Below are 72,089 nucleotides of genomic sequence, written 5' to 3' on the forward strand. Positions count from 1 at the left end.
GGAGCAGGACCATTAGGGAGTTCTTGGTACACTGAAGAACCTACTAGATGATGATGCCACCTAGGAGGGCGAGCACATTCTGGAGCACCCAGCACTGAAGTTGCTTGAGGGCAAGCAACTTTTGGGAGGGAAGTACTATCATGTCCCTTCTCAAATGAATTTGGAACAGGTTTTGTCTCTCCACAATTTTGTACAAATTTTCTTAAGAAAAAGGACCTAAGAAGTTTTGACTTAGGACTTACGAGAAATGAAGGCCAGATTAATTTGTTAGTGGAAGGTGGGGACCACCCACGTGGGAAAATGCATTGGGCAATTCGAATTGCCTTGGAGGGAAATCGTATGGCTGTTGGAGGGGCCCACATGAGGCAAAGGAAGGCCCATGAATTCATAAGGAGTAAGAGCTCCTCACTTGGGGATCATTCATTCTTACATATCGAAAATCACTTGACTATTTGCTCGAGCTGCTTAGCCAAGTCAACTGGCTGCTTAGCCATGAATCTCTCGATCAGGAGATTCAACCTTACCTTCGAGGGACTATGAGTGCCACCCTAGGAAGGCAGTTTCAAGCACCTTGAGGAGCACCAGGGAAGATTCATTGCCAGCACATTCAGCCATAAACCAACATTGTGTATTGTTGGGCTAGCACAAAAGGGAACACGTAGCTGAGTACAGAGCTTCATTGGGCCGACACTACCCAGAGGAAATGGGAGAGTTGAAGGACATTAGGAGGTCAGCACTTGGGAGGAGTTTTGGAGCAGGTGGGTGCTGCAACTAGCCAGTTCGAAACCCAGCATTGGAGGACAGTGTAGAGGGCCAGATTGGGCATCACGTGAGTCTTGAGGGAAAGAACCACAACACCAGAATCACATTTGGGAAGGAAGGAAATTCATAAGGGTTCTCATTCCGGTGATTTGGGGCAGTTTTGGAGAGCTTTACTAGCTTCATTCAGATAGGCAGAGTTTGCTAGTTTCAGCAAAGGACGAGCTCCTTGGGGGTCGAATTTAAACTAGGCCAAACCCTTCCTGGGTTTTGGTGGGTTTTTCATAAGGATCTGGGAGCTGAAGTTTTATAATTTTTTGAGCACGAGATGCTGTGATTCTAGCCTTTTTGTTCCAGCAGACAACACATTTTTGGGCAGAGCAGATAAGTTCTAGAGCAGTAGTTGGGCAACCCTCAGATCAACATTTGCTCACCTGGGTTTTGTCCCAGGTGCACCATTCCATTCATGGATGTATTTTCCCTTGATGATTTAATAAAATGGCTCAGCAGTTCTTTATTTCCAACGTTTTCATGGGTGTATGATGTTTATTTCGCATTTCTGATTGTTGGATTGTTTGCTTGCTTTGTTTATCACTTAATTTCCTATTTAGGAACATTACATAATCATGGACCATAGGTGGGGACTTCATAATGGCCTGCCCTTGCATAATGGCTTTTGGGATGTGCCAATGTCTCCTAAACTCCAAATGGGGTTAACCAAGCACCCTATTAGGTGGTTTCTACTTCTAAATGGGACAATCTTTAAGGTACATCCTTCAAAAGGTGGTGGCATGTGACAAATATGGTGAATGAAGTGGGGATGAAAAGGGGTAGCACTAGGTCACATGTTGGGCTGCAAGGATAGCTAATAAGAGGGAAGCCCGCACTTGGGTTTATAATGTATAGGATGGAGAAATCGTGGTACATGAGGTGCCCCAGCCTTTATTTTTCCACCCTTCTTTTATGCCTTTTTCCTTTTTATGATTTTCTTTGATTAATTTCTCGGGTCTCAAGGGGTTAGAGCATGATGTGTAAGATATAGCAATGGAATTCTCTTTTTAAGGTGGGGTAGTTCATTGCCCACTAGGGGTTGGGACAATCATGGGTTCGTATATGATGAAGAAGACTCATAGAACCATTAGGAACCAGGGTGATGACCATGATAATGGGGTAGAGCTGATGTATTGGCTTTTGGCCAAGTGATAAAATGTTTTTTTCCTGACCATCTTTTGCATTTTGTGGTACTTTTCTTATTGAATGTGGCAATATATGCTTTTAACTTTCTTTTCAACTGCATCAACCTTCGGGTTTCATTGCATGCCATGAACCAAGGTGTGGGCAATGGGAAGTGGCAAGCTAACCCTATGTGGACCTAATGGAGGAATGTGGAACTAGGCGGGAAAAATAACGGATGGGCTAGTTATGAATGGAAAGAGGGTAATATAAGCAGATACGGGAGCAACACCATGCAACCAAAATCAGGGTTTCTTGTGAAATACCATCCTTGGAACCAAATGATCAATAGAAGAGATCCAACAGGATTAGAATCCAAGGTTAATTTTGGTGGGCTCCAGTATTGTAGCAATAATGCTACAACTCCTGGAGCTTCCTTCTCTAATTTTATCAACCCGGTAGTTCGTAACAAACTTGGAAGCGACGGTGCTGTATGCACAAGTACTAGCTCTTGTCGCAGCTGTCACTTGGTCAGCTGGCACAAGTCCGCTAGGGCTCAAGCCAACTTCTATATGTTCACAAAAGAAGCTTTTTAAGTGATGAACAAAATCTATTTCAAAGGGAATTAACCTACTTTGTAAGAATGAACTGAAAACCAACAAAACATAGAAACCCTAGTAAACCCTAATTGACCAGCTTAATCCTTACAATGCAATGGTGGGAATGCAACTTCTAAAAATGATGCCATTACTTCTATTGGGGTGAGATGCATGTGTTTAAACTACTTTCATCTGAAGAGAACATGTTTTTGTATTTTTGCTCAAGTGGTTGGAGTTATTATGACTGTGCTTCTTACTGGGTTTTGACTGTGCAGGGGTAGAAAAAGGGGAGGAAGGCTTGGAAACGGTCAGGAGGACTCTGAGAGGTTCCAGGGGATCCCTAACATCATTCCACAGAAGTTCACAAAGTTCAGATGCCTGGCAAACGTGTTTGCAAGCTTCTACAGGATGTCTGCAGGGGATCCTACAGGAAGCTCGGGATTTCTACAGGAAGTCTGCTAACTTCTACAGGATGTTCTGCAATCGGAGTTTTGGGTGATGGATGGGTGAATGAGCTGTATGGGTGGATGGGTAGGATGAGAGGGGAGCTTGTGATGGCTTATGGACAGAGAGATGAGATGGAGAGGGGGTGTGTAAAGCTGGTTGGTCGATAGGAGGGTAGAGGCAATGGAAGGCCGAAAAGATAAAACAACGTGGATAATAGAAGAGTGGGGAGGCAAATGATCGAACTGGGAGGTAAGGAGATGGCTTAGGCACGGCTGAGAAGGATAAGGAAATGATAGAGTGGTGCTGCGCAGTGTAAATGAAACAAATCACCTCTGTCTTGCGTATAACCGAAATGTCATCAACCTACTCTAACTGTTTTATTAAAAACCAAAGAACAACAATGTAAGTTAAGGGAAAATCGTGCATGGTGCTGAAACAAAGAGTTATTCCACAAGATCTAAATGCATGGACACTTCTACAACTGAAAATATTACGTTAAAGCTTGCATGAACATATAAAACTGTGTTTTTGGTGGGTGGCACGGGCTGCACTTCCGGTCCCCAAACAGAGGTGAAAGTGAGGGTGCATTCAACCCTTTTTTGGAGCTCTGATCACTCTAATCTCCTTACTCTAATCTAAACTACTGAAAGCAACTTTGTTCATAACACTAACCTATGTAACCACACCAAGAAATCCGAATCAGCAAACTGTGTTTCCAAGTGCATGTAAAGGACAAGAAATATAATGCTGAAAGAAAGACAAGTAACAATACAAAGAAAGGAGGCCTATTGCTCTCAAGTTGGGCCCAAACCTGAGAGCTATAGCTCCTCTAAGAACTCAGAATTGAACTCAAATCTGCCTGCCTTTTATTAAAAGATCATAGTCACAAGTCTAACAACATGCCAAAAATGGCTTACAAAGAGCAAAACAGAGCTGTAGCTCGTACTTCAGAATTTGCAACAAAGGTTCAAAAGTTTTTTATCGAAGGCTACAACCTCAATATTTATACATGATGAGGGCCAAGCTGGCCTCCTAAATTAGTGGGGCTTGGCTGACCAACTAAAAGTAAATTGTTGTTCCTTTAGAATCCGTTGGCTGCCTTCTAGCTCGGTGGTGATAGCTGTTGGAGCTCGGAGTTGGGGTGGAGATCACGAGGAAGGTCATTCAAGGCTGTGGACAACCTTCCTACAAAACCACAATGCCACCTTGGCTGTCTCCTTGCCTTTGCGTGGTTTTGCTCCATTTAATGTCAAAAAACCTGAAATAAACATGTATTAGCCACATAGGCGTAATGACTGCCCTCCTTCCTACAAATAACATGAATATACTAAGAAATGATGCATAAGTGATAAAAAATGAAGGGTTGAGCAAGGTAAGTAGCCAAATGAGCCCAAAATGTTACCAAAATTTGGGGCTCATCATCACCCCCCAGCTGAAATATTTGCTCATCCTTGAGCAACTAGTCCAACTCCTCATCCTTCATTGCCTTTACTGCCACCCTTACATCCCAAGCCTTTGTAATAGTGTCCTCCTTGCTGATATGAAACCCAGTCTTTCTGTTCACCTCTTCCCACTGTTCATTATCATCCTTCTCTGTGCTGCCCTCCATTAATCCTAGCAGCAGTGGTGGGCTTAGTTTGAGGCCAATCCAGCTGGCCTGGAGGTTTTGCATGGATTTCTTATAGTTGGGGTATGATACTCTCTGATTTTCAGACTGTGGGCCAATGTATTCCATCGGCGGGTGCAAGCTTGGACAGCGTTGTCTCCTAACAGTCTCTCCATGTCCTCAAAATGCGCTATGGCTTGGGCTTGCTGATCCATATATCTCAATGAAGCTTGAGGGTCGGTAGACAAGTGCTGGTGTGCTGAGATTAGTGCAACTGGATCCCCTGGTTCTGCTCGAATTAGCAATGGCTCATTCAGCTCCCGGTTCATGACCGCTTTGGCTTCTGCTGCTCTTTTGTCCTCATGGTTCAACCATGAGGCAAATGCCATTAATTGCATATCTCCTAAGGCCGTATTGGGATCCCATGAAAGCCAAATTATGGAGGTAGAACTCTGCTAATTTGGCCTTATCTTTTGATGAACTAGTACTGCATACTTCAGTGAATTGCTGCGGGTCTTGGAGCTGAGAGATACCTCTTTGCGCCAAGGTATTGATTTGAAATTGTAGCCATTGGTCTTTCAGGTACAGGCCATAGGATTTGGCCGGCTGTCTGCATTGTATAGCATCCATGGCCCAACTGGCCATGCAGGCCAATTGTGCCTCTTTCTGCTGCAGCTGTTGTCTGAGAGCTTGCACCTCAATTTGTGCTTGCTGTTCTGCTTCCTGTAGATGTGTGGTTGGCTCCCCAAGACCGGTGTGCAGTTCCTTTTTGCCTTGCTGTTCTGTTGTGGTGTCATTGGAGGGTGTACCTGTTCCTGTCCTCAGCTCCTGTAGCTGCAATCTAAGCTTTTCGTTTTCTTCCTATAGGAACACTCTTTGGCAATTTGCCACGTGTTTAGCCATGGCTAATTCACTTCTGGCCTCCTTAAGTTGCTCTTGCAAGGGGCCTATGTCCGCCACACCCTTTGACTTGGCTATTTTCATCCACGTGTGTGTACGGACTCTTTCTTCCTCCAATGCAAAAAACAGTGGCACAGTAAATTTCTGAGGTATAATTTTGCCAGCCTCTAAAAAGTTGTAATATGAACTCAGACTTGGCTGAGGGCTAGGCTCTGGAATGTGCTCTTTTTCTACTTCTCTTGGTGGCTCTACTTCGCCCTCCCTCGGTGGTGATAAGGGTGCTTCTCCTTCCATTCTCTCTGTTTCTTTAAGCCTGGCTAAGGTTTCCTGTAGAGCATCCTCAACATCCTGTAGCCGAGCTTTTGTAGTCAATTGGTCTAACCTTTCTTTCCAAGTAGTTTTCTTCGGGCTCCCCCTCTCATAGGTGACTGATATCCTCGAGGGGGACCTCTCCTTGGGCGAAGTAGGGGCATCATCTATAGTGATTGGGTTGCTGGACGGAGGCTGTGGCTTGCCCGTCTTTATTCTCACACTTCTCCTAGCTTTAAAATATAGAGGGGTCTCCCTCTTTCTCTTCTCCTTTGGCTTAGGAGGTGTGCTGAGGGCGGCCAGCACAGCTGCTGCCTCCCTTGCAAGAATGTCAGCTTTCTTCTCCTTGGGTTTCGCTTTTTCAGGGCTTCCTGTAGAAGACCCTGTTTTAGTTAATTTCGGGCTTCCTGTAGAAGGCCCTTTTTCAGCTGATTTCGGGCTTCCTGTAGAAGCCGGTTTCAGTTTTCCTGTAGAGACAAATGGCACCACTTTAGATTGCTTTGCTGAGGGTGTTTTACTTTTTGACTTGGTTGCGGGTGCTGACGAGGTGCCTTTGCTGATGTGGACCTGCTCAGCCTTGTCCACTCTGCTTTGTAATCTTTTCTCTCTTGCCGTCAAAATGGGTGTGTCATCCTTCTCTTTGGCACCCTTTTTCTCTTGTTTCTTCTCTTGCTTTTTCTTCTGCTCCGTGGTCGTGGTCTTCTGGCCTTTTTCTTTCTTCCCTGCGGGCACTGACTCTTTCTCCTCACTGCTAGATGAACCGAGCTCTTCGGTCAACATCTTTATGTCACCATCCTTGGTCAAATTTCTGAAGGCTTCCCATGAGAGAGGAACCTTGTATGTGTGGAGCGCATCCTCCACGAGGAGTTTAATGAGTCCATGGTGTGCTACCTGGTCTGGTGTGCCTTCTTTAAGCTTGGTGGCACATTCAATCATAGACTGTAGTAGAAAGTAGGGGATACTCAGTTTGTTTTCTACAGGCAGGTCCATCTGGTGCCTTAATTACGTGAGTAACCGAAAATGGTACCCATATACAATGCTAAAACGGCCTTCGCATGTGATGTACTTCATAATCTGGAGGCTAACTTCACTCCATAGTGGCAGTAAACTGGTTCTACGAACCCCGTTTTATCTTCTGAGAATTCCTCCTCTGGTGGAAAGAATTCTTTCTTAGCCTGTTGGCCCAATTTACTTTCTTCTTTATCCCATGGTAATCCCATTGGGAGCTCAGTAACTCGGCTGATGAATTGTGGGGTGAGTATGAGACTCAAACCCCTGAAGTTAAGGTGGCCAATGTTTTGGATTTCGGCTTCAGAGCTTGCAAAAACTCCTCTGCCACCTCATTGTCATAGCCCTGCAACTTGTCACAGAACGACATCCATTGCGCTTGCGTGAATAGCTCCACCACCTCAGGATTCTCTCTTAACTTTGTTGAATCAGTTGGTTCCCTTCTGATGAACCCACCCGGCATGGTGAAAAACTGCTGCGTTAGCTGGAGGTGGCGAATGCGGAAGAAAATTGGCCTACTGGGACAGAGCGTAGAATTACGCCTCTGTCATGCATACAATTCACGAAACTTATCTCCCGAGGACCTTAACACAACTTAATTATACTGACATCCTGTAGGACGATAATTCATGCAACGACAGACAATATTTGCAAAAATTTTCTACGACCAGACTGTAGACGTCGATTCTGCCACCCTCAAAACCAATTGCATGGAAGGTTCAGGCTTACCTTTTGAATCCGCCACCTTTTGACGTGAGGAACCCAATTTCCTGTAGAAACAGCTTTCCTGTAGAAGCAGCGCACGAATTCTGGAGGATACTGCAGTGGGTCTGCGCTCTTGGTGCTGCTTAACAAGCGTTCGAACGACCGAAAACTTGGAGTGTCAAGCTTCAGAGGAATCCGGATGCTCACTCGACTTTCAAACGGCGAATGATAAATGCATGGGGTGGCAATCTAGCCGATTATATTTGAATCCGGCGGAATCCGTGGCGCGGGGGTGAGCTGTCCCTGCCGGACCGTTGGACGACGTCACTCCATCATTCTTCTGCAAGTTCCCTTACTGCCGCATCATTCCCCGCAGATCCGCCGCCATCATTTCGGTTACAACTCATTTTTCTCCGACTGGATGGCTCTCACGTGTGCACTGCCCGTTCCTTTTGCCACGACCACCGTTTACCATCCGACTAGACCATCTAACTGGTCGATGTGGCCAGTCGGTTGGCCATACAACCGCTCAACCCATTCACTTCACACTTGCAAACATTTTCAAAGTAAAATTCATGCAATTCGACGGAAGAAAGGGTTGAGGTACTTACCTGTGCGGCTGCGACACGATTCTTTAGGCCTTTGGATGACGATGGCTCGATTTGTTTGCTGCTGCCTGATTGCACAGGCCTGGAGGTTCCCATTCACAGGCCGCTAACGATGAAGCTTATGACTCGGCTGTGTGTGCCTGCGTTTTCATTGCATGTTGCAAGCGCTTTGAATGGTGTACACTCTAGCGGGCTTAACTGCTACGGGACTCCTGCAGGATGTCCTGTAGCAGTTTTTCCTCCTCGGGTGCATGCTGTACGACGAAGATAGTGGCCTCACGATCATGCTCACAGAGCTCATGGATAGCTGGGATGGATATGGTATGGCATCTCAGTGTTTTTTCATTTTAAAAATTGCTTTCTCTTGATAACTCAATGATCTGCTTTGATGGTGCAGGTATCTTCATTGCATGTCGACAGGGGTGGTAGAAAGAGGTGACAACAGTGTGTGAGGGAGAAACTGGTAGCTTGCATGCGTCCATACCGGACCTTGGTCGTTAGATCTCCTCATATAATCAGTTCTGGGCCGTCCAAAACTTCTACAGGAAGTTTCCTGTAGAAATACAGAACTTCCTGTAGAAAGTCTGTACTTCCTGTAGAAAGTCTGTAACTTCCTGTAGAAGACTAAGCTGTGATGAAATCGTGCCCATACCTTGGAGAAGATGAGTATTCTTGGAGGAGGTGCTGGTGAGGTCTCCTGGCAGCATGAGAAGGATCCTTGACTTTGAGTTGAGAGACCTCCTCTCCTTCATAGAACACCTGCAAACTGCATGCATTTCCACATTATAAACTTGATGTCCCTGTCTTCTTTGCTTATTGTTTTTTTTCTTTTTTCTTTTTTCCTTTTTTTTTTTTTTGAAAGATAGCAGGGGCGCCTCAATGAGGTTTTCACCCTTGCCATCTGCCTTAAGCGCCTCAGAGAGGTTTTCACCCAAGGATCTTTATTATTTTTTTATTATTTTTATTTTTTATTTTTTATTTTTTTAGATCTTTCAGGGTATGCCCAAAGCAGAGGCAGAACCCTTCTCTATGACTAGCACTGACTTCTCCACAGTTTTGATGAATTCTTGTCTTGAGAGAGGTTTCCTGTAGATCTTCAGTCGATGCCCATTGACAAGCATGGGGATGGCCTCTCATCAATGGTCCAAATAAGAACAGATCCATTGTCATGACATTTTTCCACTGCATATGGTCCCAGCCATCTGGTTCTCAGCTTCCCCTTGAAATCTTTGTGCCTGGAGGCATACAACAATGCCCAATCTCTTGGCTGGAATTGCTTGTCATTGAGGTGTTGGTCATGCCACACCTTTCTCTGAAGTTGAACCACTTCTGAGTGAAGGAGGGCCTACATCCGGTGCTCGTCCAGTCCATTCAGCTGCAATAACCTTTCTTGTTGTGCATGGCTGAGATCTAGGTCCAGCTGAGCTGCCATCCTCAAAGTGTTGTATTCAAATTCAATGGACAGCAAAGGTTTCTTCCCATAGACCAGCTTATAAGGTGTGAAGCCGGTTGTGGTCTTCCAGGTGGTGTTGTAAGCCCATGTGGCCTCAACCAGGCGATCTGCCCAATCTTTCCTACTGCTGCTCACCACCTTAGTCAAAATCCCTTCCAATGCTCTGTTGGTGACTTCCACTTTCCCATTTGCCTGAGGATGATAGGGGGTGGAAGTCCTATGCTTGATTTTGTGATGAGCTAGTAGGTCTTCAATTAAGTTGGATGTGAACTGGCTTCCTTGATCGGTGACTAGCTCTCTTGGGTAGCCAAATTTGTAGAAGATGTTCTCTCTCAAGAACTCAGCCACCTTTTCTTCTGTTGCTGCTTTGATTGCCTTAGTTTCTGCCCACTTTGTCAGGTAGTCAGTGCACACAATGATGTAAGACCTTTGCCTCGAAGGAGGGTTAATTGGACCCACAAAGTCCATACCCCACTTCTCAAATGGCTCAAGAGTCACTTGAGGTTGGAGAGGCATCTCATCCCTTTGAGTCGGTTTCCCCATTCTTTGGCATCGGTCACATTGGCTGATATACCTTCTGACATCTTGATGACGTGTGGGCCAATAGTAGCTTGCCTGCAGGATTTTGAAGGCAGTCCTCTTTGCTGCAAAATGTCCTCCACAAGGCCCATCATGACAGGTGAGGAGGATATCAAAGACTTCCTCCTCCCTTACACAACGCCTTAAGATCTGATCAGGGCCAAGCTTGAACAGGTTGCCCCCGATCCAAGTAAATGAGGCACTTTTTCTGATGATTCTGCTCTTCTCTCTTGAAGATAGGTGCGGAGGGAACTGTGCTGAAACAAGGTAGTTTGCTATATCAGCAAACCATGGAGAGAGTACTGAGATAGCAAACAGATGTTCATCGGGCATCTGGTCATCCACTGTTCCATCCTCATCTGCAGACAAATCCAATCTAGATAAAAAGTCAGCAACAACATTTTCTTTACCTGGTTTGTCAACAATGGTCAAATCAAACTGCTGCAACAAAAGTAACCATCTAATAATACGAGCATTCACATCTGGTTTATTCATTAAATATCTAATTGCAGCATGATCCGTATGTACAAAGGTTTGATAGCCACTGATATAATGTCGGAACTTGTTCAGTGCATGGACCACAGCCAAGAATTCTTTCTCGGTTACAGTGTAATTCAGTTCAGCTTTAGATAAGTTTTTGCTAACAAAGTAAATGGCATATGGAAGTTTTTGTTCAACTTGTCCTAACGCTGCCCCTATGGCTTTGTTCGAGGCATCAGTGTGGATGTGGAAAGGTAGGGCCCAGTTTGGACTTCTCAAGATTGGGGCCGACACCAACTTGTCCTTTAATTCATTCAAAGCCCTCTGACAATCGTCAGTCCATTTAAACTCCACATCTTTTGCCAACAAGCCAAACAATGGCGAGGCTAGCTTGCTGAAGTCTTTAATGAATCTCCTGTAATACCGTGCTAATCCTAAGAAACTCCGAACATCCCTTACCTTTTGGGGAGGTGGAACCTTCTTGATGAGAGCAATTTTGTTAGGATCCACTTGTAACCCTTGGCAAGAAATGGTATGGCCTAACACGGTCCCTTCAGTCATCAAGAATTCACATTTTTCAGGACTAAGGGACAGGTTCATCTCAATGCATTTGGTTAGGACTTTTCCCAGATTGGACAATGCTTTCTAGAAGTTGGACCCATAAGGAATGAAGCCATCCATATAGATTTCCACCGCATCATGGACCAGCTCCGAGAAGATGCTCAAGACAGCTCTCTGGAAGGTAGCAGGAGCATTGCATAGCCCAAAGGGAAGAACTCGGTAGGCAAAGGTACCCCAAGGACAAGTGAAGGTGGTCTTATCTTGGTCTTCCGGGCTGATTTGGATTTGGTTGTACCCGCTAAACCCATCTAGGAAAGAGAAGAACTTCTTTCCTGCCAATCCATCCAACACTTGATCTATGAAAGGTAGAGGGAAATGGTCCTTCTTGGTAGCTTTGTTCAGTTCTCGGTAGTCCACACAGATTCTCCACTTCCCATTTTTCTTGGGAACCAACACCAGAGGGGACACCCATTCACTATCTGAGATGGGATAAATGAATCCGGCATCCAACAGTTTTTGCAATTCTTCCTTGACAATGTCCTTAAGGGCTGGATTCATTCTCCTCTGGGGTTGCCTAACCAGTTTACAATCTTCCTTGATGTATATGTGATGGGTACAGACCGAAGGATGGATTCCTTTCATCTCCTTATAGCTCCAAGCAAAAGCATCTAGATGACTGGCCAACAGGCTACACAACTCCTTTTCCTGGGAAGGAGATAGGGAGGAGCTGATCTTTAACGTTCTCTCAGGGCCGAACTCCACATTCTTGACTCTGGGAGTGACAAGGTTAGTTGCAGAAAGGTCCACTAAGGTGCTGGCTTGGGCATCCTCCACCAATTTCTCTAAGGATAGTGCACTGGGAGGTGGATTCTGGATCAAGGTCTCAATCAAGTCATCCTCGGTTGGGGGGTCTCTTCTAGTGGTGTCTAGGGTGCACAAAGGTGCTGAGTAGACCTCATCCTCTTCTCCTTCCTCCAACCAAAGTGGTAAGTCATGCTCTAAGGAGGGTTGGGCAGGAGGGTATAGGACTAGCTGCTTGGACATAGGACCATTTTTGATGGTCATGTTTCCTGCACGGCAACTTATGTAAGCATCTGCAGTGGCTAACCAAGGCCTTCCAAAATGAGAGGGTATCCAGTAAGCTTTGCCTTTGGTTGCAAAACCAAGAAATCTGCAGGGTATTCCTAAGAGTCAACAGAGACCAAGACATCCTCCACAATCCCTTCGGGAGTCACGGTGGAGCGATCTGCTAGTTGCAGGACTGTCGAGGTCTTCCTCAGGGAACCTTGAAGATTGATTTTGAGCATGGTATCCCTGGTCATCACATTAATGGCAGCCCCCAGATCAATCAAGGTGTGAGGTATGATGATGCCATTGATGTGGACATCTACTACAGGACTCCCAGGATCTAGGTACTTTAGGCAGATGACTTGAACTAACATAAGGTCAGACAGTTGTCCTATGACATTGATGGTTGAAGCATTTCTCTTTCGCCTGCCTGGGTGTTTGAAACACTTTTCCTTAACCAGTTTGTTGTATATTGGCACATCCTTGATGGCTTGGAGAAGTGGTATTTTCACACACAACTTCTTGAGCTCTCCCAGAAGCTCATCCTCCTCTGGGTTGGGTTGTGTGGTGGCTGTTAATCTCTCAGGAAAGGGTGGAATAGCCTTTGGTTCACTTTCCTGTTTGTCTTCCTCGTCCTCTGGGGGAGGAGGTTGGCGATCCAGAAGAGTCTTTCCAGATCGAAGATTGATCTCCTGGATCTCCACAGCATAGGTAGGGCATGATGTTTCCCCAGTGTATACCTGCTGGGCCTGTCTGTTGTTGGGGTTCGGGTTTGGTTGAGCAGGCATTTGAGGTTGCCTTGGAGGAGCAGGAGGTAATGGTTGAGGTTGAACTGGTGGTGGAGGCAAAATGGCGGGAGGAGTGTTGTACTGGGGCCTCCACCCCGACTGAGGTGCATTCCGCTGAGGCTGTGGCTGGGCATGTGAGTGATATGAATGAGTAGTGGGTTGAGTAGGGTACTGAGGTGGATAAGACCATGGAGGAGGCACAGACCAGGAAGGATGAGCAAGGGGACCCCAGGAAGGCATGGAAGTAGATTGGTTGGGGCTGTAATAAGCTTGGGGTGCCCCTTGCATCCCCTGCTAGTAAGGTATAGGTCCTTGTGGCCTCCTTTGGTTGAGGAAATAGAGAGGTTCAGTGGGGGCTTTTGTCCCTTGGTACATGGATTTAAGCCCAGGTAAGGTTGGGCATTGATCTGTGGGATGGTCCTCCTCACAAACAAAACATACCTCAACCGAATGTAATGGGCATTCGTTCTTAGGGTGTCTCCTTGTACATCTAGGGCAAAAGATAGCCAAAGCGCTCTCAGCTTCTTCCTTCTTCTGCTGGATTCTGAATGTATCAAGTTGCATGGCAATGGTCTGTCTCACCTCACTTTTGAGATCCTCTAATTGATTTGCAAACTCATGTTTGGAGAGAGGAATACCAGCTGAGAGGAGGTTTCCTCTACCTCGTTTCCGAGCTGCCCTAGAGTGGTTCCAAACACAGTCTTGATGTCCTCATAAGGCAGTTGGTAAATATCTCCTCCAGCTAACATGTGAAGGGTATCTAAGAGGTCTTCAGGGACTCCTTGGAGCAGGACCAACTTGAGGGATTCAGGGTCAAGTGTGCACCTGGCCCGTTTATAGCTAAGTTGGAACCTTTCCTCATAATCCTCTAAGGACTCATCATTTCCCATGGTCATCCGAAAGATTTCTCCCTTGGTTTCCTTGGACCTACAGTAGTCCCGGTACTTGGTATTGAAAGCTTGTTGCATCTGAGCCCAAGTGGTGATACTATTCCCAGGTAAGCCCATGAACCAGCGTAATGTTGCATCCTTAAGAGTTGAAGGGAAGAGTTTCAGCTTCTGCTCATCTTCAGTATAGTCATAGGTTCGACAAAGGACAGCAAACTCAAACAGGAAGGTATCAGGATCTTCAGTAGTCAGTCCATGGAAGTGAGGTAAAGCGGAGGGGCTAATGTTCTTCATTTTCATGTCTCCATTGGTCTCTCGGATGGGGAAGGCACCTTCTATTCTCTCATCTTCTCCTCTATTGTCAGCCATAGCTTCAGATGGGATGGTCTCTAATTCTTCTTTTGCTATAGGATCTTCGTATATCTCAGGAGGTTCACCTATAGGTTCTTCTGGATCACTGTCACCAAAGAAGAGAGAAGGGTGACTCAGTGATGTGGTGGGGGTGTTGGGTAAGAATTTGCCTGTTTTATCTCGATTCCTACGAGGCATGAAATGGAAAGAATTTTTTGATTGCTTTTGTTTTTTTCTTTGGTACCTGCAAAAACTGAAACAGATTGATCTACAACTAACTATCTTGCTGAAATGAAAATGCAGAATTGAAATGAAAGCAGGAAAGAACTAATCTACTTTGCTCAAATGGAATTGCAGGAATGGAAATGCTAGTCTACGCTTGCAGAATTGAAATGCTAATCTATGCTTGCAAAATTGAAATTGCGGAATTGAAATGCTAATCTATGAAAGTAGGAAATGTCTATGCTACTTTTGCAGAATGGAAATGAAATAAACTACTTGGCAGAAGGCGAGAGTAGGAAAATAGAAGAAAAGCAACAATTACTAATACTCTGACGCTTCCCCGGCAACGGCGCCAAAAAGATGGTGGGCTCCAGTATTGTAGCAATAATGCTACAACTCCTGGAGCTTCCTTCTCTAATTTTAACAACCCGGTAGTTCGTAACAAACTTGGAAGCGACGGTGCTGTATGCACAAGTACTAGCTCTTGTCACAGCTGTCACTTGGTCAGCTGGCACAAGTCCGCTAGGGCTCAAGCCAACTTCTATATGTTCGCAGAAGAAGCTTTTTAAGTGATGAACGAAAGCTATCTCAAAGGGAATTAACCTACTTTGCAAGAATGAACTGAAAGCCAACAAAACATAGAAACCCTAGTAAACCCTAATTGACCAGCTTAATCCTTACGATGCAATGGTGGGAATGCAACTTCTAAAAATGATGCCATTACTTCTATTGGGGTGAGATGCATGTGTTTAAACTACTTTCATCTGAAGAGAACATGTTTTTGTATTTTTGCTCAAGTTGGTGGAGTTATTATGACTGTGCTTCTTACTGGGTTTTGACTGTGCAGGGGTAGAAAAAGGGGAGGAAGGCTTGGAAACGGTTAGGAGGACTCTGAGAGGTTCCAGGGGATCCCTAACATCATTCCACAGAAGTTCACAAAGTTCAGATGCCTGGCAACCGTGTTTGCAAGCTTCTACAGGATGTCTGCAGGGGATCCTACAGGAAGCTCGGGATTTCTACAGGAAGTCTGCTAACTTCTACAAGATGTTCTGCAATCGGAGTTTTGGGTGATGGATGGGTGAATGAGCTGTATGGGTGGATGGGTAGGATGAGAGGGGAGCTTGTGATGGCTTATGGATAGAGAGATAAGATGGAGAGGGGGTGTGTAAAGCTGGTTGGTCGATAGGAGGGTAGAGGCAATGGAAGGCCGAAAAGATAAAACAACGTGGATAATAGAAGAGTGGGGAGGCAAACGATCGAACTGGGAGATGAGTAGATGGCCTAGGCACGGTTGAGAAGGATAAGGAAATGATAGAGTGGTGCTGCGCAGTGTAAATGAAACAAATCACCTCTGTCTTGCGTATAACCGAAATGTGATCAACCTACTCTAACTGTTTTATTAAAAACCAAAGAACAACAATGTAAGTTAAAGGGAAATCGTGCATGGTGCTGAAACAAAGAGTTATTCCTCAAGATCTAAATGCATGGACACTTCTACAACTGAAAATATTACGTTAAAGCTTGCATGAACATATAAAACTGTGTTTTTGGTGGGTGGCACGGGCTGCACTTCCGGTCCCCAAACAGAGGTGAAAGTGAGGGTGCATTCAACCCTTTTTTGGAGCTCTGATCACTCTAATCTCCTTACTCTAATCTAAACTACTGAAAGCAACTTTGTTCATAACACTAACCTATGTAACCACACCAAGAAATCCGAATCAGCAAACTGTGTTTCCAAGTGCATGTAAAGGACAAGAAATATAATGCTGAAAGAAAGACAAGTAACAATACAAAGAAAGGAGGCCTATTGCTCTCAGGTTGGGCCCAAACCTGAGAGCTATAGCTCCTCTAAGAACTCAGAATTGAACTCAAATCTGCCTGCCTTTTATTAAAAATCATAGTCACAAGTCTAACAACATGCCAAAAATGGCTTACAAAGAGCAAAACAGAGTTGTAGCTCGTACTTCAGAATTTGCAACAAAGGTTCAAAAGTTTTTTATCGAAGGCTACAGCCTCAATATTTATATATGATGAGGGCCAAGCTGGCCTCCTAAATTAGTGGGGCTTGGCTGACCAACTAAAAGTAAACTGCTGTTCCTTTAGAATCTGTTGGCTGCCTTCTATCTCGGTGGTGATAGCTGTTGGAGCTCGGAGTTGGGTGGAGATCACGAGGAAGGTCATTCAAGGTTGTGGACAACCTTCCTACAAAACCGCAATGCCACCTTGGCTGTCTCCTTGCCTTCATCTGTGTGGTTTTGCTCCATTTAATGTCAAAAAACCTGAAATAAACATGTATTAGCCACATAGTCATAATGACTGCCCTCCTTCCTACAAATAACATGAATATACTAAGAAATGATGCATAAGTGATAAAAAATGAAGGGTTGAGCAAGGTAAGTAGGCCAAATGAGCCCAAAATGTTACCAAAATTTGGGGCTCATTAAATTCCTAAAAGGGGTCTAGGGGATAGAAGCATATACCTAGCCTATTCTTTCAGTTGAATCTCCTTGTTAATCCATGCCTAGAAGTGTCCATGATAAGAAAACTACAATACTCAATTTCAAAATGACAAGGCATACCTTTAGATTTGGGAGGCCCACTTTCAAACATATGATCATGGTAGATGGGTGAGGGACCACATTGTTGGCTCAGGTGGTGGAGAAGATGGTACAATGAGCTAGCTAGTGGCTGCAAGGTGTTGTTGGCTATCGGATGAGGACGATCTTGGAGAATTTTTTTCTCCTAGCGATATTATCCACAAAGTGGCAGGTAACAAAGCCTAGGTGCACTCTTTTCAACACTTCATTGTACCCTCTTCATATTCTAATAAAATTGCTTAACAACGCAGTTTTTGGTGCAAATTCATGGTCTAATTCATGTGTTTAATTTTTGTGGTTTTTTGTCTATGTATGCTTTTTTATTTACTATAAAAATTCCCTAGGAATATTACAGTGGTATCAGAGCTCATAGACTTGGCTCAGCCTGTGGGAGCAACGCAGTCTATGACACCAGAGGATAGGCAAAACGTGACTTACCAGAGACAAAGGTACAGGAGTCGAGAAAGGCAGTTGCAGATTACTCCAGATCCCATGATAATTGAACTGGAGGTTGTGGAAACAAACATGGCAGAGAATGAGGGAGATAGAAGAGATAAGGGGGAGGAGTTTGCTCATCATTTGCTAAAGGCAGTATAGGACCTGTCCAAGAGTATTGAGGAACTAAGGCAACAAAATTGTGGCAACAACAAGGGTAAGGGAATTCAAGGGGAATTCCAGCTGGGTGAAGGCTTTGGTACTTTGCAACACCATGCATACCTTAACCCCAACATACCTCTTATTTCCAACACACCACCTAGATCCACTAGTCCTATGTTCTTGACATTTGGAGTTGGTGGGCAGCAAGGGCAGGAGGATTTGCCTATGGGGGACTACTTGGAGTATCATTCCTGTGGAGCCAAGTTTAGGGAAGCTATCACTTTTAGGGACTTTTGCAAGCTAAAGGGAAATAATAGGCCCAAGGACAGAGTGGGGGAAACTATACACAAGTGACAGATTTGCAGCGTACTATGGGGAGACTGTTTTTCCCATCTTTTGATGGCTCTTCTAAGAGCTCATCTAGATCGTGGGTAGAGAATTTGGATGTCTACTTCCATCTAAACCAGATGAAGAAGGGGGAGGCAATAAAAATTGCCACTACATTTGGAGGGGGAAGCCCATGATTGGTGGTTCCATGGGCTAACCACAATGGGACATGCCAGAGTGATATCATACGAGGATTTTACCAGGAGAGTGTTGGAATGCTTTGAGAGGAAAGATACGGAGGATCACTTTTGGGAGCTGACAAGGCTCAAGCAGACTGGGAGCACTGAGACTTACATCTCAGAGTTTCTAATTTTGTCAGTGATTGTCCTGGATCTATCGGATTCCACAAGGGTCTTCATGTTTATAGAGGGGCTAGCAGAGCCACTGAAGGGACTGGTGAAGTCCAACATACCCACGACCTTGCAAGATGTAGTGGGGAGGGCCAGAGATTTGCTGGTTTCCCTACCGAGGGTTAGAACACCACTACCACCTACACAGGGCTTCCAGCCTATGTTGCATGAAACTTCAAAGAACCTGGCATTTCGGGCCGTACCCGTACCCGAAACTCCGAAACTTGGTGGAAACTTGGCAGAAACTTGACCATCATGTAATCATCTATTAGAGTTAATATACATTTGTTTTTCCTTTTAATTGTCATCTATGGGTCTTATTCCCTTTTTTCTTACAAGATAATGTGTTATTCACTTATTTATATATATATATATTTTTAAATATACATATATGACATTTCGGCTGACCTTTCGGTCAATGTTTCCATTTTTGGGATGTGACGTTTCTAAACGTCCCCGTTTCGAAAACTCCGAAATGTTTTGGCATTTCGTGCAACTTAGATTCCAGCAGAGGGGAAGAGACACCAGTGCTCCACCACCGAGAGACAACCACGGGCATGGACAGTTGGATGAGCAGACCATGGGCTCCAGGGCATAGATGCGCAGTGGGAAAGGCCCACTACATTGAGATCTTCTCTGACAGTGATGTGGGGGATGATGCGGATTTCGAGATGGGTGGAGATGACAATGCAGTGCAGGCAGAGAGGGGGCGACCACCACCACCCCCACCAGGGGGAACTCCTTTCGCTCCATTAAGAGGTGTCCTTGCATCTCTACATCAGGTACCCAAGTTTTTGACTATGAGGATCGGGGGCACCATGTAGGGGCAACGTGTCTCAGTTTTAGTAGATAGTTGGGCTACCCACAATTTCATTGATGCACATATGGTCCTAAGGAGGGGTATCACAATCGAGGAGTTTGAAGGCTTTGCGGTTCTAATGCCAAGTGACAGAACCATGCAGTGCACACGCTACATTCTAGCTTTGATAGTGACCATGGGGAACTACTCAGTGACATATCACTTCTTTGTGGTGGATGTGTCAGAAACCAATGTGGTGATGGGTGTCTAGTGGCTCTACTCGCTTGGCAGAGTCACTACTGATTGGAGTTCATAGAGCCAGATGAAAACCCAGTTTTTCTACGGTTTATGCATTGTTACCCTCCACAGACTATTTCAGCCCATAGGATGGAGGCAGATTTGAGACACGGGGACATTGAGTGGGCTGTGGAGTTGAGGATTTCAGAGGCTAGAGGTCAGCCCAAGCCACCACACCCAGATATACAGGCCATTTTGGACAGGTACCTAGTAGTGTTTGGAGACATATCGCTGGGTCAACCACCTAACCGGGGGTTTGAACATACCATTGAGCTGGAATCGGGGGTACAGGGGTATAAAGGACTTGTAGGTTAGGGTTTTTTATGTACAATTACAAAGCAATACAACCTAGGCATACAAGGGGAAAGAAAAGGTTTGTTATAAGGATATAATCCACAACAGAATTCACAAACTTTCTAGTGACCCTAAGTTGAATCCTTAGTGTAGAATTAGGGTTTTTATAGCCATATAATTTCCTAGGTATGATGAGATCAGCCCTAAGGAGGGGCTTCCAGCAATGAAAATTCTGAGGTTGTGATATTTTCGGGATCAACAAGGTTGAATGACCTCCAATCAGCCCTAACCTCATGCCCTTGCTGAATTTTTCCTCAAACCCTAACCCTAGTGGCTTGCCTTGAAGGGCCAAAACTTTAGGAGAAGGGTAAAAAGAAGAAATTTTATGATTTTTGACCATCGATATGGATGCCAATCCCTTCTATCTACTTGGCTGATGGAGTCTTAAAGGAATTTAACCATGGAAATATCAAATCCTTCAAGGGAGTAAGGGAAAAAACCCTAGGTTTTCACTTACTAACCCTAAATATCACTTTAAGCAGGGATAAATTTACTGGAGGAAATCTCTCTAGGAGGTTATCTATGGAAGTTTGTGGATACAAATAAAAGCATGAAAAACATAACCAAGTATTTCATATAAGCATAAGCATTTAGACATGGAACATAGAAAAACCTAGCAACATTACATGCAATAATCTTGAAAGATATTCAATAATAAGGTACTCACAATATATCCTAGAAACAAGTCTTCTTTCTGCCAAAATGACATCTCCACAACAAGCACTAGTTTCCAGTAGCCAAATATCCAAAAAAGATCACATCTACACAAAGTAGGGTAAGTACAAAAAGCTAGGCCGAAATCTCTAAGGGATGCCAAACTCTCCACAAGTGATGATGACCTAATGAGTGAGGTGACTCTCTATTTATACAAGGTCTACCTCACTTAAGTTTTAACTAAAATCTCCTACACATGTTTGATTTTTGCATGGACAAAAAGTAAATTAGTGTTACAAGCCAATCCACTAGCTCTACAACATAATTTTCCATTATAAGCCCACACGCGTGAGTTGTAGAGCTAAAAATGTGATTATTTCATGCCCCTTTTGAGCTCCAAATTCTCCATCAAGAAAAATTCAAGGGTGAAAATGTCTTGAAGCATTATGATCATCTCCATTTGAGATGTGTAAAATGAGGAACACTACATATAACATGTTCATTAGCAATACATGGAATATGCCAATGAACATCCTCCTTCCAGGGTGCTCAGTTATAGATGAAACAAATGTGATATGACCTCTAAAAGAGTACTCTAGAGCCAATACAAATTGAACAAATGTGTAGATAAACTACTCTCATTAGAATGCCTCAAGACCCATTGAAGTGGTCAATAGGTAAACTATCAAAAGGTAAGCAACTCTATGAAAGCATGCACAAGTAACATGGCCAACATCCATGCAAATATTCAAGATCAACCTGTAAGCCTCTAACATGTGTGATGAAAATAAAAAACATGCAATCATCCCTAGAATGAATGAATCCATAAGGATAAATGGGTCAATGTGCTCCAAATGCAACTTGCTTGCATAATGTTTTCAATTATGGTATAAACCTCATGCAACATGAGGGTTAACACTTTGTATTATTCACATTTGTTCGCACATCTAAGAGGGAATGCTCTCTTCTGTAATAGGTCTTTGTAATGTCCCAAATGCATAAAATTTGGAACAAGCACTCCACAAAAAATTCTATTCATTTAACAAAAGATTGCCATGTAAAAATAAAGACAAACAGAGCACTGCAATCCATAACACAAGAAAATTCTCAGCTTTATTATATTAGATAAATTGGGGCTTTACATGCACTTACAACCCCAAAGAGATGAGATGAAAAGAGGGCCTCAAATAGATCTACAATAATGCTACATATCGGCCTCCAAACAAACTGAAAATCAATATATTGCAACGTGTGAACCTTGAATGGATCCACTGAGGGAAGAGATGGGTGCTCGCCCACTCTCATTGAATCACTCGAGGGTTTCTGTCCTGGGGCTACTGCTGAAATATAGAACTCGGTTCTCACACCTCTCCACAAAACAATACACAAATCGAAGATCCAATATGTCTCCAAATGATTTCCTCCTCCCCTTTTCTAGATCTGATGTATGGTTCTCCAAGCCTCTAGAAGCATCATATTTTATTATTTTATTATTATTCTAGAATCTCCTCCATTGAATTTATCTTAAGTGACCTTTAATTTTACTTTATTTCACTTAAATCATTTTTGGCCCTTTTTCTCCAATTAATTATTTTTCCTTAATTAAATGACTAATTAAAGTCATTTTTAACTAAGGAAAATGGAAAATCGCCCACTGTTACAGTTGGCAACTAGGGCCAAACTCCATGTGGGTCATCTTATTTATGGAAGCTGATATTTTTCTTGGACCCCTCTCATCGAGAGGTGTAGGATTGATCTAAAGATCATCCGATTCCGATAAGTATTCATGGAGTTATGAATTTATTTGTGTTATAAGACAATTTGTCAAGGTTGGCCAACAACCAAATAACCCCCACATGTGCTAAACGTTTTAGTATAAAAGGAGATGAATTGAGAGTCATTTCACACACACTTCTCTTTTGAATTCTCTCCACTTGTCTTGGGTTTTAGTGTGAGATAAATCTAGGAGAGGAAGCCCTAGACGTTGGAGGAAAGAAGCCTAAGCATGGAGGCCATAACACAGTCCTATCACCGTAGCCTATAACAGCTCTACACACAACCTAGAGGACGCAGTCATGAAGAGATGCCCTAATCCTCCACGATGTCCTAGTTGCAGTCAAGATGAAGATATATGTTGTCCTAAATATACCAAGGGTGACCTAGCCGCAGGTCTATAGTGCCCTAGCCGCAGGCCTATGGTGCCCTAGCTTCAGGATGGCCGCAAGGTCTAAAAGGAAGGGAGAATAGGGCTTGAACAACATTTAAAAGTGGCGCTGGAAGGAGGACTATTAGGAGAAGGGTAAGCAAAGATTTTGATGAGTTTGAGGCTGATTTTAGGGTATAGTTGCAGCAACTTCATATGCCCTAATCAGAGAGCTGAGATCTCACTAGCAGAGATCTAGGAGGGCCGCAGTCTGCTGTAGGAAAGGAGGCTGAAAGTGTTTATGGATCAGCGTTGAGGAGAAGGTCTCAAGAACAGGCCGAGAGTCTCTTTTTGTAAGAAGCAAATGGGGCAGCAGCTATGGCATGATGGAATAGCACAATTGGGACAACAACTATGACGGGACAACCATAGTACAATTGGGACAGCAGCTGTGATGGGACAGCAACAATACAATTGATGACATAGCAACAAAGGCATGCTAAACATTGGGACAGCAGTAGAAATACTAAACAGTGGGACAATGGCATGGTGCTGCAAGGGACAGCAACATGGTAAGTGGTACAAAATGACATGTGGCAGCAAAACAAATAGGATAGCAAGGCTATGATGCTTGGTGGAACAAGCAAATAGGACAGCAAGGCTATGATGCTTGGTGGAGCAAGCAAATAGGACAGCAAGGCTATGATGCTTGGCGGTGCATGGTACATGGGACAACAAGAAATCATGGAACAACAATGAGATGCAGCATGATGGGCACAATGAGGTACAGGATGAGGCAGCATTGGTGAGTGCAGCAAGATGATAAGGTACAACAAGATGTTGCAGTTCATGAAGGTGCAACAGTATGATAATGAGGTCCAACATAGTGATGATGGGTGCAACATGGTGCAACACAGTGAGGCGCAACATAATGATGAGGAGCAACACAATGATAGGTGCAACATGGTGATGGAGTCACCTGGGAGAATCAGTTGAAGCGGTTTGTCCCTGGCTAGCACCACATCTTGTGTCCTCTTGTCTTGGCTTGTATTCTGCGATCTATGTCTATGTTCTATCTGCAATTTACTTTAATGTTGATGTGATTGCTAATCTGGAAAAGATATTGAGCTAACTGTGAAAATTGAAATAAATTGCTCTAAGCATAGAACATACCTAAAATTAACATGGTATCGGAGCTGAGGTGAAGACAAAGCCCAAGCAAAAGTGAAAGAGCAATCATCGAAGACAGTTTGGAAAGGACAATAGGATCAGTGGATTCCTCATCCCTCTTCAAATTCACCAAGGGTGAAGTCGAAGCAAAGAACATTATCAGAATCGCGCAGCGGAAGATTCTGATGACCTAAAGATCACTTCAATGGGAAGTCCGGATCTAAGGGTGGATGGAAAGTCAGATTACCTTGGATGTAATAAGTTCGGCCATTATGCGAAGGAGTGTCTGAGGTAGGGCACATCACTTGATGATGATAACAATCGTTCTTGGGACATCTTCAACGATTAGAGGAATGACAGGTAATGCAGGTCATCAAGGAAACGACCGACTCTTCAAAGAAATCAAGGAACCCCAGATATGAAGAATCAAATGTTGTTTCTTATAAGATAAAGAAGCGTTATCTTGTATTGGCCCTCTCCTCCAGACTCTTTGGGAATCTGGCTTATTGATTGTAGTGCTTCAAGGCACTTCAACGGATAGAAGGGTGCTCTCTCTAATTTAGTAGAGATGGAAACAATCGTGGGATTATACTTGGAGTCGATGCCACCTATCCCAGAAAGGGTGTAGGGAATGTTACCCCTCAATTGAATGAGGGTAATTCGATTCATTTACAGAATCTCTTTTATGTACTTGATCGCAAGAAGAACCTAGTGTCCATTTCGGCAATGGAAGTCAAAGGTTTCAGGGTGGCATTCATCGATGGAAAGGTACGTGTTTGAAAATAGAATTTTCAAAGATGCTTTTACCCATGGGTTTAGGGTTGGCAATTTGTATCAACTTATAGGAAGTCCATTGGGGACCATGTCAGTTGACACATCTCATCTATAGCACTGAAGGTCTACTTTATGGGGCCATACCCGATGTGAGTCAGATGGTGACAAGGATGCCTAAATTCAAAAAGAGCATGAAGGTACATGTTTGAGATGTACTGAAGGAAAATCTTACAAGGGGACCATTCCCCTCATGTAGCAGGTCCATTGGTTTGGAACAACTCGAGGAGTTTGAGATTCATGATCGGGAATCTCATGTATGTAGGTGGAAGAAAGCCCTATATGGCTTGAGGCAAAACACCCCGGGCTTAGTATGAAAGGATTGATCGTTGTTTGATGAAGCTGAGATTAACTAGGAGTGAAGCCGATCCAAACCATAGCTTGAAGGTTGTGAATGATAGACCTCTCATACTAGCACCTTATGAGGAAGACCTTTTTCTGACAAGTACATACCCTCTCATTTGCAAAAGTAAGAGGGAGTTGGATTCTGGATTTGGAATGGTAAACTGCAAGCTCGTGACTACCTCGATGGATCTTAACTTTTAGAAGTTATGTGGTAAGGATACCAGACCTGATTTGGGAAATGCCTATGAGTTTCATAAACTTGTTCGCATTGATGTTCTTAGTGAACTCCCGTCCGAATATTATGCTTTTCAGTTAGCATGTTGGGCTCATATATGGTTGAGCCTCACTGGATTGGTGCCAATAATCTTTTGAGATATCTTCGGGGCACAATCTCTCATGGATTGGAATACACTGCCGGAAATATGAATCTGCATGATTATTCGAATGCTGACTAGGCAGGCAGTGTGGAGGATTGCAAGAGCACTTCTGAGTGCTGGTTCTCTTTGGGTTCTGCTCGATATCGTGGATGCACAGGAAGAAGAAGTTGGTTGCTATAAGCACCGCTGAGACCGAATACATAGCTACGAGTATGATCTCGTGTGAAGCTGTGTGGTTGTGGAAGCGCTTCAGTGAGCTGTCTGTACACATGATGGATACCACCGTGATCTTCTGTGTCAACTAGGGGGGATTCAATTGTTAAGGAATCCCTTATTCTATGATTGCTCCAACATATAGACATCAAATACTACCTTATCTGGGATATGGTACGTCGATGAGCGAGGAGGCTCCATCACATTGAGAATGATATACAGGTCACAGAAATTCTGTCGAAGCCCTAGGGAAAGGTCAAATTTGTGACTTTCCTGAACGACTTGGAGTCGTTGAGAGACCATCTTATGAGGGTCCTGTATGATGCATACATTGATCTCTGGGAGCTCCAACGGGCTTGGGGTAATTCTTGGAGCAACAAGCGACCATAGGGCGACTCACCCTCCCCTAATGGTGCGCTGTGTATAGGGTGAATGGTTCAGCCTTCCCCTGTGATACCTCGTGGTGACTTATGGACAGGATGAGTGGTTCTCCTTTTGAGACATCCTACCCATGCAGTCTGGGACTCATGGGAAGTACCTCTCATCTGGCCAATGAGCATGGAAATGGGGTTAGGGACCATAATAGTATTATCGATGGACGCATAGTTGTATCTAACGCACTCCCTATGCTAGGATGACCTCCATTGTTCTGGGATCAGTATGAGTGGTTTGAGACACTCTCTCGTGATATTGATCTGGGATCAATGAAACCGACTTCGGATCAGTAAGAGTGATATGATTGACTCTCTTGGAATTGATTTGGGATCAGTAAGAGTGGTATGACACACTCTCTTCATATGGAACTGACTTTGAGTCAGTAGAGAATGGTATGAGACATTCTCGATCAAGTCTTCTTCTTCATGGTTCAGCCGAGTAGAACTCAGTAGAGCAAAGCAGAATAGAGCAGAGCAGAGCTCAGCAGAGCCGAGCAGTGCAGGGCACAGTTGGCAGAGATAATATAGTCTGGTCGATGGATCAGCGGGTGGAGTTCTCCCAAGTTGAGAGGGAGTGTTAAAATTGGAAGCTAGGGCCAAAATCCATGTGGGTCATCTTATTTATGGTAGCTAATATTTTTCTTGGATCCTTCTCATTGATAGGTGTAGGATTGATCTAAAGATCATCTGATTCCAATAAGTATTCATGGAGTTATGAATTTATTTGTGTTATAAGGCAATTCAAATAACCCCCGCATGTGCTCAACGTTTTAGTATAAAAGGAGATGACTTGAGAGTCATTTCACACACTTCTCTCTTGAATTCTCTCCACTTGTCTTGGGTTTTAGTGTGAGAGAAATCTAGGAGAGGAAGCCCTAGATGTTGGAGGAAAGAAGCCTAAGGATAGAGGCCATAGTGCAGTCCTAGCACCCTAGCCTATAACAACTCTACACACAACCTAGAGGACGTAGTCATGAAGAGATGCACTAATCCTCCATGTTGTCCTAGCCGCAGTCAAGATGAAGATATACGTTGTCCTAAATATACCAAGGGTGACCTAGCCGCAGGCCTATAGTGACCTAGCCACAGGCCTATAGTGCCCTAGCCACAGGCCTATGGTGCCCTAGCTTTAGGATGGCTGCAAGGTCTAAAAAGAAGGGAGAACATGGCTCGAACAAGATTCAAAAGCAGCGCTGGAAGGAGGACTGTTAGGAGAAGGGTAAGCAAATATTTTGATGAGTTTGAGGCTGATTTTAGGGTATAGTTGTAGCAGCTTCAGATGCCCTAATCAGAGAGCCGAGATCTCGTTAGTAGAGATCTAGGAGGGCTGCAGTCTGTTGTAGGAAAGGAGGCTGAAAGTGTTTATGGATCAGCGTTGAGGAGGCGGTCTCAAGAACAGGCCGAGAGTCTCTTTCTCTAAGAAGCAAACGGGACAGCGGCTATGGCATGAAGGAATAGCATAATTGGGACAACAGTTGTGATGGGACAACAACACTACAATTGTGACAACAGATATGGAATGGGACAATTGGGACAGCAGCTGTGATGGGAGAGCAGCAATACAATTGATGACATCAGCAATACAATTGATGACATAGCAACAAAGGCATGCTAAACATTGGGATAGTAGTAGAAATACTAAACAGTGGGACAGCAGCATGGTGCTACAAGGGACAACAGCATGTTAAGTGGTACAACATTGATATGTGGCAGCAAAACAAATAGGACAGAAAGGCTATGATGCTTGGTGGAGCAAGCAAATAGGACAACAAGGCTATGATGCTTGGTGGAGCAAGCAAACAGGACAACAAGGCTATGATGCTTGGTAGAGCATGGTACATGGGACAACAAGCAATCATGGTGTAACAATGAGATGCAGCATGATGGGCACGGTGAGGTACATGATGAGGCAGCACTGGTGAGTGCAACAAGGTGATAAGGTACAACAAGATGTTGCAGCACATGAAGGTGCAGCAGTATGATAATGAGGTCCAACATAGTGATGATGGGTGCAGCACAGTGAGGCGCAACATGATGATGAGCAACACAATAATAGGTGCAACATGGTGATGGAGTCACCTGGGAGAATCAGTTGAAGCGGCTTGTCTTCAACTGAGTTCAGCTACCTCATGTATCATCTACTTAGAGATGATCTATGCTCTTATTTAGATAAGTCAAAGTGTTGACATCTGTTGTATATGTACTATCTCTCTCTCTCTCTCTCTCTCTTTTGAACTATTGAAGAGCAAATAAGAAGAATTGATCAAGGGTTTCCCCACATTGGGTTTGTCCCTTGCTAGCGCCACATCTTGTGTCTTCTTGTCTTGGCTTGTCTTTTGTGATCTATGTTCATGTTCTATCGACAATTTACTTTAATGCTGATGTGATTGCTAATCTAGAAATGATATTGAGCTAACTGTGAAAATTGAAATAAATTGCTCTAAGCATAGAACATACCTAAAATTAACACCCACCATACTCTCTTCGGCCACTAGTAGTATCTTCTCAGCATCCCAACCTGTTGATCTTCTCGTTCCGACAAGGCAAACTGTGCGGATGATGGAATATGCCAAGTGAATGCCATAAAATCCCATAAAAACTCCTTAAAACTCCATCGGAACCCATGATGACATAAACCTGCTCCACTGACTTGGCCATCACCTGCCCTCGAAATCCACCTTGGTTGTTCTATGAAGAAGAATAGAAATGGGGACTGTCAAGGGGACATGACAGTCTTTCCAAAAAGGGCTCCTGCACTACATTGATTGCATTCAGGTAAGTGCAGGTCTCATTCTCTTACCCTACTCCATTTGTCATTCTATTTTAGTATTTATGTTCATTATTGAGTTGTTATTATAGTTAAATATTGTTGAGACTTACTTATGTCTTACTTTTTCATATTATAGTTACTCTCTCTTACACAATAGTTAAATTAGCTTATATCTGAATTCATAGTTTATTGTTTGTTTTTTATCGTGCTAGTTAGACTTGTTTGTACTCCTAGTACCTTTTGGTTGTCAATTACCTTGTTTCTTCTCAATATTTTGTTTCTCTATATTATATACGCTTAAAACTCATAGTATGGATTTTCCATACAAATCATTGTCTATAATGGGAAACCTTACATTCACATACATCATGAGGTTTTTTCCTTAATAAATTTTATGACTCTTCTTCACTTTGTAAAATCCCTTGAATTCTTCTTTCTTGAAGATATGTAGTAGACACACATTCAAAATTGCAATGAAATAGTGATCTAGCTTAACTCTTTTTCCATGCTCTTGGTCTTCTTATTCTTGTCCTCTCCAACACCTCAACAAAGATCTCTTGTTCTTAGTTTAGCTCCATCTCTACCATCATGTTCATTAATTCTAAGGAATCCTTATTGACATTGTGCACTTTCATTCTTTGTATTATTCAACTCTAATACCTCAATGGATGTTCCAAGGCAACTAGGGAAGGGAGTTTTTGATCCCTTCAAAAGGGCACATTGATCGCTTGGAAATCTCTAAGGGGGGATGAATTCTCCACAAGTAATGATGAACGAATGAGTGAGGAGAATGCTTATTTATATGAGGCCTACTTCACATAATTTTTAACTAAAAGCCCCTACATAGTTTGATTTTTGAGTGGACAAATGGTAAATTAGGGTTACAAGCCAAATGACTAGCTTTACAACATAACTTTCCATTATAAGCCCACATATGTGAGATATAGGGCTAAAAGTGTGATGATGTGATGCCCCTTTTGGGACCCAAATTCTCCATGAAGGCAAATTAAAGGCTGAAAATGTCTCCAAGTATCATGATCATCCTCCATTTGAGGAAATTCCCCGAAGCACGCATCAAATTAGCTACAAGGTTCCAAAATCTAGTTGTGGGTGCCATATGTTACATCCATTGTGTCAAGAAATGTGGCGCCTCCTCTATCTAACGAAAGGGCTCCATTTGGTGAAACAAACCTTCCTCAATCATCCTAAGAATGACCATCCTCATCTGGGCCCTACGTCATGGCATGCCCATCAAGTAGTGTCAAGGCCATCCTGGGGGCATTTTGGGTCCTCTAGTACATCCTCAAGAGTCTTTTGTTCTTGGATAGAGAAGCTCAATGTTCTAGTTCCTTTGGATGCTCCAAGATGTGTCTCAGTTGCTCAAGTCATCAAGAGACCCAACGCTTGCTAAAAGTGGGAAATACTACATTTGCTAAGTCATCATGCTCTCTGGAATCAAAAACATGTCTTGTTGCCATTCAATATGGTAGGGGGGTACCTAAGGGACAACTAGTAGACCAAGGGCCAAAAATGGGATAAAGACCCATTTTCACCTCAGTAAGTGTCCCCTACTCTTTACGGCCTTTCATCGATGGGAGGAGTCCCAGTATGAGGGAAATCACCTAAAATGATGGGATCAATGATAGGGTATTAAGTGATTTCCAAGTCCCATTCAAAGGAGAGGGTCAATTAGGGATCAAGGCTTTTAGAGAAACTAAAGGCTCTCCAAGAAAGACCAATCAGAAAGATCTGGGCCTAGGGTTAATGATATTCAAATAATGACAAGCGTGTCTGAGGTCAAAGTTCCAAAGATGATTAGGACCTCTCAATAAGATTTGTATGATGATTATATGTTATATATGCTCTCACGATCATTGAGAAGCCTAGAATGGGACCACACAAGACCTAGGGTTTACAAATAACTGTGGGAAGAGACCCATGAATGAACTCACTAGGTCAAGGTAGTGTAGGGAAAGTGTTTTTAAATAATTTATTCCACCGAATATTGTGTGAAAACCCTCAAAAATACCTCTCACAATGATGTTCAATATTGGAATTCAAAGACTAAGGTAAGGTTTCATTCCTCTTTGAAATGAACCGTGGTAATTGTGTGAAAGCTTGAGGATTCCTAGCGGAGACACTAGTGTAGCAGCTTGGCCAATCAAAATAGAAAAAATCCTTCTCTAAAGGAATTCGCATGCAGCCCTAACTAGGCCATCTAGGAGAGAGGAAAAAAATTTTGACGAGAAAAAGACAGGAAAAAGAAGGGTGACCACCAAATTTTCTTGGATAAATGCCTTACCCTTGGGCTATGGAGTTTATGTGATTCGAAATTCTGCTTAAATTTGTCTTGAAGGAGGCTAAAGAGTGATTCCCTAGCTATTACTCTTTAGCATTTACCCACCCAATATCAATGAAATTTTATGGAAGAAGAACAAGTTTTAATCCACTATGAACATTCATCTAATTTCTAATCAATGAGTAACATGCACAAATTTGCAATCCAATAATCTTTTCAGTGATATTCAATAATTAGTGCAAAGGAAGAACATAGCTAGGAACATAACTAGTTGCAAGATTTCCACACATTAGATATTAATATATGAAAAATCTTCAACAAAATAACTTACAAGATAGCAAGAGATATATCCAATCGAAGGTTAAGATAACGACTGCAAGAAAGTACAAGATTCCAGCTCCCAAAAATATTGAAATGAATCAAAGAACTCCAATATACATCCATGAAAAAGTACAAATTTCTCAAGAGAGAGATATCTAAGTGTGATGATGATGAGGTGGATTGCGACATAGGGATCTCAAGGCCAAATGCCATGGGCTAAAGGGTGGTAATGATGCAGGAAGCCCAAATGTAAGGGTGTAAGAATGTACGAGGGAGCAATCATGGTACATGAGTTACCCTAGCCTTTGTTTTTCCACCATTCTTCATTTTCCTTTTTCCTTTTATTGATTTTCCTTTATTTTACTGCTCGGGGCTTGAGGGGATGAAAGCATGATGTGTATGATATATCAGTGATTACCCCCTTAAGGTGGGGCAGTGTGGTTCATCACCCACCAGGGGTTGGGACATACATGGGTTCCTTAATGATGCAAGGGGTAATCATAGGGGCCCTAAGAACCAACGTGATGGCCATTATGATAAGGGGTAGAGATCATGTTTAGCTTTGTCCCATGTGCTAAATTTTATTCTCTCGACCATCTTTTATATTTTTTGGTATTATTTAATATTTATGTCGCCATATTATGCTTTTATCCTTCTTTTTTAGCTACATCAACCTCTGGGTTCCAGGACCGAGACATGTGGAAAATGGGAGGGGGTGTACCACAACCGTGTGGACCGAGTGGTCATGCTGACCCAAAGAGGGAAGATGATGAAAGAGGGCATGTAATGTGTGGAGGGGAGTGAAATTTGTGGAATGGGAAATGAGACCGTGATACCACAATCGGGGTTTCCAAAGTAGTGCACATCCTAAAGCTATAAGTTAATAAGGGAGGTACCACAGGACTAGGGATGAGGATTAACCTCCTAATTAAGGTGATGGAAAAAGACTATAGTGAAATCCCTTCTTTCTTACAAGATACCTAGTAATCCATACCCAATTTTGCCCATGAAAAACAAGCATAAACACCGGTTTTCATAATGGAAAACCATATATTTAGGATTGGATGGCCCACCTTCAAACATACGATCTCGACATATGGGTGAGGGGACATTTGACTTGCTCAGGGAGAGGAGACATCTCACATAATATCGGCTACACTGGTGGCTGTCAGGGGCTATTGGTTGTCCGCTGAGACAAATCTGAAGAGAAAAATGCTACCATGGGAGTCACCCACTGGTGCTGCATAACATGGCCCAAGTATCATGTGGAGTAGGGTGCCCTCTGTGAAAATTTGATAATCTCGAATCCTACTATAGCAACTGATAATGTTTCTTCTATTTGTTAAATTAATCAAACAAATTATTTGCAGATTCCTACGACAAATATTGAAACATAGACACTGCAACCTTCACAAAATAAATATTGCGGAAGAAATAAAAACACTGGAAGAATAGATTCACACACACAATAAAACATCATTATTTTTGGACCAATGTCCCCAAAAAAACCCGACTTGGGAAAACCGGTGCAGTAGTTGAGGATTTTATTATTATGCAATAGCAAAATCTGAGTACATATCTATGGAAGTTTAAATATAGCTTTCCATAGAGAGAAAATCACTAACAGAAGTCTAGTGAGAAAAATCTCACTTCCACTGGTGATCCGACACTGACCTTAGCTCAATATGAGATGCCCCTTGCTGCCTCTATGTTGCCTCTGCATCAGCCTACACAGATCTATGTTAGCCTGGTCGGACTAACCTCTCTTTCACACTGTTGATCAGTTGCTGATCTGGAATCTTGATCTCTTGGCCTTCGGGCTCCCACTCCCGCTCCTACCTCTGAATTTCTACTTCTCCTCACCAAATACGGATCTCCCTCTGAAGTTCTTTGATGCCTCTTTGCATTGTGCCAACCTCTCTGTGGAGTACGTTGTCTCTCTGCTATGCACTCACCAGACTGGAAAAACTTCCTTTCGGCCTTACTATGCCTGCCCCTCTCTCACCACTTGAAAACTACTGAATCACCTCCGGCAACACAAAGTTGCTACTCTGGAGTTCGATTTCCCAGCAATATCGAATTCCTTGCTCCTCAAGTGTGTTCTCCAACCCCCATCGAATTTCTTCTTATAATCTCTCGTTGAGGCTTTAATGGCCAAGATTAAAACATAATCGATTGCTAAGATTAACTAGACATCGATCCATGCCTTCTTCTAGAAGATTCTCACCATGACTTAATTAATACCCTTTAATTAACCAAATTTCCTAACTTTAGACTTCGGAACCATTAAAAAAAAGTTAATTATTTTAATTAAGTCGTATGTATGTGGAATTTCCAGAAACGATTTATGGGTCTTGGAGAATACATGTATTCTAGCCTCTCCACAAAATTTCGTGGCTAGAACACATATAATGCTACAAAAATTCACACTCAATATTAGCGAGTAATGTGTTATAGTGCTGCAACCCACTGAAGCAACACCATGCTTTTGCACCACCTCCTATTACGCTGTTGATGTCTGGCTGCTGCTGCCCACCAACTACTGCGCAAATCTAATAAACTTTGCATGTGTGCTTCTGTTGGCCCTGCTGAACTACTGTGAACACTGCATCTGCACTGCAACTTTGTCTCCATCTGCTATTGTTGCAACTGCAACAACTGCAATGAATAAGCATCCATAATACTGAACCAACCGTGGTTAGTATGATGCATCTGTCTCCCTAGTCCTAACTACTACTAGACTCTGCACTGTCACTGAAGCCTCTGCGTTTTTGCTGACTCTGCTATGTTATAACTGCACTGTTGCCAACTCTGCTCTGTGTTGCTTAGTATCTAACCGCTACTAGCTACTGCATCTGTCACTTCGGCACCTGATTGCAACAACTTCCACTGATCCATCCTCAAGAACCCTGCCCATACTGTAGCTCTCTGGGTCTACAAAACCAAATCACCCCACTTCTCTCCTAGAAGTATCTTGATGACCTTGGCAAACTCTTCCTTTAATTTGGAAGACAAATTTTTGATCTTTGCGGATGCAGCCTGTTGATCCTGCTTCTCCTCCTTATCCTTCTTTCTAAGAGGAGATTGAGTGTTGTAGTGGCCAAGCTCACCACATCTGAAGCATTTCACCTTGGAAATGTCCTTTCTCCTGCGCTGCTCCTGCTGCCCCTTTGATATGAGGGCCACATCTTCCTCCTCCTTTACTTGCTTCGTTCCAGCACTGTTACTGCTACCACTGATGGTACTCTTCACGAGATCTCGCCTCATCTCCTCCTGCTGAAGATCAGCCCACATATGATCCCAATCTGGTAGTTTTTCTCTACCCAAGATACTCTGGACGAAAACTTGACATTCTTCGAAAACATTGTTCTGGGCTAACCGTACAAATTCTGTAGGCTTGGGCGCTGAACCTACTTAAGACAGATGGTCCCGGAGATCTTGAAGCCTAGTAAGGAAGGGGTCTATACACTTCCCTTTCTGCATCCTCATGCATCCCAACTTCTCCTCAAGATACATTTTTCGTTGCTCAGAAGATCCTTCGTACAACGTAGCAAGTTCTTCCCACATCTGTCGGGCAGTATCTTTGCCAGCTATGTGAGATACCACGTGATCTTGAACCTCATCGAGAATCAACCTCTTTGCTTTCGCCATCTCCTTCGCATACTTCTTAAGCAGATCTGAATCTACGGGTACAACTACCACACTATTGATGTCAGTTTTGAGATCATGTTCATCTAGAAGGCAGGGAATTCTAGCCTTCCAGATCACATAGTTGAAGGCTCCCTCCCACCGATCTTGATCTTTCAACCCTGATGATGCCATATCTCTAAAAATGTTGAATTCCTCCTCTTCTCCTCTGCGCAGTTGTTGCCCAACTTTTCGCACTCCCTTCTAGAGTAAGAAACTCTACACACAACTATTCTTGCTTTGCTAGGAGCATTCAAACTTCTGCGCTAGAAGTTACCTGAGGAAAGAATTTCCTCAGTGTGTTCTCTTCCTTCCGCTTGACACTATTTGCACTAGTAAACTACTGCAAAATCTGCGTCCCAGATGAAGATTTGCTCTACAAGGAAAATACTGCTGCTCCCTTCTACCTTTGGTAAGTTTCGATTTGGAAAATCTAATTTCTCTGTCGACTCACTTAGAGAAGTAGACCCTTCCTCAAAACTCGACCCTCTTGGCCCAAGGGCTGCGCTTCCTCTACGGTTACGAATTGATGCTTACACAGAAATTCGATCCTCTTTCTCCTTTGCTGCTACTGAGCTCTTTGGCTTCTATCCATGCTCCAATACCATGTGAAAACTCGATAATCTTGAATACTACTGTAGCAATTGATAATGTTTCTTCTATTTGTTAAATTAATCAAAAAAATTATTTGCAGTTTCCTGCGGAAAATATCAAAACATGTACACTGTAGCCATCACAAAATAAATATTGTGGAAGAAATAAAAACACTAGAAAAATAGATGCACACACAAAATAAAGCACCATTATTTTTGGACCATTGTCCCTGGAAAAACCCAAATTAGGAAAATTGGTGTAGTAGTTGAGGGTTTTATTATTATGCAGTAGTAAATCTAAGTAAAAATCTATGGAAACCTAAATCTAGATTTTCCATACAGAGAAAATGACTGACAGAAGTCTAGTGAGAAAAATCTCACTTCCACCGGTGATCCGACACTGACCTTAACTCAAGATGAGTTTCCCCTTGCTACCTTTGCACTGCCTCTGTGTTAGCCTACGCAGATATGCATCAGCCTACTAGGACCAACGTCTATCTCACTTTGTTGATCAACTGTTGCTTTGGAAACTCGATCTTTTGGCCTCCGGGCTCCCACTCTAGCTCTTGCCTTTGAATCTCAACTTCCCCTAGAAAATACGGATCTCCCTCTGAAGCTCTGTGCTGCCTCTCTGCACTGCGTCAGCCTCTCTGTGGAGCACGTTGTCTCTCTGCTATGCATTCAGTGGACTGGAAAAACTTCCTTCCGACCTTACTATCCCTGCCCCTCACTCACTACCTCGAGACTACTGAATCACCTCCGACAACACACAGCTGCTACTCTAGAGTTCGATTTCCCAGCAATATCGAATTCCTTGCTCCTCAAGTGTATTCTCCAACCCCCATCGAATTTCTTCTTATAATCTCTTGTTGAGGCTTCAACGACCAAGATTAAAACATAATTGATGGCTAAGATTAACTAGAAATTAATCCATGCCTTCTTCTAGAAAATTCTCACTATGACTTAATCAATACCCTTTAATTAACCAAATTTCCTAAGTTTAGACTTAGGAACAATTAAAAAAAAGTTAATTATTTTACTAAAGTCGTCTCTAGGTGGAATTTCTAGAACGATTTCTGTTTTTTGGAGAATACATGATTCTAGCCTCTCCACAAAATTTCGTGGCTAGAACACATCTGATGCTACAAAAATCAACACCCGCAAGGCCTCTAATGCTTTGGACCACTTGGAAAAAACAACTCAAACACAAGTGAAAGCAACCATTCATTAGAGACTAATACCATAAATGCATCTAAGTGGACCATACTCAAGTGTTAACGACATATTAATACTTCAAACTGAGATCACCTCTTAATATCTAACTAGACCAAGTCCTATAAAGGTCCTCCCTATCTTTGTAGGGGTGGCTAAGTAGTCAATCCTATTAGGGGCTTCCAACCCCTAAGAGGAGGTGCCATTCCACGGTTAACCATTGAACCAATGGGTGTTGTTGTAAGTGAATGGAAATTAAGTGGAAAGACTTCGTAGCCAAGTGTCATGGTCAAGGGACCAGCAAATGGGAGTCCACATCTTGAGTGTATAGATGTAATGGAGGGAGAAATCATGGATGAGTGAGTTACCCCACTTAGTTTGATTTTTCCACCCCTTTGATGTGTCTTTTACTTCATTTTGATAACGTTTGTGTTATGGTGCATAGCTCAAGGATCAAAGATTGCTATTTAGGATAGAAAATTTAATTTACCCCTTAGGATGAAGTAGTTTATAGCTCATTAAGGTTGGCACATGTAAGGGTTCCTTTTGATGTGATGGATACTCAAGTTCTCAAAAACCACATGGTGGCTAATTAGGAGGGTAGAGTTGACACTATTCATTTTCCCATGTATTCTCGGCTTTCTACCGAACTACCCCTCGCTGCAATAGATCACTAATTCGATTCTCTCAATAGACCCCGCTCCAGAAAATCAAACTGACTGATCAAATTTGGTGCGTCTCCAATTGACCGTCAAGCCTCCACATACTTTTCCTGTTGAGTCTTCAACGGCCAATATTAAGTCCCTAATCAATGGATAAGATTAGATTTCACTTGATCCTCATCTCTTGGAACCTTCTAACCCAAAATTATATTAATACACATCAATATTTTAATTTTCCTAGGTTATACTTAGGAACCCATTAAAAATATTAATTATTTTAATATCTCCTCATCCGAGTAGAATTTCTCTAAACGATTTCTGGGTTTTGGATATCTCATGTGCTTCAGCCTCTCCACCAATTTTCATGGCTAGAGCACATCCGATGCTACCACAAATCAACAAACCAGACATCAATAACGTGACAGGAGGTGATATAGAGAGAGTGTTGTGGCAGGATGTGCAGCACTAGAGAGAACACAGTCCTCACTAAGATGGAGTGTTAATTTATGTAGCATCAAATGTGTTCTAGCTGCGAAATTTGGTGGAGGCTAGAATACATGAGATCTCGAAAACCTAGAAATCATTTTTGGAATTTCCAGCTAGAGATGCCTTAATTAGATTATTAGCTGATTTTTAAATATTTCCTAAGTCAAAACTTAGGGAATATGATTAATTAATCAAAACTAATTAATTCAAGATGAGAATAGTCTAGAAACTCACACAGATCGATCCAAAAATGATCTGAGCCATTGATTAAGATTTAATCTTGGCCATTGGAGTCTCAATAGGAAGATATAAGAAGGGATCAATGTGGTAAAGGAGAAGACACCAAAAACACTTGGAGAAATCAATTTTCCATAGTAGCAGCAGTCAGTTGACGAAGAGTTCAAGCTTCAACGAGGAAGTAGACATAGTGAGGGGCAGAAATAGTGAGACTAGAGGAAGATTTCCACATCCAGTGAGTGCATTTGCAAAGAGGTAGAAGAGAGACAAAGAGGCTGATGCAGTGACTGTGCAATAGCTTCTAGAGGCAGTTTGATTTGCAGATTTGGAAAGTCATTTCAATGTTCCAGTGGCAGAATAATTTTGCAGAGGCTGAGAGAAGCGTTCCCAGAGTTAGTGTTGTTGACCACTACGTGTCAACGACCCATAGCCGTACACCCCCTTTTTTCGCGAAAGGGATAGCCTCTAATCGATGTGTTTGTGCCGTTCAACTATCATCATCAGCTTGATCATCATCTTATAATGTAAATAATCTCAGCAGATTTGTGTCGTGTATGTAATCGCCTAGGTAAACCTACTTTTCTAGTGATGATCTACATCCGAGAGGTTTTTTGTCTCACCGATCCATTCTCAGATAGTCGACAGAGTTTTCCTTTAGCCTTACCCCAAAGCCGGAATGGATTTTGTCACTGGGATCTTAGGGGAGTCCTAGTGTTCTAGATCAAGTCTGTGTAAAAGTAATTTGGGAATAATCCTAACCATTTGGTTAGGTTATTTTATTACAAATTGCTTGATCTGCTAGATTATATTTGTGTCGCAGAACTGGGTAGTCTGTGAGGGTCTTTTGCAAATGGGTTTTCCCCTTTGAGATGTAAAAAATGTAAAAATCATGATATAAAGTGTCTTGAGAGTTAGAAAAATAATTTATCCCCTCATAGGTCCTAGGTCCTAGGTACATTTAAATTTTCCAAAGGGAAAATTCATGGGTCCTTTAAAAAAATTAAATTTTAAGAGGTCCAGGGACTAAGGTTAATTGATTATTTTGCTAAATTTTATGCCTTTGGTCCCTGGGGTTAAGTCAAAGGTAAAATTTTGAGGAAATAAATTCAAAAGTTTAATTTTTGAATTAATTAAAATGCATTTAATTGAAAAATTCGAAATTTCCTCAACATTTAAAATTTCGACGGATGAGATTAAAAGAAATTTTGATCCTCATCAACATTCGAGATCACTTTGACAAGGATCACTTGAACTAGCTGTTGGAGGATTTATCTTTCAATAGGAGGTCATTTGTCAGTTAGTGTCATCCGATCTTTTGATCGTGTACTAAGCGAAAAGCTCTCCCTTGTAATATTTTTATGAACAATAAAGAAAGACTTTGGGGTTAATTTTTGTTGGTGCTACTCTTCATGGAAATGTTGTAAGATGTATTATTTTCGTGCATAATTTCTTTTTTGCCATTAATAATAGCTTCTGAAAAGCGATTTAAGTACAAGTATCTTGCTTAGTTGCTGGGGTTTGAATGATAATTTTAGTTTTGAATATAATAGCAAGTATCTTTATTCAATCTGAATTTTATTATCGTTTTCTCGCTCTATGTTGACGGCTGAATTGAGTTTTGTAGGAAAATCCTTGATTATTAGATAATCGGGCGTTCAGGAAAGTTCTCGGCTGAACCAACTCACCCCCGATCCATGTTTTCTGAATAGCCCAGTTTAAATTTGATCCCAGGCTTATTATAAGATAGATATATATATATATATATATATATATATATATATATATATTATGGGTGATGCATGAAGGGTTTTGAGCTTAGTACCTCCTCTAAAATTCAAAAAAAAATTAATTTTTCTGTGCTAAATCGTTAGATCTCCCTGTTGGGAGCCTCAGATCATCAGATCTGGGAGTGGAGTTGGACTCACACTCCCTAGATCTGATAGATCTGCCATTCATGTATATAGATTTGTAATTAATTTAAGTGTTTTTGACTTGGGTTTTCGGGGTTTCGGTGTTTTTTTTGGGTCATTGTGTATATCGTTTGGGTGTTTTTTGTTGTATTGCAACTACAGATCTGAAGTTGAAAGCTGTGCAGAGTCCAGATCTAGGCCCTGGAGGGTAATATTTGGAACTCTAAGGGTCCGTCAGCATCATTTTTTGCAGGGACCATATCCAGATTTTGCAGTCCAAAGGTTCAAATTTAATTTCAAATCTAGACATTTCGTTAGGGTTTCGGGGTTATATCTGACGGAAGTGGAATCAATATTTTAATTAAATCTGGAGAATTTTCATAAGGGTTTCATTGATAAATTTTAAACAGAAATATAACATTTTAAATCTGGGAATTTCTGAGTTGTATTGGGCACCATTTGTCTTTCTATCTGCTGCCTGGGGTTTTCATTTTTTTGTTTTATTGCTAGAAAATTTTGAAATTTTTTTGGGAAAACTATTCGAGACCCATGCTGCTCTCACTACCCATCAGATCCGCCCATCCGTCTCTCTGCGCTCTTTTCTCCATTGCTACCAGCTCTTCGCGTGAGCTCTAAACCCCTTCCACGTAGCCTCATTTCCCATTCCGCATTCATTTCATCGTTGCCCACTCCTCAGCATTCCCATTCCCCCTGTCCGTGTGAACTTCCCACTCCTCTCGCTACTTCGATCCACCCTCAAACCCTTCGTGCTGCCCATCTGCTCCTTTCCTTTGCGCGTTCTGCTCTCACCCTAAACCTGCAAAGAAATAATAATAATAATAATAATAATAATACACTGCTCTCTTGCACACCTTCATCTGGTTCCCACGCAGGCTAAGCCATCCATCTTTGCGTTCCAGATTTTTCTCCATGTCCATCTCACCTCTGCGGCATTCCTTCAACCATTCGCACTCCCATCCTACTCAGAGCCCTCACGCGAACCCTCATCCCCTCGCTGCTCTGTCTGCTGTCCACGTCCCTGTCTGCTGCTCCTCTCTACCTATGTGTAGCTTCCCGTGGCTCCCTTCAGCAAGCTCCCACGCAACCATTCGAAATCCTGCCACCGCTGTCCAAACCATCGACCTACACAAACATCATTTCGATTTATTCTACGTTTTGGTTTTATGTATGAGGGTTGGGCATTCGTTTTCTCTTTTGGTGTTACGCATAGTTTAGAATAGGGGTTGTATATATTTTTATTTTTATTTTTGATATTTTGTTTTGATTTTATCAATCCCAATTTTCATTTTATTATTTTAAAAAAAGAACTCTAATAAATAAAAAAGGGAATTAGATTTGGCTCTTGTTTTATTTTTCTTTCTTTCATTTTGTTTTATTTTGATTTTAATAAAAATTTATAACATTAAAAATAAATCTAAAAACCCCTTTCGAAAAATTTTAAAACTTTTTAAAAATCACTAAAATATCTTTAAAATATTTAAAAAAAAAAACTAGAAATCCTAAAAAACATTACAAATTTTCAAAAGTATTAAAAATACAAAATACTTAAAATCCAAAAACCCTTTAAAAAAATAAAATTAAAAATTAAAAAAAAAATTAAAAAGAATCATAAATTAAAAAAAAAAAATCCTAAAAATTAGAAAAATTTTAAAACATTAAAAATTTCTAAAAGATAATATATATATATATATATATATATATATATATATATATATCTATTGTGATTGAGAATAAAATAAACTAAGGGATTTGTGCTTTAATGTTAAAAAAATTTAATGTGGCCTATGGCCCATTAAAATTTTATTTTTTAACCCTTTGATTCATTTCTCTGTCGCATTAAAAGATTTTAATTTCTTCAGTTACCATTAAAAATTATTGCCTAAGGAATAATTTAAAAAATTCAACCTAAAGTTCCTTAGTGTCATTTGCTCATTAAATGCAATTTTTCATGATTTTTCTATGGTCAAGCAATAAATGTGTTAAATCATATTGACTGTTGGAGAAAATTACTTAATTCTAGATCCTGGATCATTAACGATAATTATTTTAAATCTAGAATATCTTGTGTGATGCGGTGTTTGACATTTTTTTGGATTATTTATGATTGTCACTTTTCGTCACATATTGAAAATCGTTCTAGATAGCTTGTTTAATTGAGGGTTAATTCAAATACTGAAGGCACTGATTTATAATTTTTTCTATCTTGTGGTCGTGTCTTGTTTACATTGGAGTTTAATCTATCAATCTGATTTAATCGTTGAGATTCATCAAATTGTTCATCATTAAAATCTCCTAGAGCCTGTGATCCACAGGCTTTCTCATCCATTTACCTTAGGGACTACCCCCCTTGACTTGCCTAGGAGAGAGTCTAAACGGAGTGAGTAAGGATTAAGAGTGACAACCCTTACTCTAAACGTTGTCATGCTGCCTCGACAGTTTGCGCGACAACAAGTGCCAATCAGAAGAAGCAACTTAGATTGAGATCTAGGTCATACGGATTATAGCCTGCGCAAAGCCCACACATAGGGTGACGTAGGGCAATTTGTAGAGGGTTTTAGAGGCCAGTCCTCAGACCCAGATTTTCCTGTGGGGTGAGGAAAATTCCTCACTATATTTTTGCTAGTATTTTTCTCTGTAGGATTGCCAGATTCAAAATCTAGATTATTCTACTTAGATTTCACTGCTGCATAATAATAAAAACCCTCAGCTGCTGCACCAATTTTCCCAAGTTGGGTTTTTCTGAGGACTTTTGTCCAAAGATAACAGTATCATATTTTTATGTGTGTGTGCTAAATTTTCTCAGTTTCCAACACTATTATTTTCCGCATAATTTTATTTTTGAAGGTTATAGTGTGCTTATTGTTTTGTTGTTGTAGAAACAAATTGAATAATTAATTTATCAATTAGAATAATTAATACCAGTTGCTGCAATAAGATTTCAATTTTGAAATTTTCATAGGAACAATTGTTAGAATGACCTATCAATTAATAGGTGCATGTGAAAAGAGGACATGGAAGGAGATTGGCTTCATGGAAGATAACACAATCTCGGTACAAACTTTAGGAGTTCATGTTTCCTCAAAATCTAGCATGTCTTGTGAGAGGCCTCACAAGACAAAAGCCAGAGTAAGACACAACAATGACATGGACTCCACTATCACCTCAACACTCCTCCTCCTACTCATTACTGCAATTTCACCACACAAGATTTTTCCTAGTATAGGTCACCTAAAAGTGTTCTTGGTGAATAGGATCAAGGTGACACTTTGATAGGCTTGATGTTATGATGGTGATCACATGTTCCTTTCCTATTCACATCTATTCTCCCTTGACTCAAGATATGTCATTTTACCCTCCTAAACCTCCCTTTTAATGAAACATATGATGTTTTCCTTGTTTCTCCTTGTCCTAAACAATTTCATGAGGAGTCTAAAACATGTCAAGTACCTCCTATCACAATTCACCACCTCCCTAGAAATTTTGAGAAGTGGTGTAATTATCACAAGTGCACAACTTTTAATGCAAAGGACTTTAGCGCAATATCTATAATGCAAAGGACTGTCATACTCTCTAAATAAAAGATACCCTTCATGGAATTTACTGACTTTTGATTTAACACCATCCTCCATTCCTTCCTTATTCAAGTTTTTTATCTCAAACCAAAATTATGCGCCCTTCATTTCACTTTGTATCGAACCTCTCCCTCCTCTTGCCTTTCCATGCCATTGTATGGTTTCTTTCTCTTTTTCTTCTTCTTTTTCCCTTATCCATTCAATTCTTAGGGAAGGCCTTGCCTTACACTCATAACCTTTGTCTAGTGGATTGAATATTATACTACATCATAAGATTTCCATAATTAATGTGGTTCACCAAGTTGAATGAATCCCCGTTTCAAAATGGGACCATTGTGGGTCCAACTTAGGCCTCTTATATTTAGTGTCCCTTAAAAATTAGTACCACTCTTCGTCATACTTTCCCTCCTCAAAGACACTTTATCCTTTCTATTCCTAACCTTGTTGATCTAATTAGGGAAGAATACCTTCCTACTCTACTTTTGTTTGTTTTTTATCTCTTCTTTCCTATATTAATTTGCTTGTAATGGATTCCTCTAGGTTGTCCTCTTCAGTAGGGCCCGACTCGAGATGACTTCTCACTAGATTGGACCAACTTCCATGTGTCTTCCTTCCCTCCCAGTGACATTGGTCTTGGTTGTCACAACCCATAGACTACAACTATGGTATCAGTTCTTCAACCATTCCTCAAAATGTCGCTTTCTAATTGAATTATTCCTTCACCATCTCAACCTTAGTATTGTTGGATTTTTTTTCTTTCCTTTTCTATTTAAAGTGCAGAATCATCTCCACTCACCACTTTTGTTTGCTAGCTTAACAAATGTTACTTCATCTTGCTTGATGCCTTCTTTAATTTAGCTCTAGCATTTTCACGTCTCACCTCTTGGCTTTGTTGATTCCATCCTAGCTTCACTGCATCTCACCTCTCCTTTCCTTGCTATTTTATCCCTCTCAGCTCTCTTTATGCTATTAACTTTTATGTTGGGATCATCAATTGTTTAGCTCCAAGAGTAACATAATTGCATATTTTTCATTCCTACATAGACTTTGACATCATCAACTACCATCCTCAGTTGCAAGTATGGCTCTTCTCCCTTTCCTTTTTATATTTTCTATCTATCTTATATTTCACTTTCTACTTCTAGCTTTTTGTTATAACCCAAAATGCTCTTTTTAGGTGGCAAAGTCCTATATAGAAATGAGACACTAGGATTAGTGGAGAAGGGCTACCCGATGTCACCGCAATAGGTGCTTCACTCCGTTTAGGGCAAGTATCATCTTACACAAAGGGGAATCCCGAAAAGAAACTACGTCTAACAAATGATAATAAATTGTAAGTGTTTTAGACTTAGGGTAAATCTTCTTCCATATCATGATGCTTCATGTGCTTGGATTCTTCTCCACCTAACTGGGGATGTCATGCTCTTAGATTGCCTCCAAGCATGCAATATTATTGATTCATCCTAAGGCATGTTCTTTGGCTTTGTACCCTCACTTTCTATGGATAATTCCACCCTACTACCTCAAGGAAGGTTGTAAAATAAAAAGGATAAGTGAGGTATCAACCATTCTTTATAGAACTTTGCCCCCCCCCGCTTTGTACTTGTTTGGTAGTAGATTTGCTGCTATTAATTACATTGCATTGTAGATTGGGTACAAGCGCGATTTTTAGGAGAATTGAACTACGCACTTAGGTTTGTTAATGAAGTGGACCACTCTCTTGAAAGCTTGACACAACATTCATTTTCTACCCAAGTATATTTAACATTAAAACAACATTCTTTTATGTGGATTATTTCCATTTCACTTCTATTTGTTTTGGAACACATGGTTGAAGTGCCTCACAAAGGTGATTCATCCCTCTACCTTAAAGGGATGAGGAAAAGAGAGAGAAAGAGGTGAAGAAAGACTGATTTTTCAAGTAGAATATGATCACCAAGGATCCCAGACCCAGTGCTTGCCTATCAGGAGAAATGGAGTCAAGATAAAACATGAAAGGGCAACTCGCTCTTCAAGGAGACATAAAAGGAATTTCGCTCTCCTAGATGGAAGCAACAACAAAATGACTTCTAGATTTTTATACTTTTATGACACTTTTGTCGAGTTTCAAGTACACAAACTCAACCAATCCTCTAGGAACATTCATTCATTCTTTCTCCAATGAGTAACACATGCAAAAATTTCCAATAGTTTCAATGCTTCAAAAAACTCACATTAATTATACCATAGTATTGACCACGAAAACGTATTCCATGCATTAGACATTCTTGAAAGACAAAAATATAGCATCAAATAACACTTACAAGACAAAGAAGAGTATATCCATCCACAAAATTTCCAAGAAGAAGCTCCAAGAATGCTAGCGAAATTATCCAAACATCATAATTCATCAAAGACATCCAAATTTCGTCCTCTACAGCAAGTCCACATTATTTTCTAGAGAATTCCAATATCCAAAGTGTGATGCTTTGAGAGAGGCTCCAAATGCTGTAAAACATCTCCAAACCCAAATTTGGGCTCTGTGGGATCTAAATGGGTCTCATGGGTCTCCAAATGGCTCAAGATCACGTCGATGCTCCATCAATGAGGGCTAGAAGATGACACATGCCCTCCCATGTCTCCCTGAAAGAGACGAACCCTCCTCTGAGACCTGGATCAGCTGCCAAGTATCGGGTGCAAAGTGTACTCAGTTGGGAACGTTGTCCAAGTGCATCATCATCTTTGTATAACTCGGGCACAAACAAATAACGTGGTATTGTTGAAGAATCCCATGGTGTGGCAATCAACGCTCTTCATGTCTAGAGGCCCATGGCTATCAACACTCACCCTACAAGTGACATGATGTCTCTCTAGAGGACTTGGATCGCGTATAGGGAGGCCAAGTCCAAGATGAAGACCCACCTGCAATCCTATATAAGATCCAATGCATCTCCTCACCTTCCAATACAATAATCCACTAGTGCAATTGAGTAAATAAGCTTTCTAATCAGGGGCATAAGTGGACACTTCATAGTGGCATACCCTTCCAAATTCGAACACATCTGATGCTACAAAAATCAATGCCCTCAATGCCTCTGCTGCTATGGACCACTTGGAAAAACAACTCAAACTCAAGTGAAAGCAACCATTCATTAGAGACTAAGCCCATAAATGCATCTAAGTGGACCATACTCAAGTGTTAACGACATATTAATACTTCAAACTGGGATCACCTTTTAATATCTAACTAGACCAAGTCCCATTAAGGTGTTCCTTATCTTTGTAGGAGTGGCTAATTAGTCAACCCTATTAGGTGCTTCCAACCCCTAAGGGGAGGTGGCATTTCCAAGGTTAACCATTGAACCAATCGCTGTTGTTGTAAGAGAATGGAAATTAAGGGGAAATACTTCCTGGCTGAGTGTCATGGTCAAGGGATCAGCAAATGTGAGTCCACATCTTGAGTGTATAGATGTAATGGAAGGAGCAATCATGGATGAATGAGTTACCCCAGTTAGTTTGATTTTCCACCCCTTTGATGTATCTTTTACTTCTTTTTGATAATGCTTTGTGTTATTGTGCATAGCTGAAGGATCAAAGCTTTATCTTTAGGATAGAGAATTTAATTTACCCCTTAGGATGAAGTAGTTTATAGCTCATCAAGGTTGGCACATGTAAGGGTTCCTTTTGATGTGATGGATACTCGAGTGCTCAAAAATCCCGCGGTGGCTAATGAGGAGGGTAGAGCTCACACTATTCCTTTTCCCACACATTATCTTATGTCCCAACCATCTTTTAAATTTTGATTTTCTTTTTCTTTTGTTGTGGCCATATTATGTTTTTTCCATTCTTTTACCTACATCAATTTCCAGAGCAATGTTTTATAGCCCCACTCATGGATGTGGATAGGAGGGTGTCGTATCCTAACGAACCAATGACAAGTTAGACTCAAAGAATGTAGATGGTATCAAGGGCTTATATTGTGACATGGTAAGTGTTAAGTAGGGTGTAAGGGAGAATGAACACGCTATTTCAATCTAGCTTTTCCAAGTAGTGCTCGCCTATGCCTTAAGGGGCATCCCACTAGAATAGAGTTAAAAATTAACCCCCCTAGTAAAACATATCTATAGAAAATATCAATCAATCATCCAGGTCACCCCTTTATCCTCACTAAATGCCTGAAACATTAAGTAAAATCACCTAAATGCAAAATGATCAAAGTACCTGTTAAGTGGTACCCCACCTTCATCTGAGAGGAATGTTGAATGGTGAGAGATGTAGTGACTGGTGGAAATGGTGGAGGAGTTGGCGTATCGTCTTTATCAACCTAATGTGTAGGGTTGCTAGCTCGTTGGTTGTCAAAAATAGGAGAGAAGTTTTCTCCTAGGGGGTTACCCATTTCGATGGGTAAAAAGTATAAGTATCTCAAACTATGTATCAAGTTTTCCCTGGAATGGCCCTCATGTGTACATCTATATGACCCAAAAATGATTGAAAAGGAGCCTCTTCTTGAGTATGTAGGTTTGTTCAAGAGTTATAATTGCATGCCAGTTTAGCGTCATGAATTCTCTCATATTAGCTTGAATGAAACCTATCAATACACAAAAAGAGTTTCTTGTTTGTTTTTATTTTTTTTAACTCTCCTACAAATCAGAAATCAAAGCTCCTTCCCTTTCATAGAAATGTTAGTTTTAGTTTGATATGGCCTATGGTGGCAAGTATATTATAGAGTAAGTTATTCTTTGAATTCAGATAAAAAGGATTTCATCAGCTTGTGTGTAGTGGGCTGGTTGTTGGTATTAGGATTGTTTGTTTTGACAATCAATTGAGGATTTGAAAATAAACTGCCCTTTTATCTTTTTATGATTGATTCTTGCCTTAACAAAACAAATTTCTCTCCTTCATATTTTAATGTTGATATGGAGTTAGCCTTCCATATTGTGTTGGTGAAATTGTCTATAGTCCAACAATATTTTATAGGGAAGGCTCGCTAGTGGTTATTAGATCCACACTGATGAGCGAGAGGACAATTTGAGTTGACAATGGTTTGTCTTCTGAGTTTCTTTTGATTTTCCTTGACAAAGGCCTTCTATATCCAACAAGACAAATCAAGTGGAAATAGACTCATAATGTACTTTGACATTGAGAGTACCACACTCTCAACTTTTGAATGTCGCAACAGACTCATACATCATCAACTACCATCCTTAAGCAAGAGAATGGTGCTTGTAAGTTCTCTTCCTTTCTTTTTTATATTTCGTTTATCGATTTCATATTTCAATTTCTAATTCTACCATTTTGTTACAGCCCCAAATCCTCACCTTAAATGACAAATCCTGATACACAAGGGAGACCCTAGGGATATTGTAGAGGGGCTACCCAATGTAACCTGAATGTCTTTTTCACTTTGTGTAGCTCAGTTATCCTCTGGCACAAGGGGGAATCCCTAAAAGAGACTAAGTCTAATGACTGATAATAATTTGAAAGGGTTTTAGACTATGGCTAAAGCTAACTTATGATATTTTTTAATGTATATAGTATAAATTATGGATGTAGAAACTAAAATGATGTAATTTTGTATTTTAAGGGGCTTGTTGGAAGGAAAAATTATAGTAAAACTTGGAAGCCTAGTGTTGTAGGGAAAAGTATCCGACTCGGATGACCCTATCCCACTCTAAGGGTGATAGTACCTCAGCAACAACTGTAAAACAAACTACTTAAGGTTTACTTCTTTATGAAAGCAAAAGAGAATGGAGAAATGCACTAACCGTTGCCTTGCGCTTAATGTCGAATCCAAACTCTTCTCTTTGGCTGCTTGCTCCCAGCTCCTTGCTCTTTTGCTGGCCCAGCTACAATGAGATCCTGCAAAATAACAAAGAAGGAAACTACAAGAAGCATGCAATCATAACTGGTTCAAGGATTAGTGTAAACCAAACATGCAATTATCACAATATATTATTGAAACAAGAGCACATAGAAGAACCTCAATAGCTTTTATTAATGAAGAAGTAAAGGTTCTGAGAGTATTACAACCATTGAAGGCTCCAATCCAGCAACACCTCCCAGCAGAAAGAATTTCTCCTCTTCACCTCTCTCAAACAATCACCCAATAGCTCTATAGTGAAACCAACAGCATATCATTACTTTGCACAAAATTCCAGCCTCCTGAGCTCATAGGAGAGAGCTCAATATATAGATGAATTGAGAAAGGATGAGTCAGCTTGCAACTGATGTGTAGCTGCCTTGTGTCCTCTCTCTCTTCAGTTAATCTTTAGTTGATCTTCAGTTCTTGAGTCCACTTGGAGAACCTTGCTTCCACTTGGAGAAACAGAGCCTCTGACTCATCACAAGGCGAAATCCCTGATCCAAGTGTCATTTTTGGGGCAATGACTCAGTGTGCCACTTGTCCAAACTCGCTCAACGCAGGTGGCCTTTGTCCTACCTGCTTTGCAACGCAGGTACACCATGGAGGAGTTGTGTTTCAGCGCAGAAGCCTAGTGGAGCACCTGCTTTGATTTCAGGATTGCTTGTTTTTTAGTGTTTTCAGGTGGAGAACTGATCTGAGAGCTGTTGGTTTGCTGACCTTGTTCCTCTAGGGGTAGGAACATCATGTTTAGGGAACTTTGGATCCCTTGGATTATTGACAATTCATGTCTGTTGCTGTAAGGCACAAAATTGTCTATAACACCTAGTGGAAAGTATCACTAGGTTGATGCAACAATGAGATCAACCACAACTATCACTTTAGTGGTTTTTCTACTAATCTGTTGTGATTAGATATTATCCCCACAAGCGAGGCCTCCCCAACAAGTCTCAAAGACTCAAGTAACCCAAGGATTCCCAAGTTAAATACCCTCTAAGTAACCTACTAAATTTAAACAACTTAGAAATGTATTCAACAAGGTAATTCTCAAGGTGAAAAAGAGATAAGGAAGTGAGGGCTAAGTCTAAAGGGCTGAGGTAAGTCATATAGATGCTCAAATAGATTCCAAAGACATATAACCATTAATTAAAGGATTTTTATTATAAAATAGGTTTTGAGATAATGACACTTTACACCATGCAAAATTTATGAAAGCAATGATACAGTAGCCCACAAATGATGGTTATCAATAAAATATTAAAGCCAAGCATATAGGTAAAAAAGAGAGGCTAAAACAAAGTTTTCGATGGCTGAATTGCACACAACAGCTAGGAAAACCTAGATGTCAGCACTAAAATTATGGGTGAAAAATGCATAAATTGATGATTTTCACTTTTTCAATGTAATAGATGCAAAACCTAGTTTTAGGACAATAATATATAAGGTGAATTATGCTATCTAATGAATATTTTCCAAACCTTAAGCATTTTTAACCATAAAAGGAAAAAGATAAAATAGATTTTGTAGGATCGATACGCCTAGAATAGTGTCTTTCTCAATTGTTTATATGGAGTCAAACGATAGAGGTCATAAGTGGAAGACCTTGTGTGGGTAAGATTGACAAGCATCAATACTCGATCCATCCCATAAATAATTCTCATCTCAAAGTGGTGAACAATGTGGCTTCAAGGCCATGAAATTCCATCATCTTGTGTTGGATGTCCTCATAATAGTGTTGGAGGAGTGTCAACCCATCCTTAATGGCACTTGAAATGTATCTAGAAAGCAACATCTAAAATAAACTTTCAAAATCAAATGAGATCATCATCATAGGTTTAGCAACCATAAAGGTATTATAGTGGACCATATCTAATACAAAAGGCGCAAGGGTACTTCACACAAGCATTGTCTTCAAATGTCTTACTAGTTGATGATTTGTAAACAAGTTACCACACTTATAGAAGGGAGGGTTATCCAAAGGCCCTACTAAGGGGAGGAATTCTTAGTTTGTGTAGCATCAAATGTGTTCTTGCCACAAAATTTGGTGGAGAGGTTGGAATACATGAGATGTCCAAACCCCAGAAATCGTTTCTGGAAATTCCACCTAAAGATGGCTTAATTAGATTATTAGCCGATTTTTAAATATTTCATAAGTCTAAACTTAGGGTGTTGGAAACACTGAGAGGGGGGTGAACCAATATTTCTTAGCAATTAGCAGTTTTTAATCTTTTTTAGAGCATTAGTTAATATTCCGTTATTATTATTGTTCGTCTCCAGGTGATCATAAACAATAATAAACATTAGACAACATCATACAACAATGCAGAAAGATAAAACAAAGGGGACAAAGATTTTTAGGTGGAAAACCCCCTCCAGGTCAAAAATCACTGAATGCTTCTTTAGTAATTGTCTTCTCCCTGTTAAAATAAAATTGATTACATTAAGATTTCAGCTACAATTGAATGAGGTGTCAACCCCCTAATTCACAGGATATAACTTGTAGGATGCTACTAGACCCTAATATCATTTTGCAACCAGAAGGACGCCCCAACGCCCTGTAGATCAAGCCACAACTTGACAAGTGCCCCAACTCTTTGTTTCCTAGTTGCTATCGGAAAAGATGTTTCGTTGCTCTATTAATTTATCAGCCACAACTGAATGGATGCCACAATGCCCTGTGCAAGCCACAACTCGCCCTAACACCACCCTGCCACCTTGAAGTGTTCTCAAGTCACAACCTAAAGGTGACTCCAATCACTTGCATTGCACCACCCTAACACCCTGAAGTGTTGACGGACCACGTTTCACAATCTTCAGACTAGATCCCCTTGTGCTTTGAATCAATATAATAAAGATGTATATATGTCAAATCCTGGTAGCCACTGATCACTAACATTCAAACTGATCACTACACGATGCTGCACATCAATGTCACTGCTCAACTGCACATCACTGTCACTACTCAACTGCACATCACTATCATTGCACACATAGATCACCACACATCTGATCACTGCTTAACATTAATAGCTCAAAATGCTAGCTACCACTGCACGTCACGAATGAGTAAGAATCAAGGCTCATATGCAAACAATCATACTTCCGTTGCTTCACTATTCCAAACTGTTAACAACACTGCAACCATATGGCACTGTTGTCAAATGATGGCACAAACCAAGGTGCCTCAAGTCATCCCTATGACCTGCAACCAATGCTCTCAAGCTCTGTCCTCGGAGAGCTACCAGCATACATGTAAACACTGCTGCTCAACTAGTCAAACCCTGCTATCCATCTTTACGTCAATATGCTTGTACAACTGGATGATATTGTCTTGAAGTCCTGCTGCCCTGCAAGGTTACAGTTGTGTCATTTGTACACTCTCTCTAGGTCATCACTACAAGTCAAATCCTAGGTCATCATTGTCATATGTCTATGTTCCTTAATCTATGGGTCAAGTCAATAAGTCATGCCAAACTTAAGGTGTCAACTCAATGTCAATGTCTTATGTAGATGTCAAATCAAATAGTAATGTAATATTGTCATATAGTGTCTTAGTCAAGTATAGTTAAAGTCAAGACAGTTATCAACTAAATGTAAACTCAATGTAAGGTTCAAAGTCAAACACCATAGAATGCCCACTAAGTCAATCAATGGTTCACTTCTTAATCTAGGTATTTGTCATGTTAAGGTATCAATCAGATGTCAAGCATCTGTATGTTAGGTCCACTGGTTATGTCATGTCAATTCACACTTTAGTTTGCCAATCTAGGTTAATGCATCAATGTGTCATTTGTTGTCTCATCACATATAGTCACATCAATGCCAATCCTAATAGGTTGTCAAGGCAATGCTACAATAGTGAATGCCAAGATAATGTCAACTGTCATGTTATCAGTCAAATTCATCATTTGCTTAGCCGTTGTATTCAAGTCACTGTATACACTAGTTGTCACCTTAATACAAGGTCATGTCAATAGACTAAACACAACTCTAACTAACTGTATATAGTATATACATAATTCACTCATTATACTTAAGTTATACTTCAAGTGTCATATTATTGTTAGGATAGTTGCAAGAACTGTTCACAACTTGTCAAGTCAAGGATATTATCACTGTATTGTCATGATAATGTCTTGTCTAGCTGTCAAATCTAAGAGCTGCTGTTATGTGTGCATATTTATGCTCAAAGAAGGTCACTGTCAATATGTCACACTATCATACACAGTTAATGTACATGTTACCACAGTTAATACAATCAGGTTACTATATTATTGTTACAAACGTTAATTCATCATAGTGAATGACATAGTTCTAACCCTTAATCATTACAAAGTTCTAACTCTAGTTCTAGCAGGTCAAACCCTTAATCATTACAAAGTTCTAACACTACAAAGAATTTCCCAATGAATTCCAAATTCAAACAAAAATACCCAAGAATAGACTCTAGAACAATCCTAAATAAATTCACTGTCCTAGTCATACAAACCACCCAAGAAATATGCTATCATGACAAGAACGTATGTCCTAAAAGTTGTTGCCTTAATAGGAACCTAACACACATGACATGCTGCCTCAATTCAATTCATAACAGACCTAATATAATTTATTGTCCTAGAATTGAAGTTTATAACAGTTCTTCAAGCCTTAAACCAACGAAAGAAAGCAACAAGGCTAAATGAGTCTACGCCCAAAAGAAACCAAAAACCAAGAAGTAAATATAATAGAAATACCCTTCTACACAGGTCTGAATGCCTTTAGGTCTCCCAGTAAATGCAATGATCCTTGAAAGCCAAGAAAAAGGAAACCCTGATTTAGAGAAGGCCTGAATCTTACCTCAGATCTGAAGTGTATAGGTCCTATTTTCTTCATTAAGAAGAGTGACCAACACTTAAAAGGAACCTCCAACCCAAACAAAAATCATAATAAAAAACCAAATTAATTTGCTGTTTCCTCCTTTTGAACTTCTTCGCTGGTCTTCCCTAGAAATCCTTTGTTGTCTTATTTCAGGTAAGTCGAATTATTTCAGAGAAAAGGTCATAAAATAGTTTGCTAAAATGATAATTTTGAAGTATACACGGTCTTTTTATAGGCTTATGTGTGGGTATAAGAGGGGCTCCTATTAGCATTCCGATTTCCTTTTACAAGATCACAAAATCACTTTTCTTTTGATGATATACATTACGTATATGTTTGGAGTGATGTGTGTTCCTAAAGTTTATTGACTTGGATAGCTTTGAAGTCTTAGGGGCTTTGTTAGGTAGGCCTTCTTAGGATACTTCAAAAACAATTTCCTTTTTAATAAAATTAATAGTTATTAATAAATTGTTTGCTTAAGCACTAAGGAATTTGCACACTAACTCTCTTTGGTGTGTTTTGTAGGTGACACATGAGTGTATTAAGTCAATGATTGATTTATTGCCTTTGGCTTTTGAAGTTATGTAACTTATATCGGGTGATATTACAGTGATGAACAATGTCATATGTTGACAACCCTAGGAGGAGGTGTCATGTCAACACACCTGGGGTTTTAGCCAAAAGACTGGGAAAAAACTGGGGTCACTAACTTCAATTGTGAATATCTTTCAAACCAGGAGAACTCTCGGGGCGTACCACATATCAACAGAAACATCTTTTTGAGGAGAATCTAATGACATAGATCTCTGACCCAAACACAATGATTTACCTACCAAAAACCCTCGACAAAGTCGGGGCACATCCTCGGTCCAGGGAACACAAACCCTAAGACTTGGGTTTTTAACCATCTAACAATATAGCTGCCATCTTGATGTAATCCAACAAATACTAAGAAGTGTTCATTAACCATTTGACATCAATGACTGGTGTTTTTGGTCAAAGTCAAAACCAATCAACTCCATGGGTTGACATCAATGACAACACCATCCAACATAGAGAATATGGTTAATTAATCAGAATTAATTAATTCAAGGCAAGAATATTCTAGAAAATCACACGGATCGATCCAAAAATGATTTGAGCCATTGATTAAGATTTAATCTTGGTCGTTGGAGTCCCAACAGGAAGATATAAGAAGGGATTGATGTGGTGATGGAGAAGACACCAGAGACTCTTGGAGAATTTGATTTCCCAGATTAGTGGCAGTCAATTGCTGGAGAGTTCGAGCTTTAATGAGAAAGAAGAGACAGTGATGGGAAGAGAGAGTGAGGATGGAGGAATATTTCCAGATACAGTGAGTGCATTTGCAGAGAGGCAGAAGAGCCACAGAGAGGTTGACGCAGGGACTGCGTAGTAGCTCCTAGAGGCAGTTTGATTTGCATATTAAGGAAGTCATTTCAGTGTTCTGGTGGCAGAAGAAATTTTGCAGAGGCCAGGAGAAGTGTTTCTAGAGTCAGTGGTGTTGTCGCGCAGATTGACACGACAACGCTCAGACCGGGGGCTGTCACTCTAATCCCCGATCCCTCCGTTTAAGCCTGTCTCCCGCGGCTAAGGGGGGTAGTCCCTGCGAGATGATGAGACCAACTGTCGACCAGCTGGTTGGGAGACACGAGACACGATCAAGATAAGCACTAAAATGATTTGATTAATTGAGCAGACCAGTGCCTTAAGAGATTGTTGTTAAAACGATTACTTGTTAAATGATATAGAAACATAAACCGTGAACAACAATCATTTGTCATCAAAAGGTATCAGCTAAATCACAATGCTCTTAGAATGACCAAAACGATATCCAGCAACTGAGAATTTTGAAAAAGATGAATGCTTTAAACCACCACGAATCATAAACTATTAACCAGATATCAATTTCGCATCTCGACTTGAAAATTCAGCATGAAAGATATAACATGAAAACAACTGAATCTGGCAAAAATAAATTTTCCACGAAATTTTTATATTTTTTTCAAATTTTTTTTTTTAAATGAAAATTCTTAAAACGAAACTAAACTAAAAAATTTAATTTAAAATAAAAAAAATTCTAACAATTTTTTTTTTTTTTTTTTTTTTTTTTTATATATATTATAAAAAGAAATTTAAAAAAAAAAAATCCTAAAGATTATAAAACTTTATCTAAACTAAAACTCAAAATCTAAATCTAACTAAGATCTAAAACACTAAAATCTAAATCTAGAACTCTAAAAAACTCATTAAAAATATTTTTTATTTTTTATATTAAAACTAAAAAAATCTAAACTATGAAAATTTAAAACTATATTAAAATTTAAATAAAATAAACCCTAAACTAAACTAAAGGAAATCTAATTACAAACTATACGCTATCCTTTTTTTTTGATTTTATATAATTTAAAATACAATAAAACAAACCCTAAACTAAACTAAAAAAGAAATAACTTAAGATCGAATTACAAAAAATCAAAAATCTACGCTATCAACGAAACTACGCCTATCCAAGAACTCAGAAACAAAAAACTACGCTAACCCGCAGCCCTATGTAAAAATACAGAACTCGAAAACGCGTTATATAACCACAAAAAAAATCTCGATTTACCTGTTCCGGATCGTAGACCCAAATTCGATTACCTGTTCTGCGTAAATTGGAATGGCGCCCATGCACTCAGGTTTTTCGATTTCTCTTGTCTTTTGCTGGCGTGTTGACAAAACTCTGCAAACGGTGGAAAATTTATACGACGGCGGGTCAGAGACTGCGTGTGAAGAAAGGATTTTTTAACTGGGGAACACTTGAACACCGGGTTTTAAACGTGGCGTGTCAACTGAAACCAGATCCGCGGGCCAAGAGAAACTCGATGAATAGATCGATTCTTCCTCAGATTTCTTGATTCGTTCTTGTCTTTTTGCTGACAGGCCGGCGGTAAATATGGCTCTTACGGCTCTTACGATATGACTCGGATTAGCTGATTGAATATCAACTGATGGCTTCTCACCTGCAGCAAATACCTTGACAACGGCGTGGAAATTGATTTGAGGATTTTAACGCAGATGTATACAATCTTACCTGAGCTTACGCCAAAAACTCGTGAATGCACCCAAAAGATCTTACTGCAATCCTTGCGGCGGAGTGGAATCGTAACCCCAATCTACAGCTACGAATTTTATTTCTGAGACAAATCGAATAGCGTATAACCCTGAGCCGTTGGTATTTAGTAGAAATCGAAACCTGGCGTGATGGCCCGCGCGGAAGGATCTTAACCCACAGAGACTGCGTGAGAAAGAACGGGTTTGGCAATTTCGATGGCGGAGAGAGAAACGTTTCACACACGAAATCGCTGAATAATGACTTCACAAATAATGGCAGATTGACGAGTTTTGCAGGTTAAATGTGCTTTGACAATTTTCAGGCTCCGAGAAACACGTATGCTCAGTTGCAATCGAAAACTTTGAAAATGATTTAGATCTTGCAGATGCTGCTAGCCTGAATTCTTATGCTTGCCAACACATGCACCACTGCTTTAGACTGATGAGCTGCCTGTAGTTTCAAGAGAAAACAAAAGCTCTAATTAAATTTGTACAAAACAGAAATTTAAAACCCTAGATCAAAAATTTGAAACCCTGAAACAACTGATTAATGTACAGATTTGGCCCCTTAACAGCCAGATTCGGCAATAAGCACGGAAATATTTTAAGGAAACAGAAATTTTAGGTTTTCACTGTGAAGAACTTCAGAAAATCTCTCATGCAAATTAGAAAAATAAACCGAATGATAGACCCAGGATCAAATCCAACTGGGCTCAGCAAAAAATGCTTGCGGGAGTTGGCTGGTTCAGCCGAGAACTTCCCCGAACGCCCACAAAATTCCTTCAGAAAATGTTTTCTGCACAGCTCAAAACAACTGTCAACAAAGAGGGCAAAAATGTTGCTAGATCTAAAACAGTAATGCTGAGTATCCTTTCCTCTCCACACTTCCACTCCTTCCTTCCATCCATGTCACCATCCTCATAGCCCCAACAAGAAAAATGATTAAAGAATTCTAAGGGAGAAGCAGCTACATGACATCCTATAGGAAATCCTGTAGCAGCCTATCCCACAGAATGCCAATCACACCAACAACAAGTCTTCACCGGGATGATCCAGGAGCTCCAAAGCAACAACATCAGATCTTCAACCATAGATACTTGCAAAACAAATAAACGATTAGCAGACAACAAGAGGAGGAAGAAGAACGACATGCAACAAATATACACAACAGCACCTCTGGTCTTCGACAACTGCAACATAGCATTGAAACCACAGGTAAGTATACCACTTTCTCTCTCATATGCATCATGTAGTAAAAAATTGTAAGGGTTATGAGATAGTTGGTTTATAAGTGAAAAAGTGGTAGGTTAACTTGGCCACCTTCGTTCAGTCAGCACATGCACAACCAGGGGTCCACTCACACGTGGCTGCAGTCAACTCAAAGACAGAGAAGGAGTAGGACAAAAAGTGATTAAAATATGGATCTATGAGGTGGGAGCTAATTACAAGAAGTGGGAAATGATGAGGTGGTAGTGGCGACCAACGGTCAAAAAATGGCAACGTACCTTTGCTGCCGGCACACCACCTCACCCTGAATCACCATAAGAGGAAATAAAACATCGTTCCCATGCATTCATGCATTTCACCTCCTCGAAACTCCCTCACTCAAGTCACTCTCATAACTTAGGCCACCCATTGGAAGAAAAGATCCATCGTTCACTGCACAGGAATTCCTACGGGAGCATGCACAGGAATTCCTATAGGATACAGTCTACAGGATACGCAAAGACTATCTACAGGATTGGAAGAGAAGATTTCAGAAGGGATATCACGAGAATTGGCCACTGCCACCAGTCTAAAGAGGCAGGCTTTAAAATTACATCCCCCTTTGCAAGTAAATGAACCAAGGATACTCTAAATTTGAGTGAATTTAGTAACTGTGTGAAGGGAATTAAATACACAGTCAACTCTGTTTTGCTCCCACATTTTAAAAAATTGTTTCAACCCTCTCATTTCTCCTCAAGCTTCACCAGCAAGATGACAGGAGGGTTTAATAGGAGAGAGCCCACAAACACTGTGAGAATCCAACAACACCCCTAGGTGCTTGAAATCTTCACAAGACATAGCTGGATGGGTTTTTTCGAAAAATTAAGAGGGTATGATGATGAGGTGGCTCAAGAATTTGCTCTCTCCCTCACTCCACACAACAGAATCCATGCCACTATTGTAATAAGGGACCTCACTATAGATCTCACCCCTGAGCTCATCAGCAGGGTCACCACACTCCCCCTAGGAATCCCATGGAGAAAAGAAGACAAAGGAGATAGCCAAGTGGCAAAAAGAAGATTCTTTGTAGAAGGTGAAGAACCCACTGAGGACAAAAATGGAGTAAGGAGGGAAAGTCTACCATATCCATGGAGTAAGGTAGGCTACCAACTAATCAAATACATCTCATGTGAGGGTAGTTATAGTGTTGTCTATGGCTATCATTTCAGGATCCTTGAAGAATTAAGATTTGGAGTAGAAACACCCCTTCACCAAAGGCTCAACATACCATATTTCTTTCTTCATTCACTCATAGACTCAAGCATCAAAGTGAAGGAGGGGAATTCCCAACAATTGGCTCACGATGGGTTGATTAGGATCCTCATTGAAGATTCCCTCCAAAACCTCAGAACCCCTATAACATGGTCAGTTTTCAGAGACCTGCCAGCAGAGGATGACATCAAAGCTCTCACTTATGGTCTTAGTCCTGATGTCAGTGAAGAGGAAGTAAAACATGAAGAGGAAGATACAGAGCAAGATAAGGATGAGATGGATGAAGAAGGAACTGACACAAAGGAACATGATGAAGATGAAGAAGAAGAGGGAGAAGAGAATGGGGATGATGAAGAAACAAAGGATGAAATTAAGGAGGAAACTGATAGAGATGATGAAGATCTACAAGAAGAAGAAGACATGAAAAACAAAGAGGAAGAAGACAATAAAACAGAGGGGACAGAACACAAGGAGGAGTCACCTAGGGTGTCTCCAGAGGCCACTGAGAGAGAGGCAGCAGTTGCCCTCACTGCTATTAGCACCCTAATCAAGAAAAAAGGAAAAAGGCAGAGGCAGACCCCACTATATTTCAGGACAAGAAAGAGCACAAGAATAAGATAGGGGAAGCTACAAACATCAACAAAAATTCCTATTGAGATTGAAGATTCCCCTACACAAAAAGACAAAATGCCTTCCCCTAAGTCCCCTATCACCTATGTAAGGAGGCCTAATACTAGATCAACTTCCTCAAAGGGTAAGGAAATCCTAAAGGATCCACAACAAAATGTACAAGAAGCAAAAACAGTCCTACATGATACTCTGCTGAATCTATAGGAGGCACAAAAATTGGAAAGAAAGGTAGGGGAGTAGCAAGAAGCTAAAGAGAAGGACCCACAGACAAAGGAACCCAACCCCCAACCTAACCTGGACTCCTATTATCGGTTTATTGAAGGAGGCAGGGTCATACCTCAAAAATTTTCCATCCCACTATTCTTCGAGCTTGAGAAGGAGAAGGCCAGAACTCACCGATGGATGCAGATCGCCAAATCAAAGGTAGTGGAAGACATTGGGCACATGGAGGAGAAACTCAAAGAAATGGGCAGAGAGCTAAGTGGCTTAAGGGATAGAGAAGCTATAATGAGAAATCAACTTGAGACAGAAAATGCATGGCTGAGGGGACAGCTACAGGAAAGAGAGAACCAACTAGCATGTATGGCCAGCCTCTCCTTGGAGGCAATCCAATGTAGGATGCCAGCTAAATCATATGCTCTCTACCGTAAAGAACAATGACTGCAGTTTCAGATTAAGACACTAGCTTAGAGGGGAACCATGCCATTTCAGGACTACAGACATTTTATTGATCTTTGTGATCAAATTACACTAGAGGATAGGGCCAAAATGGCTGAGTTTTATTTGCACAACATGGCCCTCACAGACATGAATATTTGGGACCCTAATGCCAAGCTAGGAGATCTACAATTAATGGCTTTGGCATCATGGATGAACCATGAGGAGACAACAGGTGCAGAGATGAAAAGGATATTTTCTAGAGGGAAAACTGAACCTCTTTTGATCAGAGTTGAACAATCAAATCCCATGGCCCTCCTCAGTACCCATAATTTGATTGCAAATGATCCTTAGCTGGCACCTAGATATCATGTTGCCCAAGAGCAAGCAATTTCACATTTTGAGGACATGTTCAGGCTGCTAGGAGATGATAGTATACATGCTTGCCTAAGGAGATGGAACACACTACCATACATCTTAAAGATAAGAGAATATCACTCCCCTCAAAGGTTGAGAGAGGCAATCAACAAGACACCTATGTATAAGAAATATATGCGAAGTTTGAAGGTCAATTGGATAGGCCTAAAACTTAGTCCACCACTACTCTTAGGGATGCTAGAAGGGAGAAAAGATGCAGTGGGAAGAGGTAGAAAAGAAAGCACGCTTCTATGAACAGGAAGAGGAGACCACAATAGAGGCATGGGATGTTAGAGAGGCTACCAGAGCCATGAAGGATATGGATATTGACTAAGTTGCTCAGAGGATGAGCAACACTTTTAGTAGGGGGGTGATGATGAGCCTCATCATTGGGTAATTATATGGGCCTTAATTCACCTCCTAGCTTAGTCAAACCAACTATTCTCATAACTTATTGCATACTTTTCATTATATTTTGTTTATGAGTTGAGTTAGAGTTGGATATTTTGCTTTGTGGTCTAATGTGCATTTAATGCAGGATTAAAGGATAAAAGCAAGGAATTTTGGCAAAGACCAAGGTCAAAACTCGAATGGGACAAGGGAGAGGGATTATAGGAGGTAAATCCTCCTCATTTAATACACCTCCATTTGAATATTCCTCCATCAGCTCGAAGTGCAAACAACCAAATCATGAGGACTAGAAGGCAGCCGAGCAAGTGAAAGACAAAGCACCAGTTTATCTCGAGTTTGGGAGCCAAGCCTCCCTAATTTTAAGGAAGTCATTGGAGACTTCAGGTGTATAAGTAGAGAGGCCTAGGACTATTAGGATATTCCGACACAGGAAACAGTTAAGTACAACTTGGTCTAGTATAGAGTTAGGTAAAGTGTGTTTCTTTACTATGTACATTTTGTAACTTACAATCCGACGGTCACGATATGTAGTGATCCGACGGTTCATTCTCCCCTCGGTATTACCGACACTTGATCCGTGACTTAACACCCGATTGGTCCATGATCTCTATTTAAAGAGCATGGAGGGTCATTTGTAGGTTAACCATTCATGAGAGAAGCTTATGTAAATTTTCATTCTTTTATTAATAAATTGCCTGAAGTGGCCGCGTTGGCTCAGGCCGTGGACTGCTTCCCTCTTTGAGGGTTTTAACCACGTCAAAAGTACTGGTGTATTGATCTGTGATCTGTTTGTGAGCGGTTCCTTTGGTGTTCTGTCTAATGAACTTACCCTGTAAATTCCTACATGGTTTCAGAGCTATTTGAGGGCCGCGTCCGTTGGTGATCCAAATCTGAAGCCGGTAGAACTGCATCCGACTACCGTTTCCTATATCTACTGTTTCTGACTGCTTTCGGGCCGAGAGGACTGCTCTGTTGTGTTGGGAGCATCTGTTCCAGTGAGGAACCCCTTTCGTTTCACGCGAAAAGGTTTCCGGTAGCCCTAGCTGCGTCATTTTTAAGATCTGGAGGTATACAGTATTACAGTGTTTATTTGCAGTTTACAGTTATTTTCTCTCTGTTTATTTCGGTTTTCGGTTTATTTAGCTTTTTTTATTACCGGATCTATACCTTTCATTTATGTGTATGCTCTTTGCCCTGTGACTCTGTGCGATCTGGGCAAATCAGAAACAGAAAGGAAGGATTTTTCTCATGCGTATGCTCTTTTCCGCTGCGCCTTAGTGTGATCTCGGAAAATCAGAAACATTGAGGAAAATATTTAGTTTCCGGCTAAAGCTAACTTCGAGCCACAAGCTTCGTTTTTGAAAATATTTAGTTTCCGGCTAAAGCTAACTTCGAGCCGCAAGGTTCGTTTTTTTGTATGTCCGTGTTGGGTTTTGTTTTTTTTGTTTTGTAGGGAAAAAGAGCTTTCTCAAAGCAAGCACGCAACCCAAAGCATCAACCCCCCCCCCTCTCTCTCTCTCTCAAACTTTTTGTATAGCTCACTTGGTGCAAAGCTAATTTATGAGAGTAGAGGTCTTGGGTTCAAGTCTCCATTTTGTGGGGGCGGATTTTTTCATTTCCGCACATTCCCGCACTTCGTCGGCGACTTCATCAAATTTTCTTCAAAAGGCCATAACTTCTTCATCCAGAAGCCGTTTTCAGAACCGTTTTTTTTTTAAACAGCCTAATTTTTCGAGATCTTTCCATTGAAACACTTAGTTTTAGCATCTATAGCTTCAGTTTTTTTTAAATGGAAAGTCCATGCCAAGTTATTCTTGATAGCACCAACTACTTCCAATGGTGGTCCTACATTGTGGATTTACTTAAAAGTAAAGGTCTTTACAGAATAGCCACAGGCCAAGAGACCAAATCGAAAGATGCCAAGAGACCAAATCGAAAGATGAAGACAAGGTAGCTAAATGGGAAAATAGGCAAGACCAAGCACGTGGGTTGATAGGGATGTCTATTTCTCCAGATCTTAGATTCCATATTGCAGAACTTGATACTCTTGATGAAGCAATGAAACAGATTACTAAAGTCTTTGGAATTAAAAATGAACTTAAAGCCCATCAACTTGAAAATGAATTGCTTACATTGGACCCCAATAATTTTTCTTGCATTGAAGATTTTTTTTCCAAGTTCAAGACCCTTAGACTTCTCTTGGAAGGTGTTAAGGTTAAAAAGAAGATAGTAGCCTTATCTACTCCATTCTTACTAAGTTGGGACCAGCCTATTCTGTGTTTGTTTCCACCTTCCATTCTACAAGAGAAGCCTTCATTTCTCAAGGACAAGCCTACAAGTCCCCTTCCTTTGATTCCTTTTGTGATTCTTTAATAAGAGAACAAGAAAAACTCTTACACCTTGGTCTTCTTCATCTTGGAAACTCTTGTAAGAAAGCATTAGCCGCTCAGCAACAACCAAATTCAAAGAATCCTAAGAAGTCGTATCCTAAAAGGAATGGTCCTAAACCAAACAAGGGTCCTAAGCAATTTTCGCCTCAAAATGAAAAATCATTTCAACAAAATGATAAGACAAATAAAAACAAATGGAAGAAGACTGATAGACATTGCAACTTTTGTAATCGAGATGACCACTTAGAATCCAAATGCTTTAAGAAGATGGAAGCCTTGGAAGCAGCAATGAAGAAGCATAACATCCATTTGGAGCAATCTTCAACTTCAACTTCATCTTCAGGAATGGCACTTTCTGCATGTGGTTGTCAAGCATCTCGGTCTGGCTATGCACTAAATGTATCTTCTTCTTCTCATTCTCATGAGTGGCTCATTGATTCTGGAGCTTCTTATCACATGGCCAAAAACAAAGCCATGTTTTCTTCTTTAAATGATTGTAACACCAAAAATATATATGTTGGTGATGATAGATCTCTTAGTGTTGTAGGGACTGGAACTGTTCATCTAGACAATGGTCAGTTTAATGATGTATTATGTGTTCCAACCTTATCCTGCAACCTTCTATCTGTATATCAGATAACCCATTCAGGTGAAGGTAAAATCGTTGAATTTTCACCTCATGATGTTGTAATTAAGGACCTAATAGATCCTAGACAGTTTTTAGCTACTAGCATTGTTGATGATTCTACAAGGTTGTATAAGTTTCACAACTTTGGGTCATCAAATCTTCCCTCAATATTTGTTGCTCATAATGATGAAGTGAGTAAACTTTGGCATGAGCGATTTAGTCACTTAAACTATCGCTCTCTTCAGAATCTATGTAAAGAAAATATGGTGACAGGTCTTCCAATGGTATCTTGCAGAGATGGTGTTTGTTCCCGATGTGTACTCGGAAAACATCATCGGGACAGTTTTGAAAAACGTGCCTCTTGGCACGCCTCAACCCCTTTACAGCTCGTGCATAGTGATTAATGTGGTCCACTTCCAGTTGCTTCATTCTCTGGCTACAAGTATTTCTTAACTTTCATTGATGATTTCTTCAGACGCACTTGGGTATACTTCTTAAAACTCAAGAGTGAAGTATTTAACATGTTCTTGGCCTTTAAGGCCTTTGTTGAAAAACAATCTGGACATCAAATTCTTAAGCTAAGATCTGATAATGGTGGAGAATATGTTAAAAACACATTCATCAACTTTTGCACTGAGAATGGAATTCAAATGCAACATACTGTTCCATATACTCCATAACAAAATGGTGTAGCTGAAAGGAAGAATCGCACCTTAAAGGAAATGACTAATTGTATGCTTCAATCTAAAGGACTTAGTCTTAATTATTGGGCAGAAGCAATTAACTGTGCAAATTACATAATAAATCGCACTCCTACTAAGGTTTTAAAGAATATCACTCCAGAAGAAGCATGGAGCTCAATCAAACCAGATGTAAGTCACTTTCGTGTTTTTGGAAGTGAAGCATGGGCCCATATTCCAGATGAGAAACATAAAGCTTTAGAACCTAAGAGTGAAAAATGTATTTTTGTTGGATATTCTGAAGATGTCAAAGGATATAGACTTATTCCACTTAAGTCCAAAAATGTTATCATTAGAAGATATGTAAAGTTTGCTGAAAATATATCGGCCCGCGAGCCTAGTTCGGCGGATGTGCCACCTCTCCCTATCTCTTCTACTTTTGAAAATATTTCTTCTTCAGATGACGAAAGCGAGGATGAAAATCCTCCCCCACCTTCTCAGGATCCTCCTTCAGCTCCTCAACTTCCAAAATGGGTCCGTGCTACTCGGGATGCAGCAGGTGATCTTGCCGGTGATCCTACAGATCAGCGACGTACACGTTCTCAGTTCGAGAGAGCCTCTTCTTTACTGGCTCAAGCTTCAGTGAATTATGATCCTGACACCTTTGCAGAAGCTTCAGCCATCCAGATTGGGAAGCAGCTATGAATGAAGAATATCATTCATTATTGGCAAATGATACATGGGATCTTGTTCCTCTACCAAAGGGACGAAAACTTGTTAGATGCAAATGGGTTTACAGAACCAAGTATGGACCAGATGGGAAAGTTGATAAACATAAATCTCGTCTTGTTGCTAAGGGTTTTTCACAAGTTGAAGGCATTGACTGTACTGAAACCTTCTCCCCTGTTGCCAAAATGAACTCTATCCACCTTGTTCTTTCCCTTGCTGCCTCTTTCAAATGGGAAGTCCATCAGATGGATGTTAAATCCGCCTTCTTGCATGGGGACTCGCATGAAGAAATCTATATGGAACAACCTATTGGCTTTATACAAACAGACTCTAGCCTTGTATGTCGGCTTAATAAATCCCTTTATGGTCTCAAGCAAGCTCCTCGAGCTTGGTATGCCAAAATGGATAACTTTCTTTTAGAAAGTGGCTTTTCTAGGTGTCATTCTGACAATACTGTCTACACCAAGAAAGTGGGCAAGTCTCTTATCATTCTTGTTCTTTATGTTGATGACATTATCCTGACTGGTAGTGATCCCAACCTTATAAACCATGTGAAGTCTAGCCTTAAAAGGAAGTTTGAAATGACAGACTTAGGACACTTACATTATTTTCTTGGTCTTCAAGTCTTGCAATCCAAGGAAGGTATTTCCCTTTCCCAATCCAAGTATGCATGTGATATTCTACGCCATTTTCACATGGAAGATTGTAAGCCAGCCCCTTCTCCCTTTCAGTCTGGAGTCAAACTTTCAGTCACTTGTACTTCTCCTGAAGTTGATGCTACCTTATATCGTCAACTTGTAGGAAAACTTTTGTATCTAACCCATACTCGTCCTGACCTTTCCTTTGCTGTTGGCCTTGTTGCTCGATTTATGCAAAACCCACGTGAAAGTCATTGGAAAGCAACTAAAAGAATACTTCGTTATGTTCGAGGGTACAGTTTAGTTTTGGATTCATTACAGTGCCGAAGCATCTCCTCTATTGGTTGGTTTCACTGATTCTGATTGAGCTGGTGACCCTGATGATCGGAAGTCTACTGCAGGTTATGTGTTCACTCTTGGTTTAGGACCTATTACATGGGCTTGCAAGAAACAAGGTGCCATTTCTCTTTCTTCAGCAGAAGCAGAGTATCGTGGTGCCGTAGAAGCTAGTAAGGAAGCCTTGTGGCTTCGTCAGATCCTGTCAGAGTTTGGCTTTTAGCAGCAGCATCCGGCTACACTTTGGTGTGATAATCAAAGTGCCATTCAACTATGCAAAGATCCAATCCAACATCAGCGCAGCAAACACATTGAACTGCACATGCACTTCATCAGAAAGCTCATTCATGACCATGTTCTTGAAGTGCAATATTGTTCAACAGATGATCAAGTTGCAGACATCTTTACAAAGGCTCTCACAGAGGCGAAGTTCACTAAACTTCGATTTATGGTTGGAGTTCAGGAAGTTGTCACTAAGGGGGGATAGGCTCTAGTGCCTCCTTCCTTCTCCTATTGTGTCATATTTGTAAATCCTTCAATCCTATCCCAAGTTGTTCTTAAGGGGGGATGTTAGGATATTCCGACACATAGGAAATAGTTAAGTACAACTTGGTCTAGTATAGAGTTAGGTAAAGTGTGTTTCTTTACTATGTACATTTTGTAACTTACAATCCGACGGTCACGATATGTAGTGATCCGACAGTTCATTCTCTCCTCGGTATTACCGACACTTGATCCGTGGCTTAACACCCGATTGGTCCATGATCTCTATTTAAAGAGCATGGAGGGTCATTTGTAGCTTAACCGTTCATGAGAGAAGCTTATGTAAATTTTCATTCTTTTATTAATAAATTGCCTGAAGTGGCCGCGTTGGCTCAGTCCGTGGACTGTTTCCCTCTTTGAGGGTTTTAACCACGTCAAAAGTACTGGTGTATTGATCTGCGATCTGTTTGTGAGTGGTGTCCTTTGGTGTTCTGTCTGAGGAACTTATCCTGTAAATTAATTCCTACAAGGACCTCAGTAGGATTCAGATTTTTATTGTAAAACTCTACTCTATTTTCGAGCTGCAAGACTTGTGACAATTGTTTTGATGTAATTTATTGTTTTGGTAATAAGAATGAGTTTTGTTTTGAGCCAGCACTGAGTTAACCCAGAGGCTGAAGCTCTTGGGTTAGGGCCCAACCCTAGCAGCCAAGGCTCCTCTTTATTGTACATGTATGCTAGTGTAGATTCATATCTTAATTATTATTTTGTTTAGTAGATTGTTGCACTAAAAATTGTCACCTTAACATTCTACTATCTGTGGGAGTTCATTATTACTCATACTTTCCCCCTCTACAAGTCTGAAGCATCAGTTCCTCATATCAAGCCTTGAAAGTAAGAGAAAAGCCCTCAAAGTCTTTAAAACTCTGGTTCCGCACTTTCTCTTTGTATTACATGCGGTTCCGCACCTAATGGTCATGTCTCCTACGCACCTGACCGCTCTATCTCTGTGTTAAAGGTGCAGACCCCTGTAAAAGTTAAAAAGGCGTGAGTATATTCTGAAAAACTCACTTTCAGTCATTTCTAGAAGCTTTTGGAAGGAATCTTGAGGTGGCAAGTTCTCTCTCTTAAGGTTCATGCATCCCATACCTTAAGGAGCTAACCCGTTGATGCGAGGAGCTTATCCCTTTGAAGGAGGATTCTATCCCTTCATAGGTGGACCTATAACATCCTCCTCTGCACTATAAAAAGAAGCATTGGGCTGGTTACTTGAGGGGTTAGAAGCTGAATATTTTTGAGGTGAAACGCTGTTGGAACTTAGTCTTCTTTAGTTGAGTTTTTATGAGGAGAGATTACATACCTCTAAGATCTCATTTGGAGGAGTGTAAGGCTTGTCAAAGTAAAGGAAATTCCTATTTCGGACCCCAGGAAGAGCTTGTTCAACATCAAGGCTGAAAAGGTTGTAAGGTTCTTCTACTTCAAAGTTAATACAAATAAATTTGTTTTCTCAATATGCTGTTGATTTATGGTTTATTTTATGTATTCCTTGATCACCATAATAGACATGATTTATGATATTTGCTATGCAGGTGCTATTTAATGTTTGCTTGTTTGTGATTGCAAGTTTTTAAAAGTAACTCTTTCGAACGATTGGAGGTTAACTCTTTCGAACGATTGAAGGATGACTACTACAAACAAGCATTGGATCTAAGGTAGGATCTTAACACCTTTGTAGTATTTACTTATAAATTGCATATGTCTAGAGAAAGATAGGTTTGTTTTTCTGTTTGTTGCTAGATTATCTTTTGATACTAGGGAGATCGGCCTTGTCCGCAAGATCGATTTATCTGGCCAACATAGATGCATTTCCATTACAACCATGTAGATTAGATTGGTTGTGTGATAATTTGCTTCAATTTGTGTCTTATTTCAAGTAGCAAGTTAGCAAGGAGAAAAAGGATCACCACAAGGTTGTGAGCAGGTGTCTCGGCCTCATTTCCTCCCTCTGGGACCATGACTTGAGGAAGGGACCCTTCAGCAGCCCCAAAAACACAGATTTCTAGCTCTTGTATGAGCTTTGGAGCTTGTTGTTTTTGATTCAGTATTTGCTTAATGTTGCAAGGAAGATTTCATTGTCATCTTTTTCCATCTCCATTCCTGCAATAATATCTCACTCATGCTTTCATTCCCTTCAACAACTCTCCTCATGCATAATATAGGCAATTGATTCATGCTTTTCTAGTTTATGAAAATGTATCTTGTTGCATATTTCTGGGGAGACTCACATGTTTTAAGTAGAGCAGGTAATTCAAGAGGAGACCAAGACTTCATCACCAACATCCACCTTAGCCACCCCTTGTTTCACCATCACCCTCACTAATTTTTCATCATTTTTCATTGAAATTCCCCTAGATACATTGAGTGAATCTAGCCATCTCTTAACTTGGATATTAACTCCTAAGTGCTCCTAGACCTTCTAACACTCCATTCCACCCATCACACACCTTTCTCAAACTTCCCAACACCTCCAACACCTCTCAATTAGCTCTCGGCTGTATCTTGTAGGTTTCCTGTAATTCCTATAGGATCATCCTGTAGGTTTCTAGTACATCCTGTAGGTTTTCCTGAAACGACCTATTTTGAGGCTGAATTGATGGGAAACCTCTATGAAGTCACAAAAAGCCTCATAGGACCCCTCCACACCATCCAACCACTTCATAAACCTTCTAGCCATCCTCAAACACCTTCCATCCACCTGTCACATCCACAAGAACAATTAGTTTGCATACTTGATTTTGCATAAAAAACCAAAAAAGTGAAAAAAGATTTAGTTTAGTTTATTTGCTTGCACATTAGTAGTGTTTGATGCTTTTTACTTCTGCAACTTAGTAGCATTTGTTTAGTGCTGATTTAGCAATTCTTCTTAGCATAGCTGCTTAAATGGTTAATTAGTGTATCGTGTGGTTTAGCATTACATGTTGGTTTTTCCCATTACTACAGTAGAGTAGCTCTCTTAGAGTAGATTTGCCCTTCTCCCATCAAAGAATCAAGCTTCTTTTGACTCTATAGAAGTCTGGCTTGGAACCCCAGTGGTCTCGCCAGCTGAATAGTGACAACAGGCAAAACCATCACTTTTACTTGTTCATACAACACTGTCACCTCCAAGTTTGTACGAACCTCGGGTTGATAAGTAAAGCTGGTAGCCCAGGAGTTGTAGCATCCTTGCTGCAATACTGGCACTCATCACCATCAATGAAGGCTAAAGTGCCTCACCTTCTTGACAAAAATATAAATAGAGATATGTTGAACAATGAAGATCAAAGAGTGTAAAACAATCGTCATTGGATGTGCTGATGGGAAAATGATAAGCCGAATGAAAGTCACCAAGGATAGAGAAATGGTCAGATGAGTTGATTGAAGCATCAAATTCCCAATTTGAAATAAACAAAGACAAATCAATTTGAACAATATTGTCAATGCTCTGACAAGTCAAACCAAGTTCTTGCAACTGGTGACAAATTGTACAAGAATCATAGTCATCAAAAGAGTTTAGAGAGGATGCTAGCACCTGGAATGCATGAGACCGATTGAGGCATGGTGAACGGAGAAGAACTTGATTTGTGTGACAACTTGTGCATTCATTATCACACACGGAGATTCCTGGTGCGATGAGAGGACATATTTTCAATATAAGATTTGCAACAAGATCAAGGAGCTGACCTTTAAGGGAGAAATTTGATCAGTATGATTCTTGCAAGTAAAGATAGTCCTTAAGATGATCAACTTCACAATTCCATGACTTTATGAGAGATGGACATTCCCAACTCGAGCTTGATGTGAGAGATTTGCATGAAGACGAATGAACTGTAACAGATTCTTGAATAAAGTTAGAAGTAAAATCTTGAAAATTTGAAAGATCACACTCGGAATACCAAACATTTTTTGCACGGAAATCCACATCGAGTGAAACCATGCAGATAG

The sequence above is a fragment of the Pinus tabuliformis genome, chromosome 2_2 (genome assembly GCF_031772625.1).
Source record: "Pinus tabuliformis cultivar Carrire ecotype Pingquan chromosome 2_2, CPIR1, whole genome shotgun sequence".
Classification (NCBI taxonomy): domain Eukaryota; kingdom Viridiplantae; phylum Streptophyta; class Pinopsida; order Pinales; family Pinaceae; genus Pinus; species Pinus tabuliformis.